Genomic DNA, 72,089 nt, shown 5'->3' on the forward strand with positions numbered 1-72,089 from the left:
TGGTAAATTTTGATCAATTCTAATGGGGGCCTTTTCCCTAATTTCTATGCAAAATTTACAAGGGCTGTAGTTGTTTTCATGAATATCAATCTTTTTGCCCTTATGGCCTGTTGCCAGGTGTCCCTATTATCCACAAGAATGCCTAAATAGGGATAAGTTTTTGTGTATTCGAGTTTATTATTTCCGACAAAGATTGATCTTTCTTTCTTACTAACTTTCCCACAGCTCATTATATAAGTTTTAGTGGCATTAATCTTTAGGTCAAGGCTTTCCATGTAATCGTTATATTTATTTAAAGCCCACTGTAGCTCTAGTGGAGTTTGAGCCATTATCACAGCATCATCAGCATAGAGTAGGGTGGGTATGGGTCGATTTTGTACTTTTGGTAGGTCCTGGCACCCATTGAGCATCACCCGTTCGAGACCGTTGATATACAGGGTAAACAGGAAGGGCGCCAGGACACAACCCTGTCTAACCCCCCTCTCTACTGCAAATGAAGCTGTGTATTCCCCATTTGGTCCATACCGTACCTTGGCTCTGGCATCAGAATACAACTCTCTTATTACTTGAATTAGGGGAAGTTCAACTCCCATCGCTTCGAGGATCTTCCACAATTTGTTGTGAGATACAGAATCGAACGCAGTGGAAAGATCCACGAAAGCTAAGTATAATTTCCCTTTTTTGCTTTAACATATTTTTACATCAAAATTGTTTAAATTTAGACTCTGTTCTATAGTTCCTAAACCTTCTCTAAATCCAAATTGCAAGTCTGTTAAAATGTTATTTCTTCGGCCCATTCCTGGAGACGCTTTAAAATAATGTGACCTTACATCTTTCCCACCGAATCTAATAGGGAGATTGGCCGATAACATGTTGGGTTTTGTCTATCACCTTTCTTAAAAATTGGGACCATTAAAGACTCAGACCAAGTTCTTATGAGTCCTACCTTGCAAGCTGCTGCAAGGACTTGCTTTATTATGGGGCCCCATAACTCCATATTTTGTTTAAATATGTCTACAGGAACCCCATCTGGTCCCGGTGCCTCTCCACCCTTACTAGCTTTCAGGGCAAGTTGAACTTCATCTAAATTAAAATGTATAATAATTGGGAAGGGGTCATTTATGGGGCTAGGAAATATAGGGCAGACAGTTCGAATACTGGGCTCCATTTTCTTGGCGTACATTTTGGAAAAGTGATCTACCCATTGGCCTTCATCAATTGCTACTTCTAATCTTGGGGTTATCTCAGGTCTCAGAAAAGGAGAGTTGAGCACGCGCCAAAATGTAACACTATCCCCCTCAACAGAGTAACCTTCCTTACCTGTGACCAAGGCTCGTGATGTGAACTGAAACACGTTAGGATTTGAGGACTTTGGGGTATATTCACAAGAACGTGTGCTAAACATCTCCAAAAAATGTTAACGCAACTTTACACATCGCAGCCTATCACGGGAAAATAACCCCGTGTCAACATGGAATTCACAACACCGCGGTACCATGCGATAGTCCGCCGAAAACGCGGCCAATGTCCGCGATACAAAAAACACAAACCTTAACGCATAAAAACATGTGATGTGCCCAAATGCGGTAAGAAAACAGTGACAACCAGCGAGGGGCTAGCAATACCCACGCGTAATGCGGGAATATGCACAAGACCAGCATATGGAATATGCCACTAAAAAACAACATCAACTGCGGAGTACCATGGATGCACCCTGACCGACTGCAGAGGACAACATGAACCCCACAATCCTCACGGAGGAACACCCAGGAATACAGGGCCCGTGGAAGGCCAATGAGAAGAGGAAGAGGAAGACGGGGTACAGTCACCAGGAAAACCTGATTTTCGCTACAGATGAGCCAGAACACCACCACCAACTGCACGTCACCTCCAATGTGTCATTGGCAACAAAGAGGCAAAGATGGTACACCACCTCGGACCATGTGAATGCCGTCGCATGGCAGAGGAGGACAATGGAAGAGCTCAAGAGGCCCTGGACTGATGTGAATGGCAAAAAACCAAGCAGAAACTCGCTGCCAACACGAAAGCAGCAATGCAGCCGAACACCAGGGGCCAGCCGAACGCCAGGAGCTGAAAGACATGGAGAATATGGTGGCCACAGTCACCAGTCGGGAGACGGTGACAGGAGTCGAAGATCCGGACACTGTCCAACATGACCCGACACCACATCAACAGGGTGCGCACTGACCAGGGAGTGGGTGGACATGGGGAGATGGGCCTAATGGCACACATGCACAATTAGGAAGAGCACACTGCACACCCACAAGGACTCAGGATCATGTCCCTGATCCCATGGGAACACTTCAGCACACACACAAACACCAAGTAGTCCCACGTACACCACGTGCCCAAAGGGGCACCCACTCAACACATCATCAAGCACACAACCAACCCATGCACACGTGCGAAACACAGCAAACATGCATATACATCAGCCCCACTGACAATGCAAGAGACACCACATGACGAGTAGCATGACTGCAGTCCAATCACCATAACAATGTACACTGCACGACACTGAGGTGGCTGAGTGCGGACCACAACTGGAAATAAGCAGGTCACATTCGGACACAACCACCTGCACAAACAACCCCTGACGTCAACGACGCATCTGTGGACAAACCATGCCCAAGGGTCACAACTCGACAAAGAGCACAAGTTAGCCAAGCCTGCAACACCTCAGCAACGTGGAAGCACAGAACTGACAGGCACACCGCATGAAGGAACCATTGGCAGACAAATCAGAGCCGCAGGAGTGAATCACCCACCATGCAGAATACACACATAAGTATAAGTGCACCTCGACATTGACATCATCCCGGTACAAACAGCAACACCTCCACAATGGAACACAGGACACAACTGGTGCCGCAAATGTGCACAACATGGCAAATCACATCTGGCACAGCAGGAAACTGTGACATGACAATGTACAAGTACAACCTGTAACCTGCAAATATGTTTTATTGACACATGCTGTGCTTATGGACATTTAGTACTGTCCCATGATTGCCAGGGACGACCACATTGTCATGTGCTCATGAGAAGTAATTGTCAATGATGGTGTTCCTACGGGCCATTCCTGCAGCAGCTGCAGTGGGATGTGGGCCACCTGCCCCATCGTCCCCATCATCGTCCGGTACTTCTGGAACTGGGATCCATGGGGCATTGGGCCGCATTGTGCTGCCTCTGGGCGGGTGTGTTCTGGTCTCAGAGGGGGGTCATCATCCAAGGTCAGAGTGCATATCCTTGATTACCTGTGACAGTGCAGGGAGAAAAGAGTCAATACTTGGTTCGGCAGGATGTGATCGCAGGCCCACTAATCCAGTGACGCCTGTGCTGGCTGTGTGTGGGGTGAGTGTAAGCCAGCCCTCAGGGAGTAGCTGGTGTTGCCAACAACTCCAACAGTCATCAGGCATACTGAAATGCAATGTCAGAACAACAAGGTGGGATGACTTGAGTCATATAGGTTTAGTGGCCCCGGATGCACAGCGGCCGACACGGGCCCACCGCCACGGGACGCTGACCTGCGGGAGACTGGGGTAGGGTCATGATGGCAGAGAAAGGTCTCGTATGTGTCATAGGTGCCTTCTGCAGAGTGTCATGGTGGAGAATGGGAAGTCTACCCCAGGGCATGATGCAGGGGGCACATGCCAGCTGTGTCTGGCAACATGGCGGATATGAATGCCAGACTCATGCCAGACACCAAGTCCGTACCTGCCCGTCGCTGATGACAACCCCCAAGCCACAGGCTCAGACACCAACAATGTTCCGCCGGAGGCTGATGGTCACTCACGGCGCACAGGGTTAGTGGCACCACGTGTCGCAGGCTTGCGTTGAACAGGGTTTGTGGCACCACGTGTCGCAGGCTTTCATTGAACAGGGTTAGTGGCACCACGTGTCACAGGCCTGCGATATGTAATTATGCCTCACTGATCAAAGGGAGTCTGGTGCTGTGGCCGCTGCCACGTACTTGGGGTCACTACCATTCAGGACTGGGGGCACAGTTCCACATGTGGGACCTACTGGTACGAAGAGGACGCCGGTGTTGTATGTCAATGAGAAAGGAGTGATGTGGGCCAGCGTCATGGGTGCCAGCGATGGACTGCGGAGGGTGCAGAGGTCGCGGGACTGGGGCTTGGAGCTTGCCCCGGCATGTGGTGGGCCCTCTTTGACACACGACGTTGTCAGCAGGTGAGCAGTGCGGCCTTATGGCGCTGGAGCTGGCATGCCTGGTCTGGGTATCAGCGTCCTGGGGTGCAACAGGTGCACAGGTTCGCAGGCACCGCTGCTCATGGCGTCGGCCTCGTGGTGGACTGCGAGGCGCCGCCCTGTCAGTGACGTTGGCCTTTCCTGGAGAGAACCATGCTCTACGACACAGGGTTTTTGTCCACACCCCTGCGCAGCCGTGGCGTACTCAGGGCCAACCCACTACGCTCACGCACACGGGGGCGCAGCGAGCGATATTTCTGCTATCTGACCCAAGGCCTGGGGTGACATGGTTGCGTCCACTGTTCACTACTCTCCAGTCACCAGCAGTTGTGGTCTGCATGAACATATCTGTGGTTTGCATATCCATGTCTGTCCTGCACATCCACACATCACTTGTTGTTGTGTATATTCCCATTCACGGGTCACTTGCATCCTTCGCACATGGCTGCATTCCACATCTACACACATTCAGCTGTTGTGTGGCTGTGGTGCCATGATGTTGCTGTATTGTGTGCCGGGGTAGCCTAGGATCACCATTGAGTAGTGTTGATGTGTCTGGTAGGTGGGCATGTTGATTGACATGTTGTATGTGGTTTGGTCATGTGTGCATTCCCACAGTTGTGCGTTGTGTGATGGTGGCTTTGAGGTATGTGGTGTGTTGATTTGGCACTTACCAACGAGCCGTCTAGTTCCATATGTGCCATCCAGGAAGCGCTGGTTGATGATGGACTGTTGGAAGATGTAGGAATCGTGCACACTGCCGGGGTAGTTTGCAACGACATTGGTGAACATTCCCCAGTGGTCCACTATTGCCTGCACATTGATTGAATATGTGTGCTTTCTGTTGCGGTAGTAGTGTGCAGTATACGAAGAAGGCACATGTGGGGCTTCTGTGCAGTCTATTGCCCCTAACATGGCCGAGCTATGGCGTAGAAGCCTTGCTTGGTCTCCTGCTGTTCCTGCGCAGTGTGGGTGAAGTGAAGGTACTGGGGTATGAAGTTGGGGATGGCATCCAGGACAGGTGTGATGAACTTTGATAAGGCTGGCTGTGAGACCCCTCCGACTCTGGCAGTTTTTGGCTGGAAGGTACCAGAGGCCAACAGGTGCAGCACAGCCAGCAGCTTTGTCTGCGGAGGGATGTTGGTTCTCCACTGTGTTGGAACCGTCAACCTGTGGCCGATGTGGGTCATGATGCGGATGATGGTTGTCCTTTAGAGCCTGTAGTGGGCAATGACTTCCTTGGGCATTAGGTCTGTGACACTGGTGCGTTTTCGGTCGATCCGATGTCTTACTCTGTGTAGCCTCTGTGGTGGTCCGGGTCCTGGGGCTGGTGGCGGTTGTGGGGGTGGTGGCGGTGGGTGTTGTGGCCCTGTTGTGTCTCCAAGCTGCATGATGAGTAGCTCCATGGCGTTGTTTGTTCTTCGGGTGTGGCTGTGTGCGGGGCTCTGTTGACTACTGCAGGTAGTCATCCAGCTTTACACCTGCAGGAGGCAGGTGTTAAATACGTGCTGCTACCGTCGCTTATCGCGTGGGTTTGACTTCGCATTGCGGATCTGGCAGTTCGTTGTGAAAGTGGTGTTGTGGTTTTTTCATGTGTTTATGCACGGAAACACCTACTCTGCATTTCATTAGGGTTAGTTGGTGGTGTCCACCGTGGAGATACATTTTGGGGCAGTTATCGCGGGAATACTGGCATTGTCTGCAGTTTGCACCAGCTTGTGAATGGGGTGTTAAATCTATCTCCACTTTTGATGCGTTAAGGTGGTGATAAATCGGAGAGAAGTCCTTGTGAATATCCCCCTATGAATTTGAAATGCTGCTGCCACTTGTGCTATTTATGGAATTACAAACGTGGCAATTTTGAAACTTGGCTTTGATGTTTTTCTTAGTGTGTATTAATGTACGACACAGTTGTTGAAGCTGCCCTCCATGTTGGTAGGGCTCCATGTATTGAGGAATTGGTGATTGTTGTATGCAGAAATGGGAGCACAACCTGCTTGCTCCGGTATTACCAAAGGAATTTCCCAAAGAGTTAAATATATGGGGCGAGTAAGGGAGATACGAGCAGCATGGAACTGCTTCTTTTTGGTTTCAAAATCCCTTTGTTTTCGCAAAGACTATTTTACTGTGGCACCGTGCACATGAAATTAATTTTAACACTTCAAATGCATGCAGTCGTTTTATTTACCCTGCTTGCATTCAACTTGAAATTATAATTGTAAACCCAGTGCTACAATAGTATTTTATCAGGAGTGGAAAGCACTACAAGTTTATTTTGGAGTTTGAGTATTTCTATTTTACTGACAATGCATGCTGGGCATTGTATTTTTGCACATGACTACTAGGCATAATTCAAGCTTGCATTTAAATCACAAGTTCACTCAACACAGTAACCGTCCTCACCTTGGAGCAAGGCCGTGATGTGAGCTGAAACGTGTTAGGATATGAGGACTATGAATTTGAAATGCTGCTGCCACTTGGGTTGTTTATGGAATTACAAACTTGCTAATTTTGAAAGTATATATATATATATATTTACTGTCTATTGGCGGTCAGGGCCAAAAAGCATTTGTTTTCTCAATTTTGCACGGTCTCCCGCACTTGTTTTTACCTAAGCCCATGGGTGGGTCAGGTGCTGGGGCAAATTTTAATTAATATATTGTGGAGGGGGTGCACCTAGCCTCCTTCCCCATGGCCGATTTCGGCCTCAGGGACTGCCACTTCCCGGGAAGAGGCCAATGTAAAAAGGGGAGGGGGATAAACAGCCCCCATCCCAGGCCATTTTCGGCCTCAGTACAACCACCTCCCCGGGGCATGGATGTACTGTTAATTGGGAGGGGAACCATGCGAGTTCCCTCCCTGGCCATTTTTGGCATGAGGACAATATCCTCCCCAGAGAGGGCCCTGCAGTAAGAAAGGAGGGGGGCAGCCTGGCTCTTCTCCTGGAACTTTGACAGCTTCCGTCAAGTGAGAGTAAACAGTAAGTCCACTCCCAGCGGGCAGGAGCAGGAAAACTGATCCCACTCGCTGGGAGCAGACTTTTCATCTGTTTTGACAGCAGGCCGGAAACCCGATGACAAAAAAGCTCCCCACAAGCTACCTGCATGCAGAGCAATACCAGCTACCAATGGAGGCGGGGAGCTTGCAGGGACTACTGGGGTCATTGGGGATACCCTCAGGTCCCCAATAAATGCACACTGGGGGGCAGGATAGGAATACTCTGACCCTCAAACCTTGGCCTTGGGGTTCCCCTGGCTTCCCCCCCATTGGCTTGAAAGCCTTTAAAAAACAAATTGCTGTGAATTTGTTCTATTTGTGAATTTGCTGGAAAAAAAGCTCAGGCTCCAGCGCTTGCTTTTTTGGTGGGCCAGTTCCTGGGGGAATACCATAAAAATAGGAGGAAGTGCACCAGGCCCCCCTCCTAGGGCTTATGAAAGCTCAGGGACGGCCACCATCCCAGGTCATTGATTTTATGTGTGCAGGGGTTGTCCACGAAGCACCCCCATGCTGCGTGGACCGCCACCTCCCTAGGGCAAATGTTTCTAAAGTAATGTGGGGGCCACACAACTCCCTGCAGCCCCATGGACCACACCTCCCCGGGACTGAACATGAAATTAATGCGGGGGCCCATGGAACATCACCGCAGCCCGGGGACTGCCGCCTTCCCAGGGAAATTCATTCAAATTAAGAAGGGGTCACGCAGCCTCACCACAGCCCTGGAGATCACCACCTCCTGGGGGTTGGTACTGCAATAGAGTTGGGCTGCACGGCCCCCTTCTGGAGCCATAGATGGCCTTGGGGACCGCCACCTCCCAGGACCTGCTTCTGCTATGTCCCAGTGTGCCCACCCCCAGGACATAGCTGTTTGCTGTGGCTTGGTGGGAGCTTTAACCAATCCCACCAAGTCACAGCAAAACTCTACTTTCAGCAAGCGAGAGCTGTGAAAATGCTCTCTCTTGCTGTAAGTGGAGCTAGAGTCTGGCCCCTGCCAGCAGGGAAACAGATGAAATGCGTTTACACACAGGGAGCTACTTGTTTAGCAGATCCCTGTGTGGGAAAGCAATGCCAGCTCCTGCAGGAGCCGGGGAGCTGGCAGGGACCGTGGGGGCCTTCAGGCTTCCCCTGCGGACCCATTACACACTGAGTGCCCTAGAGGCGCCCAGGGAACCAAGAGATGAGGTCTCCGGGGCCAAAATCGGCCCAGGGTGAGGGCTACTTGGCCCCTCACCTCTTTATTGTTGCCACAAGTAACTCCCCATAGCAGGACTGCTGAGACCTCATTGGAGGCCTGGCACCCTTTCTCAACCACTCTGCAAAGGGGCCTCGTAGCACATTACTGGGTGTGGGATGAAGTCACCTTGTCTGCTAAGGGTTGTTGAGGGGGACAAGAACCCCTGTTGTTGCCACAAGTAAGTCCACCACAGCTGGATTGCTGAGACATCATTGGAGGTCCCAGACCTTTCTCAACCACTCTGCAAAGGGGCCTCCTGATGGACTACAGGTTGCAGCCATGCTCATCTACGGCACAAAAATAATCCACCTCAACGTAGAGTGCAGAATTTATTGGTAACTCTGCATTTGTGAAATTGGTGAATTCCGCAAACTCCTCAAGCGCAGTCGAATTTTACAACCGGTCCTTTCATAGACCCACTGAGACACTCATGCACTCACTCACAGACCCAATTTGACATTCACTCATCCACTCACAGACCCACTCAGAGACTCATGCTCCCACTCACAGACCCGCTCAGACACATGCACCCACTCAGACACTCATTCACTCACTCACAGACTCACTCAGACACTCACTTACCCACTAACACCCAATGAGACTCTTATTCAGGTTTACCCAGACCCACTCAGGCATTCACACACACATTGAGACACTCACACCCACTGAGACACTCATGTACTCACTCACATGCTCACTCTCAAAGGTTAGAAGTTTCGATTAGAAAATAAAATTTAAAAACTTCAGAAATTCACTTAAAAAACAAAGGTTACAGGGATGTTATAATTAGGAAATAGAATAGAAAAAAGCTTAGAAATTAATTGAAAAAAACACATGTTAAAGGGGCATTATAGTTAGGCTCACAATTCATTTATCCATAACCATTGAAATTCAGCATTTATAGTTACCTGAGGTAACCATAACTTAAGCTGCCGCAATGCACTGCTTATGATTTCTCATATTACATCACTTATGATATGGTCAGTGACAACACTGATGGTGAGTGCATGCAGCCCTTCTTCATAGAGAGAGGGGCACTGTAGGCCTGTGTGCTTGCTCTTTTCTTGTTTTCCTTATATTTCTATAGTCTAGGGAGTGAATTGGCCAGCATATGTAAGGACCTCCCACAAATTGGCCATTGTCTCATTCTGGCCTTTCTCCATGCGGACGATGCTGTCCTTATGGCATGAACACCTTTGGGCTTACAAAAACTGCTCTCTAATTTTGTTACCTATATGCAGGACCTGGTTCTCATAGTTAATCAAAGTAAAACATACATTATGAAATGTAGAAATAGGACAGCGAAAGGTTGTGATGCTGAAATAGCTGACATAAAGATTAGTACTATAGTGACCTTTTCTTATTTGGGTATATTGTTTGACAAGGAGGCCACGTGGACGCAAGCTATTAAGAAATCTTCCGTCTGGGAAATCAGTTATGGCTCTGTTAAATTTCGCAAGAACAATAGGTACAAACCGGCCTTATGAATTGTTAAAAATATATAAAGCAAAATGCCTATCCATTGCTACTTACGGGATGGGTGTGTGAGGACATGCTAACTATAAGGTGCATCAAACTGTAGAAAATTAGTTTGTGACATTCCTCCTTGTGTACCGAAAAGTTCTTCTTCTTTAGTTTGCCACACAGAATTGGGGCTATCATTTCTTGTGGATATAATTAAGATAGAGCCCATCCTGTTATGTAACAAAATTTGGTCTGCGGAATTTACTGGTTTTAACCGAGACATTATTAGAGATTGTCTTCACTAAAGTTTTGCACTTTGTTTCCCATGGCTACTTTATATAAAGCAATTATTTTCTGATATGGGACACCCAATATTTTTGAGCAGCCTGATACCTTGATAGATATAAGCAGTAAAGACTTGAAAGCTAAGTGCCTGGGGCACTTGGAAGAACTTAGGATGTCTACAGAACTGTTAAAACCTACTGTGTTAAAAAATCAATCCATTTTGACTACATTTGATATGCAACAGTCTAAACTCCAGGCATAGGTTCATACTTATGCGTTTCAGAATGAATAGCTTTCATCACTTAATCAGCTTTCCCGAACTGAATGATTTGTCCCAAAAATTAGTTAACTGTCCTTGTGACCAAGTGTCAAAACCGAGTTCTATGAACATGGTGTTTCTGCAGGCTATATACTGGACAGGGGAAAAAATATATTGTCCCACTGTTAAAGCCTTACAATTTTAAGCAATGCTGTCCTGCATACTTGGTTTTCCAATCATCACCTTTTTTGGACATATGTTGCTTTATGTCAAGTTTGTTGTGGGCGGTGACTTTTGTGAGAAAAAAGCTTTAACTATGTGCAATAATATACACAAGACAACGTTTTTAGACTGTATGATTTTAACCTCTTTATGTATGTGTGCTATGTTTTTATCTTTATATAATGTATCTGATGCATTGCTATGATTAATACAGGGTCAAAACTTGCACATATTATCATGTTGTAATGTCCTTTTGCTTTTTATCACATTAATTTAAATTGAATAAGCTCACTTTTGTTTTGATTTGACATCACTGATGACATCTCAAATGACATCACTGATGAAGTCACTGATGCCATCATTCACAGATCCATTCATACACATTCACACCCCATACAACCTTTCATACGCCCATTCACACACTCACACAACCACTCAGATACCCATTTAGAGACCCATATAATTACACACACAACTGCTCACTCTTCCATACAGCCACACACACACCACTCACTCATTCATGCAGGCACTCAGACAAGTACTCACTCACCCATACAACTAATCATACATTTCACTTACCTATACAGCCACTCACACAGCCACACACTCACCCATACAGCTACTCACACATCCACTTATTTACCTAAACAGCCACTCACAAACCCACTCACTCACCCATACAGCTTCTCAACAGAGCCGCTCACTTTAATTTAAATTGAATAAGCTCACTTTTGTTTTGATTTGACATCACTGATGACATCTTAAATGACATCACTGATGAAGTCACTGATGTCATCATTCACAGATCCACTCATGCACATTCACACCCCATACAACCTTTCATACGCCCATACAAACACTCACACACTCACTCACACACCAACAAAACCACTTACATACCCATTCATATATCCATGCAAACACTCACACATCCCTACAGTCACCCCTACATACATCCATTCACACATACATTTACACTATAATACAGCCAATCACACCAACTCACTTAACCAAACACTCAAACAGCTACTCACTCACTCTTGCAGCTATTTACACACCCAATCACTCACTCATACAGCCATTCAGACACCCACTCACTCACCCATAAAATCACTAACATACCCACTCACCCACCTATACAGCCACTCACACAGCCACTCACTCACCCACCCATACATCCACTGACATACCCTCTCACCCACCAATACAGTCACTTACACAGCCACTAAGTCACCCACACAGCTACTCATACACCCTCTTATACACCAATACAGCCACTCACACACCTGTACAGTCACTCAGACACCTACTCAAACATGAATACACACAGTCACACAGTGACTCATATAAACTATGTTAAAAGAAGGAATCACTCCTTAATAGTACTGAAAGTATGCTGATTTAACTTTTGTTGTACCTTCATATATACGTTTAACACAAAATAACTTTGAGAAAACACTCACAATCACTGGATGATGTCATCAGTGATGTCATTTGATATGTAATTAGTGATGTCTCTGACCATGTTATGAGTGATGTAATATGTGAGGTCATAAGCAGTACATTGCAGGGGTAACCATTACTGATGAATTTGTTTGGTTTTGTACAAGTGAAATGCAAGCCTTACTAAAACGGGACAATATGTGTATGTATATATATACATATTCACTGAAAAAAACATAGGTGTCAGGAACGTTATTGTTAGTTGGACATTTCACTCGTACAAAATCATAGAAATTCCGGCGTTATAGTTAGTTCAGCTAACTATAACTTGCGCCCCCGCAATGCATTGCTGTTGACGTCACATATTACATCATTCATGACATGATCAATGACATCACTGATGACATCACTAATGACATCTCAAATGACATCATTGATGACATCAGTGATGACATCATCCACATGATGTCATCAGTGGTGTCATCATACTTATATATGTGTGTGTGTGTATTATCTACTGGCGGTCGCCAGTAGATAGTTATAGTTAGGACCGTGTTGCCATAGGAAATCCGCAACATTCTATTTGGAATAACTTTGGCGCCGGTTGACGAATCCTCGCGAAATTTTCAAAATAGGTGGGGCGCTCAGCTCCGCTCCTACCCTGAAAGTCTCGGGGAGATTCGTCAAACGGGGGCTGAGAAAAAAGGGGGGTCCTAAAACGCGTTTTCCCCATGCAATTTTCCATAGGGACCTTTAGTCCAAGGTACAGCCCGAACGGCTGAACAGAATTACTTGAAATTCGGCAAAGAGGTAGTCCTCAGGTCAGGCATGTGCCTTTTGCATATATGGTGTCAATCTGTTCAGTAGTTCCTGAGAAAATCAAAAGTAAAATCATATACATATCTGGGCGGAGCCTAACCACACATCTCATCGTGAGATCTGATTGGCTGTCAGTACTTCATCCAAGAAGTGTTGGCAGCCATCTTGGGACCAATATACATGATAGCACCTCATTAAAAAGCATTGCAGTTAATAGAAGGTTTTAAGACTTTAGTTACATTATAAATCATTTGTTGATGGTACCATACTCATTTTAGGAACTGTGGTGTGTTCTAAGGTGATTTTACCATGTGAAAAAGCCTTCTGCTGTGATATCACGAACCATGTTTGAGAGAAAACTATTTTCCCATACTTTTCCCACAGAGGCAGGGGTGGGGGAATCATATCGCCCTACGCCCGAACCATGTTGTTTATATTGACGGGGAAGATGATTTATTGTCTATTTATGTCCGAAGGACATGTAGACATTAATCACATTTTAATCATGTTAAAACAACAGGCTGTGGGCACTCTGGGGCTCACAGCCAATCCGAAGCTTGCAGAGAGCCTTTGGCGGCATCTGATTGGCTAGCAGCCCATGACTGGGCTCTAGCCAGTGATTGGCTGGGGGAGTGAAACGTCACTCAGCCTCTGCAAGCAGTAGTCCGTGGCCGCCACGAGGCTTGCAATAAGCATTCAGGTAAAATAAGTAGTTTTGCCCGCTTGAATTGTGTGATATTGTGACGGAGGTGCTGTGATTTTCTTTTATTTATATTTTTAGCAACCGTGCGTGGGTAGATTAATTAGTACAAAAGCCTAGGCCTGGCCCGCCTCGGCGCCTCAGATGAGGACGTCAAAAAAGCGTATCGCAAGCAGGCACGCTGCGCTACCACCGCTTCATGGGGGAAACACCCATTACAACGAATTCAGATTCACGCGCTGCCATCGCAACGCGGGTTTAACATCGCGGGTCCGGAGCCTTCATACCGCAGATGGAAACAGATCTGCAGATTAATGCTTTCAAAAGAGACATCCGTTGGTGACTTGCAATTTATAACTTAAAGTCCTAATATAGAATAGTGAACTATTAACTTTCAGCCCAGAACTGCATAAACACACCGACAAATATACATTACAAAATTGATTAATGTTGCAAAGAGGGTACATTTGGCGAAAAAAACGATTCTTATTATTAAAGGAAGCTCCCAACTTTGCTGTTTCTTTTTCGACTCTGCGTTTGTGCTTCTCCACACCAAGCACTCTTAAACTACTGTCTACCAGTATGGGTGACATGTGACTCCTACACTTTCACTCCTTTGGCTTATGGGCAAAAAAACATTGTCGCACACGGCGCAGCCAGCACTAAAAGCTTTCGAAGCACCTGCTGCAGCGTTTCTTTCCGCCGGCAATTACCAGGCCTCACAGAAATGTGGAGAAAACTCGTGTGATGAATTACCATCCTGGAAAGAGATCCGTGTTTTGTATAGTTGAGGTTGTGACCTCTGTGAAGTTAGTGCAGAGGGTTAATATGCCTGCTGCAAAGAACATGTACGAAGTCGATTACAGAGTGTATAGGATGGAAACAGATCTGCAGATTAATGCTTTGAAAAGAGACATCCGTTGGTGACTTGCAATTTATAACTTAAAGTCCTAATATAGAATAGTGAGCTATTAACTTTCAGCCCAGAACTGCGTAAACACACCGACATATATACATTACAAAATTGATTAATGTTGCAAAGAGGGTACATTTGGCGAAAAAACGATTCTTATTATTAAAGGAAGCTCCCAACTTTGCTGTTTCTTTTTCGAATCTGCGTTTGTGCTTCTCCACACCAAGCACACTTAAACTACTGTCTACCAGTATGGGTGACATGTGACTCCTACACTTTCACTCCTTTGGCTTATGGGCAAAAAAACATTGTCGCACACGGCGCAGCCTGCACTAAAAGCTTTTGAAGCACCTGCTGCAGCGTTTCCTTCCGCCAGCAATTACCAGGCCTCACAAAAATGTGTAGGAAACTTGTGTGATGAATTACCATCCTGGAAAGAGATCCGTGTTTTGTATAGTTGAGGTTGTGACCTCGGTGAAGTTAGTGCAGAGGGTTAATATGCCTGCTGCAAAGAACATGTACGAAGTCGATTACAGAGTGCATAGGATGGAAACAGATCTGCAGATTAATGCTTTCAAAAGAGACATCCGTTGGTGACTTGCAATTTATAACTTAAAGTCCTAATATAGATTAGTGAGCTATTAACTTTCAGCCCAGAACTGCATAAACACACCGACAAATATACATTACAAAATTGATTAATGTTGCAAAGAGGGTACATTTGGCGAAAAGATCCGTGTTTTGTATAGTTGAGGTTGTGACCTCGGTGAAGTTAGTGCAGAGGGTTAATATGCCTGCTGCAAAGAACATGTACGAAGTCAATAACAGAGTGCATAGGATGGGAACAGATCTGCAGATTAATGCTTTCAAAAGAGACATCCGTTGGTGACTTGCAATTTATAACTTAAAGTCCTAATATAGAATAGTGAGCTATTAACTTTCAGCCCATAACTGCGTAAACACACCGACAAATATACATTACACAATTGATTAATGTTGCAAATAGGGTACATTTGGTGAAAAAACGATTCTTATTATTAAAGGAAGCTCCCAACTTTGCTGTTTCTTTTTCGATACAACTTACAGATTCGCAAGGAACGTAGGGCTCACGTCTGGCCAGCTGCAAAAGTGAAGGGGAAATGGTAGGAGGCACGCTGGCTGACACCTTTTATATCCCACCCATACGTTTTTACAAGGGTGACAGTAAATTAGTACATTACGTATGGTTTGAAAATGTACGTATTTTGTGGGAATAAATACACAGCCAAGGGTGACGGTAAATTAGTACATTACGTATGGTTTGAAATGTACGTATTTTGTGGGAATAAATACACAGCCAAAAAAAATTGAGAAAATGGGGAATAGAAATAAAAGAATTGCCGTCAGGGTTAAGGGGAGGGGCCGCAGGGGGGCAGGGACACGATAATATCGCTTGACAAGTTTTCCTTTAGCATTATTATTGCACAGCATTCAATGGTTTACTGATTTTAATAAAGCAAAAATATATTAATGTTTCTCTGTCAGCCGGAGCCCTTAGGTTAAATGTAAAAAATGTAAATTTGATACTTGTATAGCGCACTACTCACCCGCAAGGGTCTCAAGGCGCTTGTACGAATACCGCTGTGGAACCCATCCTGGCTTTCCCTGTGAGGCATCCGCTCCTGGGCACCCCCAAGGTGGAGGCCAGGCATCCTTAGCGTTGTGGGGGCCGTTGTGGAGATTAAGTAAGCTATTTCCCAGAGTTGCAGAGTGGGACTCCATGATTGGAATAGGCACCGAGGCGAGAATTATCAGGTCCGTGGAATTTTTTGAGCCCAAGACCCGCCGAGGCGGGAAATTGAACCCTGGTCCTGGGCTAGACCTCTGCCTCAGGGTCTGCAGCTCTAATCATTGAGCCACACTTCTTCTCAGGTTTGATGTGGAACGGGGGTAGGTGGGACAAGTGGATTTTACAGGACATGTAGATCTCAGTGGCATTTTGTCCCTTGGACAACTAGATTATTTGGAAAATTCCACACCCCTGCAGAGGTTTGGAAGGTGATCTATCAGCTAAACTGAGAACATATTTTCTATAAATTCACATTATCTTTCTCAGTCATGTAAGAATGAAGTCTGACATTCTCAGTAAAACATGTACATCCAACAAGGGCAGAGACTGTCAGTTGATTCCTTTGTGTTCTACTGCAGCTTCCCAGAGTGCTCTAAAGAACAACTAGAGCGCTAACAGTCTTACTTATGACAAAAGTATGGCACACCTGAAGCCATCTTGATTGGAATAAAGTGGTAACACTTAAAACATTTAATTTACAAAGGAACAAAATGAGGGGGTTCATTTTGCCATATAAATTTTGATTAGTGCTGAAGAAAGAAAAATTAGGGCACATTTTGAGTGACTTCTCAAATCCTCTTCTATTTCATTAAAAAATTCTGATATGCAGACTGAAACATGCACTTCTAATACTAGCAGCAGACTTCCGTGGTGAACAGTAGCTTTAATACAGTGATCTAATGAGCAACTAGAGTGCTAACATTCAGAATTTATGGCAAATGTGTGACGTATCTGAATACCTTCTTGATGGAATCAAAGTAAAAAACTGAACGCATTTCCTACTGAGGAGACTGCAGTAAATGAGGAAATTAGGAAACTTCATAACAAATAAATCTCCTAAAATGCCACCAGAGACAAAAGAGCCCAAATGTAGCCCAAATATCACCCAGATGTGGCCCAAATGTAGCCCAATGACAGAAGTGTGCAAAACACTTATTTTTTGTGTATTTGCAGTTTTATATAGTGCAGACTTGTCAGGTATTGGAGTGCTTTACATGAACATTGGTTACATCACACAAGATCAAATTCATTTTGGTTGTAGACATGGGGAGAGTAAGTGATTTGACCAGAATCACAGAATGTTGAGCTGAAGCAGAAACTCCAACCTGGTTCCCCAGTTGCAAAGTCTGCAGCTCTGGAAGTAACACCACACCCTCTCCCCTTGGATGCAACATTTAATCAAGTGGTCAACTGGATAAAAAAACTAAGATTACAAATAATTTAAAAGTTCTTTGTCGCTATTTGAAAACTCAGAAAATATGTCCTCATTTTAGTTTTTTAGAGCACTAACCATAATTTTGATGCAAATAAGACCCTCTCATATATGTAATTTCTAAAGGAAATGCTCTAGGCATTACAGTTTTGATTACATCAAGATGACGTCAGGCATTCCACACTTTTGTAATAAATATAGAATGTTAGCAATCTAGTTGTTCATTGGGATACTGTTGAGAGGCAGAGGCCAGGGGCACGGACTCTGAAAATTGAAGGCAGGTAGGAGAGTGCAGAGGCAACAATTTGACCACACTAGGCAGGCAGGAAGGGCAGTGGCAGCACAACAGACTATGGAGGGCAGTGGAAAGGGGGGGCAGGGGCAACAAACCAACAATACAGGACTGGCGAGAGAGGCTGTGGCAATATAATAGACCATTGTGGGCAGAAGGAAGAGGCAGTGGTCATACAACCATACATGCCAACAGACCCGTTTCAGCCTGGAAACGTCCAATGTTTTTAAGCTCAAATGGGCTTTACTTGATCTGTTTCCTGTCTACAATCTTCTCTTTTTCAGTGTAACTCAAAGGCGAAAATCAATACCCCAGTTTTATTTCAAAATCTCCCTCTTACCAAGTTCAAAATGTTCGCAAGTATGGTACATTGGATCATGGTAGGCAGGAGGAATTGGGGTAGGGACATGGACTCGGATAACAGAGGACAGGAGGGACATTGAGAGGTGCACCAAACTGACCCTACAGGGCAGGCATCAGGGTTTGCAGCAGCACAATACACCACACAGGGCATGTGGGACGGGAGTGCAGCACAACAATCCATAGAAAGCAATAGGGAGGGGACAGGACCATGCACATGGACAACAGACAACAGAGGGGAAAGAGGCAATGGTAGCTAGCTGACCATAATGGACAGACAGGAGAGAAAGCTGCAGCATAACAGACCATAAAGGGCAGGAGGGACGGATCAGGGGCATTACAATGGAACCGACAAGCCAGGAGGGAAGGAACATGGAAACAGAGGGCTGGGGGCACGGGAGCAGGGCAGGAGCAGCAAGATGACCATGGAGGTCAGGCAGGATGGGCACTAGAAACAAGACACACCATGGAGAGCAACAGTGAGACTATGATGGCATACACACAGACCATGGAGGGAAGGTGGGAGGGGGTCAGGAGCAGCTAGCTGACCACACAGGGAAGGTGGGAGGGGCCATGGCAGCACAGAAGACCATCCATGGCAAGCGGGAGGGTTAGTGGCAGCACAATGGCTATGATGGGCAAGAAGGAGGGTGCAGGGGCATGCACAAAGGACCATGGAGGATAGAAGGGAGGGTCAGGACCTGGGCACAGACAAGAGAGTTCAGGGGAAGGGGCCTCACAACAGACCGCACAGTGCAGGCAGGAGGAGCAGTTGCAGCACAACAGACCAGGGAGGGCAGAAGGGTGAGGCAGTAAAATGGACCATGGAGGACAGGAGGAAGGGGATAGGGGCATGGCATGTGGACAGGCAGGGTGGAGGTGGCAGGGACAGGTTACAGTCATCTGACAATGCTAGGCAGGTGGTAGGGGAGTGGCAGCTCAACAGAACACTCAGAGTAGATAGGAGTGGCAGGTCCATGGAACATGGTGGTCAAAAAGGATGGAGCAGGGGCATGCACAAAGACATCGGAGGGCAGGGGGAAGGAGAATAGGGGCAGCAAGCAAAGCACAGAGGCTAAGCAGGAGGTCAATGATGGGCCATAGAATTGGGAAATGGAGGGCAGGATGAGTGGACTGGTACATCATGCTAAATGCAGGGCAGTGGCAGCACATCAGACCATGCATTGCAGGAGGGAGGAGGCTAGTCCATGGATTCAGACAACAGAGGATAGGGAGGAGGTGGATGGGGCCGCAAGCTAACTGTTCATAGAAGGTGGGTATTAGGAACTTTATTGTTTTTAAAATGTGTGTCTGTGCGAACTACTTAAAATATGAACAAGTATGCAGCATAATCTCACTTTTATTCAGGAAGAAGAGGACGTTTGGGACTGTGACTCCGGGCTCACTTGGCAGAAACATCCCCTGACCCTCCACCCCCCATCGCAAAATGTAATGCCCGTGAAAAGGGTAGGTGGACGCAGTGTTATATAGAACATAGTCCTGAGAGCACGATTGAAAATGAAAACTAGATATAGTATATGGTATAAACTATGCACCAAAAAGTGTGATATAAGATGAACCGGGCGTGAAATATAATATGCAATACATTGTGCGCAATGACAGATTCATTGGAGAGCGCGAGATAGCACAGGCACTAGCGCTTGCTATGTGATATGCGCCTTGGAGTGTAATATGCACAGGGCAGTGTTGTGTAACCTAAGTAGTCTCTAAAGTTGTAATATAAAATATGTGCTGGGTAGTGTAACATTGCATATGCACTGTGACAAAGATATGGATCCCAGATTGTAATATGTATGGCATAGCGCTCTACTTTATAACATAGGCATCGAGGAAGGCACGTTAGATGGGGCAATATAACCCGTGCGAAGGCAAGTGTGGCATGACATATTCACGGGGTGGTGTTACAGTGCACATGGGCTAGAGAGTGTCATAGCATACGCACTAGCTGGTGGAATACAACACAGAGGTGTGTGGCACTTGGCGGGCACTGGTGGGTATAACACAGTATTGGGTTCAGCCAGGAGCACGCTGTGACTCTCAAGTGAGGTTTGTTTCCTTTCCAGAGAGTAAAATAAAAAGTATTACACATCCGGCGGTGGATGTGTGTTTTATTAACCGTGAGGTGGTTTCTTGCATAGTTTGGTCGAATTTTTGTCGAATCCCTTTGAATAGCTTGGTGTGCATGTGTATTGAATGTGCCCGTCAATAGCTACCCATGTTTGTATAAATAAACGACAAGGGTGTCTACTTGGAGAGTACCCACCAGCGGGGGCGCCGGGATTAGGCACGGTAGGGTGTCAGACATGTCAGAGCTTCACTAGCGGTGTGAATGTATTCTACGTGGATTCATTGTATGCATAGTCGCCTTTTAATGAATATCACGCAAATCGTCATGGTGATAGGTACATACGGTTTGTCCAGCATGTCCTAGCTGTTCCTATAAATATATTTAAAAAAAAAAAAAAAAAAAAGGCCGGCCCCGGGGGATGGGGTCCCCGGGGCCATAAGTGGCCTGAGGAGGGGGGCAACACAGCCCCCTCCTAAAGAATAAAAAAATAAAAAAAGGCCATGACCTGGGGGTTGGGGTCCCCGGGGCCGATTAAGGCCTTGGGAGGGCCAAATAATTTTTTTTCAACAAAAAAAATTAGGGTGCAGGCCCTGGGGGATGGGGTCCCCAGGGCTAATAAGTTAGAAAAAGAAAGGGGGCCACACAGTCCTCCTTCTTAAAAAATAAATAAATAAAAGACCGGCATCGCGCCGGAGGCCACGCCCCCTCCTTGCAGCACTCTGCAAACATGCCCCCTGGCCAGTTGTAAGTTGAGGAATTAATTCCCCTTCAATACTGAGGGTCCCTGAGGGCCAACTAGCCCAACAGGTATCTCCAGTATGTGCCAGGGAGCTGCGTTGCAGACAGGTGTTCTGAGGCCACGCCCCTTTTTACACCTCCATGCAACGCAGCTCTGTGGCGCTTACTGGAGGTAGCTAGTGGGCTAGTTTGACCCTAGGGACCCTTAGGATTCAAGGGGACTTAATCTCTCAACTCAGAACGCCCACAGGCCCTGTGGCGCGTTTTTAAGTTGCGGAAATAATTCCCTTTCAATCCTGAGGGACCCTGGGGTCCAACTAGCCCACCAGGTGCTTCCAGTAAGCACCACTGCTCTGCGTTGCAGAGAGGTGGTGCAGGCCGTGCCACTTTTTACACCTCTCTGCAACGCAGCTCTGTGGCACTTACTGGAGGTACCTAGTGGTCTAGTTGGACCCTAGGGACCCTCAGGATTCAAGGGGACTTAATCTCCCTACTTAAAACGGCTACAGGGCGTGTTTACACAGTGGGGAAGGGGGGGGACGGGGCATGAGGTGACGTGTTCAAACACGCCCTGTGGTGCGTTTTAAGAGGTAGTTTTAATCCCCTGCCCTATTATATACTAGGGCCTTACAGAGGAGGTCATGCTAATCACAGGGGGACCCCAACACATAGTGTGCCCTAGGGTATGTAGGTGTTTTCACTGTATTCTGAGTGTCTTTTAACATAGCACTGGCTCTAGGACTGGTTAGTCAGACTCAGTTACCACCAGTATCCGTCTGAAAAAGTTGAGGGTACAGGATGATTTTGCAACAAGGCTTGTTTCTGCTCTTCTGTTTGTTCTTTCTGCACGTTATACTTCTTCCTGCACTTTTCTTCGTCTTTGAGGACTTCTGTTGCTTCTTTCTGCATTTCTTTTTTTTCTTTCTGTGCGTTTTTCCTTCTTTCTTCACATGTCCTATCTCTGTAGGCATAGCTAGAAATTAGCATTTAAAAACCTTTGAAATTCACTGAAAAAAACATAGGTTTCAGGCACGTTATAGCTAGGAATTAGCATTTAAAAAACCTTAGAAATTCACTGAAAAAACCATAGGTTTCAGGGGCGTTATAGTTAGCTGGACTTTTCACTCGTACAAAACCATAGAAATTCCCCCGTTATAGTTAGTTAAGCTAACTATAACTCGCGCGCCCGCAATGCACTGCTGATGACGTCACATATTACATCACTCATGACATGGTCAGTGACATCACTCATGACATCACTGATGACATCACTGATGACATCATCCTTGTGATAGAGTGGCAGACCTCCTTTCCCCCTAATATAACCTTTGATACACACATTCAAAAATAGAAATTACAATTTTCAAAACAATGGACATACCAATACCAGTTACAACAACCTATTCAGTAATTGTAAGATCCACATCCACATCCACTCATTCACCAACAGTCCTATACAGTCACTCATACATGTACTCACTCATCATATGTACTCATACACCTATACATCCTGTTACACAACGCCACTCATCCATAAAGTTACTCACACACATAGTCACTCATGCTAATAAAGAATCAAACATCTGTTTACCTGCATATACAGTTATACACACACCACCACACTTACTTCTACAGAAACTTACACATACTTAGTCTTTTTAACAATCATTTATAGTAACACATACTTATTCATACAGGAACTCTTTCAATCTCTCACTCTCACATATACTCACTTATATACACCAATAGTCACATATACTAGTTTAAAACATATGTAGTTACTCATAGAGACACTATTGAGACAGTCATTCACTCACTAACACACCCATGCACACACTCATCCACCCATACAGTCCTGCACACATGCTGTCTTCAACACATACAAACAGTGAGTCACTCATTCATGCACCTATGCACTACGTAATACCCCCCACCGAACCATACAGACATCAGACACTTATACTGATACTCAAAAAACCAACTAATAACCTATATAGACACTCATGTAGCTACTCACCAACCCATGCAGCCACTTATACACAAAGTGAGAGACTGATACAGATATTTACATATTTAAACATTACTCACTAAGCAATGTATTCACTAAGATACACTTAATCAGTCAGTTATACAATCAATTTTTCAAAAACAAATCATCCATTTAGACACTTATATACCATTTATTCTTCCATCGACCTTGAGATATACATATATAAAACATATGTAATTTTCAGAAAAATACACATTCACTGGATGATGTCATCAGTGATGTCATCAGTGATGTCATTTGAGATGTCATCAGTGATGTCATGAGTGATGTCACTGACCATGTCATGAGTGATGTAATATGTGACGTCATCAGCAGTGCATTGCGGGCGCGCGAGTTATAGTTAGCTGAACTAACTATAACGGGGGAATTTCTATGGTTTTGTACGAGTGAAAAGTCCAGCTAACTATAACACCCCTGAAACCTATGGTTTTTTCAGTGAATATATATATACATACATATATATATTTGTGTGTGTGTATATATAAATACATATGTATATATATATATACACACTCACACACACATATGCGCATGCATACACGCATCACACAAGCACATGTGAAGGGACCACTTTCCGTTCAAGCCTCTAGGCCAGTAGGCAGCTTCTCTGGGTACACTTTGGCAACCAAAGATGTAAATCAGCACAGGTCCCGCACTGATGTGTTCAGGGGCGGGGTGATGGGGGGTTACTTCTCCTATGACAACATGGGTGATAAGTCCAGTGGGACCCCTAAGGGTTGATCCCAATTACATCAATCCTCAGTATGGGTGTCTTCCAGGGGTTAGGAGCCCCTAGAAACGTTGCCAAATTTAAAAAAAGACAGGGTGGACGTGGGGAACTAAGGGCAAAAATGGCAGAGACTCGCTGCAGCACAGTTTGATGGGGATGTTCGTCATTGCATTTAGAAGCTCTGGCACCACACGCTTGAGATTGGCAGGAATTGACTGCACCTGAGATGGCCCTATGAGATATCTCAGATTTGTCTGAAAATACTGTGAAGTGACAACTTCTTAATTCTGTAATGCTAGAATCTTGCCAGTAGAAATTCAGCAAATGAAAATGCAAAGCTACAGAGCAAGTGAAAACATGCACAAAAAAGACAAACTGTCAGACTACTGTCAGGTAAGCTCTTTCTTCACAATTATCTTATCTGAAACAACAATAGAAAGCCTGAGCTTTTCGAAGGTTTTCTGACAGTGAAATTACGTTTATCGGCTTCAGTGCCTCTTAGGTTAAAAATAATTTGGGATTTTACGGTTGTGCATAAAGTGGAGTGAAAGTTACTTTTTGGAGAATATCTGCTGTCACTTAAGATGCGTTGACAATTCCAAGCATCGGATTTCACCATTATGTGAGACTGCAGAATATTAAGAGTGACAGTGGAAAATGCCCCTAAAACAACTTTGAAAATGCATCGTTCCTGAAATGTCTCGAAAATCGGTCAACGACTGAGGAAGATTAGTTCTTTGTTCATTGGTATGATAATCGGTACACAAAAGGACAGTTCTAATTTGCTATGATATAAGCAACATACAGTGCACGCAGGGAGACATGGAAAGCATCTCTTTTAGCAAGCATTCACGATTGACCCAGCTGTCTAATGAATTGTTTAAATAAATGATATCTTCAGCTGTAGGGTAGGTCGTTCCTTTATTTTCCAGTCGGTGCTGGTCAAACCAGTGCATCTGACTGTTTCTACGTCAAAGTTCCGCATGCTGCTCTATAAAACAAGAAACGTGCCTTCCACTATTGACACGTTTTTGGATTTAAGGCCTGAACGACTGTTTCTAGGGGTATACAAACACTTCTCCCTAGCCCGGAAGCAATCAGATCTCACCTATGGCCCAGCAGAGTTGAGAGGCGTGCTTCACTGACAGGGTCTAATTGTCAACTGTGTCCCACCAAAACATTCAGAACGGAAGGCGAATCTACCATTGCAAGATGGCATCCAGTTTTCAAATACGGTGTCACTCCTTATATTTGCAAGCACTGCCATGCAACTGAACATGTTCAATACCTGTTGAAGCAGAAAACCACCCTGACTTACGTCAGCATTTCCCAAATTTTGTTTTGGCTCCCTGTTGTGGGTGACATTAGCAAGTCTCCCTGGATGAAATATGGGTAAGAGAAGGTGGCTGTGCACCCTAAGGCCTAGATGACAACTAACTGGCGGTCACCGTGCAGCTCCCACCTGCAGAGAGACCAATGTCGCCCTTGTGATCCACTAGAATGCCAGGTATGAATGAACCAGAATGGTTCTATAAAGCCCTTTTACCTGCTCTGGGAATCAGAGTAGGGAATACTACTATAATCCCCACTTCACCCATGTTTACCACCCAGTTAGAACCTGATGGCCCAGTGGTGGACCTGGCTAAGTCTCCATTGATAAAAACCTGGCAGTTCCCCCATCTCTAAATGAGGCAGGAGATCTGCAAGTTTGGCAGGGCAGAGCAGCCACCAATCTATGGTAGTGCACATCCTCTGCTGAACTCTTAATGGGGACCACAGTCATTAAGGTACACAGCAACACTGGCACTACTGGTGTCACATGCCCTACCACTACTTCCTTGTTTACCCCTCTGGTTTTGTCTACGTCACCTTTATCAGCTGTCTATTCAGCATTTATACCATGAGCTCTGGAATCAGGCTAAATACCATTTCTCCTCTTATACTTAACTACTCCTGCTAGAGTTGACTACTTTGTACACAGTGCACTACAATTCACTGACAACATTTAGAAACCACAAATATCGTGGGACATAAATGTTGTGTCAAAAATATTGGGTAGAAAAATATTGCTATCCTATACTTATGATGTAAACAACAGAAATACAGATAAAATCGTTATACACTAATATCAAAATCAAAAAAATAGTTTTTTTAATTTAAACATAGTTAGGCATAGTAAACATTAAATATATTAACATTAAAAAGTAATACAATGTAATTTAAATATATTTAAATATTTTAAAATTATATATACAGTTCATACTTATTTAAAAATCTCATATATACATTTATGTATGTTTATTTAAACATATATAACTTAAAACTATTATTAAAATAATAATGATAATTTATGTTACAATGTAAAACTTTTTTGAAATGGTTAAAGGATAACAAATATGTATATGTATATATGTATATATATATAAACTCCACTCGTGCCTCGGCAAACCCACCACCTCCAAAACGAAAGGCGCGTCGGCGTTGCGGACCTCCGAAACTCGGTCCCAATATGCCACGAAATCCCACAAAAGGAGAGTCGACGCCGTGTCGTTCAGTTAATCCGCTTTAATGTCAGCTGATAATGTTAGACGTGTTTCGCCTGCCCAGCAGGCTTGCTCACTAACATTGCAATAAAGTTTTTCCATCATTTTAACTGAAAGTTATGCCGTGTCATGTGAGGACTACAAAAACATAGAAGGTAAAGACAGACTCGTAGTTTTTGATTCTGAATTTCGGCATTTCACACAAATAGTGTCAAACCTTGTACAATTTCATTGTTGAATCAAACAATACAAATGCAAGTGCAATCAATATTTAGTGATAAATCAACCATTAGATAATCATTGGATTACTAGTTCCGCTAGATTTTAAACTGTATAATCTTTTCAACTTAATTCATCTAACCATGAGCGAGCAACTCAAATTTTACCACTGTTGCTGTTCGTGATATATGATTTAATTGTATTTCGTTATATTTCATTCACTGCCCTAGTGGGCCGAAATATCTACATCATTTATTCATTACCAACTTCAAACGGTCAAGTGACCAAATCACCAATTTTGCACAATTTATCAATCGCCAATGATTTTGCCCGACACATGGCCTTTTCAAAAACATACATGAATGTATGTAAATATATGTAAATATATGTAAATATATGTACATGTAGCCCCAGTGGGCTGTTATCTAATTCAATATAAGGTGTAGTTTGAATTGTTTACAAGGAACTACTCATTGCAATACCTATTTGTTGTCTATTATTACCCTCTTGTTCATAGTGTAAGTGAAATAAAACCAGTTAAAAAAGAATACCAGGAACACAAGGATAATTACAGATATGTATGGAGATCTTCTTCCATATTTAACCCCATTGGGGTCTTCGTGTTCAGTTTAATAATGTAGCTAGATTCTAGCTTGCGTAATATTTTTGGGCGATCACCTCCCCTGATGTTCACTGGTACAGCATCGATCACGAAATATGACAACCCTTTTGTATCACTGTTGTGACAACTCTCAAAGTGTCGGGCAACTGGATAAGCTTTATCCGCGTTTTTAATAGCTCGTATGTGTTGCTTGTGGACTTGAAGAATAGTGCTGCCTACGTACTTCAGGCCACAAGGGCACTGAAGCACATAGACAGCATATATATGCTGTATATGTATATATATATATATATATATATATTCACAGAAAAAAACATAGGTTTCAGGCACGTTATACTTAGGAATTAGCATTTAAAAAACCTCAGAAATTCTCTGAAAAAACCATAGGTTTCAGGGGTGTTATAGTTAGCTGGACTTTTCACTTGTACAAAACCATTGAAATTCCCCCGTTATAGTTAGTTCAGCTAACTATAACTCGCGCGCCCGCAATGCACTGCTGATGACGTCACATATTACATCACTCATGACATGGTCAGTGACATCACTCATGACATCACTCATGACATCTCAAATGACATCACTGATGACATCACTGATTACATCATCCAAAGAATATGTGCTTTTCTGAAAATTAAATATGTTTTATATATGTATATCTCAAGGTCGATGGAAGAATAAATGGGTATATAAGTGTCTAAATGGATGATTTGTTTTTGAAAAATTGATTGTGTAACTGACTGATTAAGTGTATCATAGTGAATACATGGCTTAGTGAGTAATGTTTAAATATGTAAATATCTGTATCAGTCTCTCACTTTGTGTGTAAGTGGCTGCATGGGTTGGTGAGTAGCTACATGGGTGTCTATATAGGTTATTAGTTGGTTTTTTGATTATCAGTCTGAGTGTCTGCATGGTTCGGTGGGGGGTATTACGTAGTGCATAGGTGCATGAATGAGTGACTCACTGTTTGTATGTGTTGAACACAGCATGTGTGCAGGACTGTATGGGTGGATGAGTGTGTGTATGGGTGTGTTAGTGAGTGAATGACTGTCTCAATAGTGTCTTTATGAGTAACTACATATGTTTTAAACTAGTATATGTGACTATTGGTGTATATATGTGAGTATATGTGAGAGTGAGAGATTGAAAGAGTTCCTGTATGAATAAGTATGTGTTTCTATACGTGATTGTTTAAAAGACTAAGTATGTGTAAGTTTCCGTAGAAGTAAGTGTGGTGGTGTGTGTATAACTGTATATGCAAGTAAATGTATGTTTGATTCTTTATTAGCATGAGTGACTATGTGTGTGAGTAACTCTATGGATGAGTGGCATTGTGTAACAGGATGTATAGGTATATGAGTACATATGATGAGTGAATACATGTATGAGTGACTGTATAGGACTGTTGGTGAATGAGTGGATGTGTATGTGGATCTTAGAATTACTGAAGAGGTTGTTGTAACTGGTATTGGTATGTCCATTGTTTTGAAAATTTTAGTCTCTATTTTTGAATGTGTGTATCAAAGGTTATATTAGGGTGAGAGGAGGTCTGCCACTCTATCACAAGGATGATGTCATCAGTGATGTCATTTGAGATGTCATCAGTGATGTCATGAGTGATGTCACTGACCATGTCATGAGTGATGTAATATGTGACGTCATCAGCAGTGCATTGCGGGCGCGCGAGTTATAGTTAGCTGAACTAACTATAACGGGGGAATTTCAATGGTTTTGTACAAGTGAAAAGTCCAGCTAACTATAACACCCCTGAAACCTATGGTTTTTTCAGAGAATTTCTGAGGTTTTTTAAATGCTAATTCCTAAGTATAACGTGCCTGAAACCTATGGTTTTTTCTGTGAATTTCAAAGGTTTTTTAAATGCTAATTTCTAACTATGCCTACAGAGATAGGACATGTGAAGAAAGAAGAAAAATGCACAGAAAGAAACAAAAGAAGTGCAGAAAGAAGCAACAGATGTCCTCAAATACGAAGATAAGTGCAGGAAGAAGGATAACGTGCAGAAAGAACAAAAAGAAGAGCAGAAAGAAGCCTTGTTGCAAAATCATCCTGTACCCTCAACTTTTTCAGACGGATACTGGTGGTAACTTAGTCTGACTAACCAGTCCTAGAGCCAGTGCTATGTTAAAAGACACTTAGAATACAGTGAAAACACCTACATACACTAGGGAACATTATGCGTTGGGGTCCCCCTGTGATTAGCATGACCTCCTCTGTAAGCCCCTAGTATATTATAGGGCATGGGGATTAAAACTACCTCTTAAAACAGGCCACAGGGCGTTTTTGCACACGTTAACTCAGGCCCCGTCCCCTCCCTTCACCACTGTGTAAACACGCCCTGTGTCCATTTTTAGTTGGGAGATTAAGTTCATTTGAATCCTGAGGGTCCCTAGGGTCCAACTAGCCCACTAGGTACCTCCAGTAAGTGCCACAGAGCTGCGTTGCAGAGAGGTGTAAAAAGTGGCACGGCCTGGACCACCTCTCTGCAATGCAGCTCAGTGGCGCTTACTGGAAGCACTTGGTGGGTTAGTTAGCCCCCAGGGGCCCTCAGTATTGAAGGGAAATTATATCCCCAATTTAAAACGTGCCATAGTGCGTGTTTGCACACGTCACCTCAGGCCCCGTCCCCTCCCTTCATCACTGTGTAAACGCGCCCTGTGGCTGTTCTAAGTTGAGAGATTAAGTCCCCTTGAATCCTAAGGGTCCCTAGGGTCAAACTAGACCACTAGGTACCTCCAGTAAGCGCCACAGAGCTGCGTTGCAGAGAGGTGTAAAAAGGGGCTTGGCCTCAGAACACCTGTCTGCAGCGCAGCTCCCTGGCGCATACTGGAGATGCCTGTTGGGGGCGCGTTTGCAGAGAGCTGCACGGAGGGGTCATGGCCTCCGGCACGATGCCAGCCTTTTATTTATTTTAATTTTTTAAGAAGGGGGGCTGTGTGGTTCCCCTTCTTATTCTAATGTATTGGCCCTGATGACCCCATCCCCCAGGGCCTGTCTCCTAATTATATTTTTTTGACCCCAATCCCCAGGGCCGGCCACTGTTTTTTATTATTTTAAAAAAAAATATATTTATAGACACACCTAGGACATGCTGGACAAACCGTACGTACCTATCACCATGACGATTTGCGTGATATTCATTAAAAGGCGACTATGCATGCAATGAATCCACGTGGAATGTATTTACACCACTAGTGAAGCTCTGACATGTCTGATGCCCTACCGTGCCTAATCCCGGCAGACACCCTTGTCGTTTATTTATACAAACATGGGTAGCTATTGACGGGCACATTTAATACACATGCACACCAAGCCATTCAAAGGGGATTCAACAAAGATTCGACCAAAACTATGCAAGAAACCCCCCTCACGGTTAATAAAACACACATCCACTGCTGGATGTGTAATACTTTTTATTTTACTCTCTGGAAAGGGGACGAACATCACTTGAGAGTCACAGCGCGCTCCTGACAGAGCCCAATGCTGTGTTACGCCCACCATTGCCTGCCGAGTGCCACACACCTCTGTGTTGTATTCCACTAGCTAGTGCATATGCTATGACACTCTCTAGCCCATGTGCACTGTAACACCACCCCGTGAATATGTCATACCACACTTGTCTTCGCACGGGTTATATTGCCCCATCTAACGTGCCTTCCTCGATGCCTATGTTATAATGCACAGTGCTATGCCATACATATTACAATCTGGGATCCATATCTTTGTCACAGTGCATATGCAACGTTACACTCCCCAGCACATATTTTATATTACAACTTTAGAGACTAATTAGGTTACACAACACTGCCCTGTGCATATTACATTCCAAGGCGCATATCGCATAGCACGCGCTAGTGCCTGTGCTATCTCGCGCTCTCCAATGAATCTGTCATTGCGCACAATGTATTGCATATTATATTTCACGCCCGGTTCATCTTATATCACACATTTTGGTGCATAGTTTATACCATACACTATATCTAGTTTTCATTTTCAATCCTGCTCTCTGGACTATGTTCTATATAACACTGTGTTCACCTACCCTTTTCACGGGCATTACATTTTGCGATAGGGGGTGGAGGGTCAGGGGGTGTTTCTGCCAAGTGAGCCCGGAGTCACAGTCACAAACGTCCTCTTCTTCCTGAATAAAAGTGAGATTATGCTGCATACTTGTTTATATTTTAAGTAGTTCGCACAGACACAATGTTTTAAAAACAATAAAGTTCCTAATACCCGCCTTCTCTGAACAGTTAGCTTGCTGCCCCATCCCCCTCCTCCCTATCCTCTGTTGTGTGAATCCATGGACTAGCCTCCTCCCTCCTGCCATGCATGGTCTGATGTGCTGCCACTGCCCTCAATTTAGTATGATGTACCAGTCCACTCCTCCTGCCCTCCATTGCCCAATTCTATGCCCCATCATTGACCTCCTGCTTAAACTCTGTGCTCAGCTTGCTGCCCCTATTCTCCTTCCCCCTGCCCTCCGATGTCGTTGTGCATGCCCCTGCTCCATCCTTTTTGCCCACCATGTCCCATGGACCTGCCACTCCTATCTACTCTGAGTGTTCTGTTGAGCTGCCACTCCCCTCCCACCTGCCTAGCATTGTCAGATGACTGTAACCTTTCCCTGCCACCTCCACCCTGCCTGTCCACAAGCCATGCCCCTATCCTCTTCCTCCTGTCCTACATGGTCCATTGTACTGCCACACCCTTCTGCCCTCCCTGGTCTGTTGTGCTGCAACTGCTCCTCCTGCCTGCCCCGTGTGGTCTGTTGTGAGGTCCCTTCCCCTGAACTTTCTTGTCTGTGCACAGGTCCTGACCCTCCCTTCTATCCTCCATCGTCCTTTGTGCATGCCCCTGCACCCTCCTTCTTGCCCATCATAGCCATTGTGCTGCCACTAACCCTCCCACTTGCCATGGATGGTCTTCTGTGCTGCCATGGCCCCTCCCACCTTCCCTGTGTGGTCAGTTAGCTGCCCCTGACCCCCTCCCACCTTCCCTCCATGGACTGTGTGTATGCCATCACAGTCTCACTGTTGCTCTTCATGGTGTGTCTTGCTTCTAGTGCCCATCCTGCCTGACCTTCATGGCTATCTTGCTGCTCCTGCCCTGCCCCCTTGCCCCCAGCCCTCTGTTTACATGTGCAGACCCCTACTCCCTCCCTCCTGGCTTGTCTGTTCCATTGTAATGCCCCTGATCCGTCCCTCCTGCCCTTTATGGTCTGTTATGCTGCAGCTTTCTCTCCTCTCTGTCCATTATGGTCAGCTAGCTACCATTGCCTCTTGCCCCTCTGTTCTCTGTTGTCCATGTGCATGGTCCTGTCCCCTCCCTCTTGCTTTCTATGGTTTTTTTGTGCTGCACTCCCATCCTGCATGCCCTGTGTGGTGTATTGTGCTGCTGCAAACCCTGATGCCTGCCCTGCAGGGTCAGTTTGGTGCACCTCTCCATGTCCCTCCTGTCCTCTGTTATCCAATCTATGTCCCTATCCCATTTCCTTCCATGATCCAATGTACCATACTTGCGAACATTTTGAACTTGGTAAGAGGGAGATTTTGAAAAAAAACTGGGGTATTGATTTTCCCCTTTGAGTTACATTGAAAAAGAGGATATTGTAGACAGGAGACAGATCAAATAAAGCCCATTTGAGCTTAAAAACATTGGACGTTTCCTGGCTGAATCGGGTCTGTTGGCATGTATGGTTGTACTACCATTGCCTCTTCCTTCTGCCCACAATGGTCTATTACATTGCCAAAGCCTTGAAGGAGGATAGATTTTGTATCACAGGGGGCCCCTGGCCCGTTCTGTCCACACCTCAAGTATGAGACCCTTGTCCTTGCCCTGCCAGCCGCATTTGTAGGCCGTATTAAATTGACCAGCGGGTCCTGTGTTGCTATATAATTATCCTGAGACATCCTTACCACTCAGCCAGCATAAAACCCCTGTGTAGGCCCTTCTGTTCAATATGTAGGCCTCTTTGTTAAATTGACCATAGCTCTGCAATTTTAGTGTATAGCAGTCTGAAGGCAGGTCTGCGAGGCCTTCTGCTCCAAACTAGTAGCCCCCACCCTACCCGAGTGCTCCGTGCTCGGTATCAAAGTTCAACATCCCCCTGAAGCTGTCGACATACAGTAGGCTGCATCCTGGACTGGTACTTGCTTCCTGGGCAGGTTTCCCGCTTTTAAGGAAGTGGCAACCACAGAGCGTCAAGTTAGGAGAACTGAGGAGATTTTATACATGAATATATTGAATTCCCGTACAATACCCATTATTTTCTGCTTGCTCTATGGAACTTACGATAAGCGATTGGCCTGAGAGACTGACCTTTTCACCCAGTCCATTGTCAGCATTAAGTGGGTAAATGACGAAATGTCTGGTAAAATCTGCAGACAAAGCTTTTGGGTAGCATACGTAGGTAGATGTAGCGTGCAAAGGAGCCCACAAAATGATATAAAAAGGAAGCACCCACAGATATCGACGGACTACCTCGCCGTCTGTATGTAGGTTAACAGGCTGTGCAGGTTTTCCCCAAGAGCTGGGAGCTCTTGTCTTCCTTTGCTTAAAATGTCTTGCTCTGCTTTGCTTGAAGTATCTTATTCTATTTTACCTATATGAAATGTCATGTTATGTTTAACCATTGTTCTCTTTACTTTTGCATTTAAAAGATTTTGTATTGTAATTGCAGGAATGCTTGCTCTAAGAGTAAACGTGAGTGTTCCTAGGTAACATTTTCCTTGGTGTAACTTGTTTCTCATGATGCATTTATAGATGTGTTTTCTCTCTCTCTCTGTCAGTACATTAATTGAGATACAGAGAATATCATGACAGCTGTATGATTATCTGGATTCTGTATTTTGTACTTTATGTCTCTATTCTGCGGTTTCTTTGAAGTTGCATATTCTCATTAAACTGCCATTGTATTCTGCCTCCAATTCCATGTCTCATATGTCTGTTTTCTTCATTTTTGGAGCAAGCGTTCCTAGGCACCCCGGCTCAAATTAAGGTGCCCCTTTTGTCCCTGACTCACTCTCCTGCTCAGTTCTGTGGTGGCTCCCGGGGCTCTGGGGACCGCCCCTAGCTTCCTTGACCCGTAATAGATCTTCCCTCCAACAGCCTCTCTTGCAAGTCCTGTATTGTTGGTTTGTTGCCCCTGCCCCCCTTTCCACTGCCCTCCATAGTCTGTTGTGCTTCCATGGCCCTTCCTGCCTGCTCAGTGTGGTTAAATTGTTGCCTTTGCACCCTCCTACCTGCCTTCAATTTTCAGAGTCCGTGCCCCTGGCCTCTGCCTCTCAACAGTATCCTAATGAACAACTAGATTGCTAACATTCTATATTTATTACAAAAGTGTGGAACGCCTGACATGATCTTGATGTAATCAAAACTGTAATACCTAGAGCATTTCCTTTAGAAATTACATATATGAGAGGGTCTTATTGGCATCAAAATTATGGTTAGTGCTCTAAAAGACTAAAATAAGGACATATTTTCTGAGTTTTCAAATAGCGACAAAGCACTTTTAAATTATTTGTTATCTTTATGTTTTTTTATCCAGTTGAACACTTGATTAAATGTTGCACTTAGGGGAGAGGATGTGGTGTTACTTCCAGAACTGCAGACTTTGCAAATGGGGAACCAGGTTGAAGTTTCTGCTTCAGCTCGACATTCTGTGATTCTGGTCAAATCACTTAGTCTCCCCATGTCTACAACCAAAATGAATTTGTTCTTGTGTGATGTAACTAATGCTCATGTAAAGCACTCCAATACCTGACAAGTCTGCACTATATAACACTGCAAAAACACAAAATAATAAGTGTTTTGCACACTTCTGTCATTGGGCTATATTTGGGCTACATCTGGGTGATTTTGGGCTACATTTGGGCTCTTTTGTCTCCGGTGGCCATCTTGGGAGATTTATTTGTTATGAAGTTTCCTAATTTCCTCATGTACTGCAGTCTCCTCAGTAGGAAATGCTTTCAGTTTTTTACTTTTATTCCCTCATGAAGGTATTCAGATATGTCACACATTTGCCATACATTCTTAATGTTAGCACTCTAGTTGCTCATTAGATCACTGTAGTAAAACTACTGTTCACCATGGAAGTCTGCTCCTGGTATTAAAAGTGCATGTTTCAGTCTGCATGTCAGAATTTTTTAATGAAATAGAAGAGGATTTGAGAAGTCACTCAAAATGTGCTCTCATTTTCTTTCTTCAGCATCAATCATAATTTCTATGGCAAAATGAACCCCCTCATTGTGTTCCTTTTTAAATTAAATGTTTTAAGTGTTACCAGTTTATTCCAATCAAGATGGCTTCAGGTATGCCATACTTTTGTCATAATGAAGACAGTAAGCGCTCTAGTTGTTTTTAAGAACATTCTGGGACATTCTGTCATTGGGCTATACTTGGGCTACATCTGGGTGATATTTGGGCTACATTTGGGCTCTTTTGTCTCTGGTGGCCATCTTGGGAGACTTATTTGTTATGAAGTTTCCTAATTTCCTCATTTACTGCAGTCTCCTCAGTAGGAAATACTTTCAGTTTTTTACTTTGATTCCATCAAGAAGGCATTCAGATGTGTCACACATTTGCCATAAATTCAGAATGTTAGCACTCTTTTTGCTCATTAGATCACTGTAGTAAAGCTACTGCTCACCAGGGAAAACTGATGCTGGTATTGAAAGTGCATGTTTCAGTCTGCATGTCAGAATGTTTTAATGAAATAGAAGAGGATTTGAGAAGTCACTCAAAATGTGCCCTAATTTTTCTTTCTGCAGCACTAATCATACTTTTTATGGAAAAATGAACCCCCTCATTTTGTTCCTTTTTAAATTAAATGTTTTAAGAGTTACCACTTTAATCCAAGCAAGATGGCTTCAGGTGTGCCATACGTTTATCATAAGTAGGACTGTTAGCGCTCTAGTAGTTCTTTGGAACACTCTGGGAAGCTGCAGTAGAACACAAAGGCATCAACTGACAGTCTCTGCCCTTGTTGGATGTACATGTTTTACTGAGAATGTCAGACTTCATTCTCACATGACTGAGAAAGATAATGTGAATTTACAGAAAATAAGCTCTCAGTTTAGCTTATAGATCACCTTCCAAACCTCTGTGGTAAAAGCATGAGAAAATATTTTTCTCTCAATCATGATATCCCAGCAGAAGGCTTTTTCACATGGTAAAATCACCTTAGAACATACCACAATTCCTAAAATGAGTATGGTACCATCAACAAATGATTTATAATGTAACTAAAGTCTTAAAACCTTCTATTAACTGCAATGCTTTTTAATGAGGTGCTATCATGTATATTGGTCCCAAGATGGCTGCCAACACTTCTTGGATGAAGTGCTGACAGCCAATCAGATCTCAGGATGAGATGTGTGGTTAGGCTCCGCCCACATATATATATGCTTTTAAATGCTATTTTCTCAGGACATACTGAACAGATTTACACCAGACCTGCAAAAGGCACTTCCTTGACCTGTAGACTACCTCTCTGCCAAATTTCAAGTAACTCTGTTCGGCCGTTCGGGCTGTAGCTGTGTCTAAAGGTCCTATGGAAAAATGCATGGGAAAAACGCGTTTTGGGACCCCCCTTTTTTCTCAGCCCCCGCTTGACGAATCCCCCCGAGACTTTTAGGGTAGGAGCGGAGCGTAGCGCCCCACCTATTTTGAAAATTTCGCGAGGATTCGTCGACCGGCGCCAAAGTTATTCCAAATAGAATGTTGCGGATCTCCTATGGAAACAGGGTCCTAACTATAACTATCTACTGGCGACCGCCAGTAGATAATATATATATATATATTATCTACTGGCGGTCGCCAGTAGATAGTTATAGTTAGGACCGTGTTTCCATAGGAAATCTCAAAATTCTATTTAAAAAAAAACCTTTGGCACCGGTTGACGAATCTTCACGAAATTTTCAAAACTAATGGGGCGCTTCGCTCAGCTCCTACCCTGAAAGTCTTGGGGGAATTCATCAAGCGGGGGCCGAGAAAAAAGCGGGGTCCCAAAACACGTTTTCCCCATGCATTTTCCCATAGGACCTTTAGTCGAAGGTACAGCCCGAACGGCTGAACAGAATTACTTGAAATTTGGCAGAGAGGTAGTCCTCAGGTCACGGAAGTGCCTTTTGCATATATGGAGTCAATCTGTTCAGTATTTCCAGAGAAAATTGCATTTAAAAGCACATACTGATCTATAGCCGCGCACCGTGCGCGCACCGTGCGTGCACCCTAACGTGCGCGAGCGTAATTCTGATTGGTTGTTACATGTCAGTCAACGTTCGAATCGGTCGAAATCAGGAAGTGTCGGCCGCGATTTTGTTTGTTTTCAGTGCGAGAGTGGAAAAGGAAGGTGGCGAACGTGAAAAGGGGGCAGGGTAGAGAGATCCTGACCCCTAGCCTTGGTCAGGGGGTCCCTGAAGGACCCCGAAAGCAGAAAAAAACATTTACATTTTTTTTTTAAATCACGGGGGTGCACGCACTGTGCGCGCACCGTGCGCGCACGGTGAAAAACCATTAAAAAAAAAAGTAATACGTAGTTTATTGAAAAATAAATATATAAAAAAAATTTAAATACATACATAACTTAGCATTTAAAAAAACATACTAATTCACTGAAAAAACTATAGGTATCACACATGTTATAGTTAGGTGGATATTTCACTCGTAAAAAACCAATGAAATTCCCCCGTTATAGTTACTTCAGATAACTATAACTCGCGCGACCGCCACTCTATCACAAGGATGATGTCATCAGTGATGTCAAGAGTGATGCCACTGACCATGTCAAGAGTGATGTAATATGTGACGTCATCAGCAGTGGATTGCGGGCGCGCGAGTTATAGTTATCTGAAGTAACTATAACGGGGGAATTTCATTGGTTTTTTACGTGTAAAATATCCACCTAACTATAACATGTGTGAAACCTATGGTTTTCTAAGTGAATTTATATATATCTGTATATTACCTACTGGCGATAGCCAGTAGGTAGTTATAGTTAGGACCACGTTTCCATAGGAAAACCTCAACATTCTATTTTGAATAACTTTGGCGCCGGTCGACGAATCCTCGCGAATTTCTCAAAATAGGTGGGGCGCTACGCTCCGCTCCTACCCTGAAAGTCTCGGGGGGATTCGTCAAGCGGGGGCTGAGATAAAAGGGGGGTCCCAAAACGCGTTTTTCCCATGCATTTTTCCATAGGACCTTTAGAACGAGCTACAGCCCGAATGGCTGAACAGAATTACTCAAAATTTGGCAGAGAGGTAGTCCCTAGGTCAAGGAAGTGCCTTTTGTAGGTTTGGTGTAAATCTGTTCAGTAGATTCTGAGAAAATAGCCTTTAAATCAATATATATATCTGAGCCAGCTTACGGTACGCTTACCGTACGCTTACGGTAAGCGTACGGTGGCGTGCGCGAGCGCGATTCTGATTGGCTCTTAGATCTTAGTAAACATTCGAATCGGCCGAAACCAGGAAGCGGCGGCCGCCATTTTGTCTCTCGCACTGAGAGAGATTTTTAAAATCGGAAGCCCAAAAACATGTAAAGGGGCTGTTTTGACAACTCCCTCCCACATAGTCATGTTGAGGGAGTCCCCAAACATCCCCCAAGTGCAAAAACGGTTTTATTTTTTTTTCGGCAATTTCGCGGGGTACGCTTACCGTACGCTTACGGTAAGCGTACGGTAAAAAAATAAAAATAAAAAAAACACTATCCACACTTACCCCACCCCCTGTGCTTTTGGTGGCCGAAGGCCACCAAATGTGCTGGGCTTATTACAATGGAAAAAAACACTATCCACACTTACCCCACCCCCTGTGCTTTTGGTGGCCGTAGGCCACCAAATGTACAGGGCTTATTATAAGGGAAAAAAACTTAGCATTTAAAAAACCGTACTAATTCACTGAAAAAACCATAGGTTTCACACACGTTATAGTTAGGAATTAGCATTTAAAAAACCTTGCAAATTCACTGAAAAAACCATAGGTTTCACACATGTTATAGTTAGTGGAAATTTTACTGATAAAAAACCAATGAAATTGCCCCGTTATAGTTAGCGCAGGCAACTATAACTCACGCGACCGCAATCCTCTGCTGATGACATATGTGTCTTTATGAAAAAAAAATATTTGTAATATATGTATAGCTAAAAATGTATGGAAGAAGACATGGGCAAATAAGTGTCTAAATACAGTATTAGCATCAGCAGAGGATTGTGGTCGCGTGAGTTATAGTTGCCTGCGCTAACTATAACGGGGCAATTTCATTGGTTTTTTATCAGTAAAATTTCCACTAACTATAACATGTGTGAAACCTATGGTTTTTTCAGTGAATTTGCAAGGTTTTTTAAATGCTAATTCCTAACTATAACGTGTGTGAAACCTATGGTTTTTTCAGTGAATATATATATATATATATATATATATATGCCAATCGTAGATACCCGAAGTATGAAGGCGCCACACCCAGCGTAGTTTCAATCTTTATTTCTGGAAGACAGCAGCACACACAGCGAGGCCCACGCGCCTGTGAATTCAAAGAGCGCGAATGGAACGGCGTTTTCTCTGGTGAGACATGAACGAGCAGCAGCCCAGCCAGACTTTAACCAGCGACCTAATCGGATTTCAAATACTTCAGGGAAGTGAACGGCAATATCCACTTGGGATATAAGAACTTACCTGTACCACAATGACCAGAACACCTTGCAAAGACACGCCCATTGGGGCCTGATTCACTTCAAAAGATCGCGAGTGCGATTCAAACTAACACAGCTGTTTCCTCCTCGACGAAAGCCAGTGAACAAGGGAGATTGCTCCTGAAACGCGTATGGCACGAAGGATCAAGCTGCGAGGGCCTCGCTGTGTGTGCTGCTGTCTTCCAGAAATAAAGATTGAAACTACGCTGGGTGTGGCGCCTTCATACTTCGGGTATCTACGATTGGCATATATGTGGTCTGCCCTGGCCACGAAGGTTGCCCCACTGCGTACCCCAGCAGGTCCACGCGCCTGTGAATTCAAAGAGCGCGAATGGAACGGCGTTTTCTCTGGTGAGACATGAACGAGCAGCAGCCCAGCCAGACTTTAACCAGCGACCTAATCGGATTTCAAATACTTCAGGGAAGTGAACGGCAATATCCACTTGGGATATAAGAACTTACCTGTACCACAATGACCAGAACACCTTGCAAAGACACGCCCATTGGGGCCTGATTCACTTCAAAAGATCGCGAGTGCGATTCAAACTAACACAGCTGTTTCCTCCTCGACGAAAGCCAGTGAACAAGGGAGATTGCTCCTGAAACGCGTATGGCACGAAGGATCAAGCTGCGAGGGCCTCGCTGTGTGTGCTGCTGTCTTCCAGAAATAAAGATTGAAACTACGCTGGGTGTGGCGCCTTCATACTTCGGGTATCTACGATTGGCATATATGTGGTCTGCCCTGGCCACGAAGGTTGCCCCACTGCGTACCCCAGCAGGTCCACGCGCCTGTGAATTCAAAGAGCGCGAATGGAACGGCGTTTTCTCTGGTGAGACATGAACGAGCAGCAGCCCAGCCAGACTTTAACCAGCGACCTAATCGGATTTCAAATATTTCAGGGAAGTGAACGGCAATATCCACTTGGGATATAAGAACTTACCTGTACCACAATGACCAGAACACCTTGCAAAGACACGCCCATTGGGGCCTGATTCACTTCAAAAGATCGCGAGTTCGATTCAAACTAACACAGCTGTTTCCTCCTCGACGAAAGCCAGTGAACAAGGGAGATTGCTCCTGAAACGCGTATGGCACGAAGGATCAAGCTGCGAGGGCCTCGCTGTGTGTGCTGCTGTCTTCCAGAAATAAAGATTGAAACTACGCTGGGTGTGGCGCCTTCATACTTCGGGTATCTACGATTGGCATATATGTGGTCTGCCCTGGCCACGAAGGTTGCCCCACTGCGTACCCCAGCAGGTCCACGCGCCTGTGAATTCAAAGAGCGCGAATGGAACGGCGTTTTCTCTGGTGAGACATGAACGAGCAGCAGCCCAGCCAGACTTTAACCAGCGACCTAATCGGATTTCAAATACTTCAGGGAAGTGAACGGCAATATCCACTTGGGATATAAGAACTTACCTGTACCACAATGACCAGAACACCTTGCAAAGACACGCCCATTGGGGCCTGATTCACTTCAAAAGATCGCGAGTGCGATTCAAACTAACACAGCTGTTTCCTCCTCGACGAAAGCCAGTGAACAAGGGAGATTGCTCCTGAAACGCGTATGGCACGAAGGATCAAGCTGCGAGGGCCTCGCTGTGTGTGCTGCTGTCTTCCAGAAATAAAGATTGAAACTACGCTGGGTGTGGCGCCTTCATACTTCGGGTATCTACGATTGGCATATATATATATATATATATATATATATAGATATATATAACAATCCCTAAATGTGAAGGAATGTCGCAGACACTCTCGAAATTGCAATTTGTTTAATTCACAAACTGAGGGGTAGATTTTCAAAAAAGTCGTGCAACGCAGCGCAGCCCCCCGCGAGGCTGTGCCACGTTGTGCAACAGGGGGGGAGCAGGAGAGTGCCATATCTTCAGGGATATGGCTCTCTCCTCCCCTTTCCCTTGCGCCGGCGCTGGTTTCAGCTGCAGTACAAATCTTTGTAAATATGGTTTTGCGTGAAAAGGCATGGGTGGTTGCATGGGAACGCCCATGTACCACCCATGTCACGCTCCTCGGCGCAAAGTAACGCAAAGTGGAGCTCGGCGCTGCTTTGCGCTACTTACAGGGTATTTTTCCGCTCAAAACAAGTTTTGTGCTGGAAAGAAAATAGCAAAACAAATATTTGCACTGGTTAGTGTCACTTTTGTGACGCTAAACCAGCGCAAACGTTTTGAAAATCTGCCCCTGAGTCTTCAACGCATTTCAACTGCAGCCTTGATCACGGTAAGGGTAGAGGAGCTGACTTCGTCAATACATAAGGTGTATCAGTGACACAAAAGACAGACATAAATAAGTGATAAATAAAAACATTGTCAAAAAGTAGCTGCCTTGTTTGCACTTGTATTACATAAACACGATTATATAAGTAAATGATAATGTGGATACAGTACTCCCTCAAACACCATCATTGAAGTATGTAATAAAATACTCAACATAGTAAAAACTAAAATTAGGGTGAAGATAAGCTGCTGTAGTATCCTATATCTTAGCACACCAATTGTGGTGCCATGATAAAAGGATTTTCAGCATGCACCATATTGCCACAACTTGTGCAGGAAAATATGGAAGGCAAACTATGTATAACTAAGTGGAACAAAGTCAAACGGTGAAAATTAATTAATCCCAATGATGGATTCTGGGAGACGTAGTTTCCAAATCGTATTTGCCGGTGTATCACAAGTATGGCATTTGCATAACTAATGCTTAGAGTTCTGTTTGAGGGAGATGTCCCAATGTGGCGTGTGGTGCTTCAGGCGGTTATACTGAGCATGAGCTGATAGAGTAAGGTGTCAAGGGATTACCCCATACAGGGGGGCGTATATAGTGGTGAGCAATCTCAAGGGACGGTAGTGCTATTGGATACTGTTTGCCGTTATGACGAATTGCACGTCTGTGCTCATGTGTCCGTTTTCTTGCTCAGTGAATTGTACCACCTATGTATAGTTTGTTACATGGGCAAATGAGGCAATACACACAGTAATCTGTGTTGCAATCAAAATGACCTTTGATATTGTGCACCCTGGTACAGTTGGATATTTCCAGGCTTTGACAGTTGGAACTATTGCTGCATGCTCTACATCACATGCAGCAAAAAAAACACTGGTACCTCCTCTATAACGATTGGTGGTATCCTGTTTGACCAAATTATGACTCAGCAAAACCAAAGGGAATGATGGACGGAGTATTGAACATTGCAAGCACTCACCCCCAGTCAACTGATCTGGGTTTAATCCATCATGATTCTTTAGCTCACTCCGCCACCCCAGTTCAGACATGGCCATATGCAAATCATTCTGACCCTGTGCCTCATGGGAACAGTCCACGTCTGGGCATACCCTGCCAACTTAAGGCGAACAAAGCTTTGTTCACCCTAAGTTGGCAGGGTATGCCCAGACATGGGTCCCTTGCTCACTTTGCCACTGGATTCAAGCTATCCTGGCTGATGAGGGCTGTTAGCCTGAAACCGGTCCCAGGATGCTTGTTTCCGGTCCAGGGAAGACATGGCTTGGCAGTTCGGGCAGGACTGTTCCCATGAGGCACAGGGTCAAGACTGATTTGCATATAGCTGTGTCTGAACTGGGGAGGCAAAGTGAGCTAAAGAATGAACATGGATTCAACCCAGAACTGCGACTGGGGGTCAGTGTTTGAAAGGTTTCAGCACTCCATCCATCAACTCCTTGTGTTTGCTTGGTTCGCCCTAAGTTGGCATGGTATGCCCAGACCTGGGTCCCTTGCTCCCTTTTTCCACTGGATTCAAGCTAGCCTGGCTGATGAGGGCTGTTATCCCGAAACCGGTCCCAGGATGCTTGTTTCCGGTCCAGAGAAGACATGGCTTGGCAGATCAGGCTGGACTGTTCCCATGAGGCACAGCGTCAAGACTGATTTGCATATAGCTGTGTCTGAAATGGGGTGGCAAAGTGAGCTAAAGAATGATGACGGATTCAACACCGAAGTCATCTGCGGCGTTCCTCAAGGCTCCTCGCTCAGTCCAACCCTCTTCAACGTCTACATGGGCCCCCTCGCAGACATCGCACGCCAGCACAACCTCAACATCATCTCCTACGCCGACGACACCCAGCTGATTCTCTCCCTCACCAACGACCCCGCCACCGCCAGAGCCAACCTTCACGAAGGGATGAAAGAGGTAGCCGAATGGATGAAGAACAGCCGCCTGAAACTGAACTCTGACAAGACGGAAGTCCTCATCCTGGGATCCTCACCCTCCGCCTGGGACGACTCCTGGTGGCCCCCCGCCCTAGGCAGCGCACCCAAACCAACAGACCACGCACGCAACCTGGGCTTCATCCTGGACTCCTCCCTCTCCATGACCAGACAAGCCAACGCCGTCTCCTCGTCGTGCTTCAACATCCTGCGCATGCTACGTAAGATCTTCCGGTGGATCCCCACCGAGACCAGGAAGACGGTCCCCCAGGCCCTCGTCACCAGCCGTCTGGACTACGGCAACTCCCTCTACGCCGGAACCACCGCCAAACTCCAGAAGAGACTCCAGCGGATCCAGAACGCCTCAGCACGACTCATCCTGGACATCCCCCGTCGCAGCCACATCTCCGGACACCTGAGAGACCTGCACTGGCTCCCGGTCAACAAGAGAATCACCTTCCGACTCCTCACCCACGCACACAAAGCCCTACACAACCAAGGCCCAGGATACCTCAACAGCCGCCTCAACTTCTACGCTCTCAAACGCCAGCTTCGATCGATCGGCCACGCCCTCGCCGCCGTCCCCCGCATTCGAAGAGCCACCACAGGGGGACGGTCCTTCTCCTACCTCGCCGCCAAGATATGGAACTCCCTCCCGACCCACCTCCGCCTGACCCAGGACCACCTCGCCTTCAGGAAGGAACTCAAGAACTGGCTGTTCGAGCAGTAGCGGACCCCCCTCCCCCAGCGCCTTGAGACCCTCTGGGTGAGTAGTGCGCTATATAAATGCTTTGATTGATTGATTGATTGATCTGTGACTGGGGGTGAGTGTTTGGAAATTTTCAGCACTCTGTCCCTCATCTCCTTGTGTTTGCCAAATTATGACTCAGTCTGTCCCCGAGTGACATGCTCTTCCTGAACATGGTCTGTGGAATTTCATGTAGATATTTATCTAATACTTGATCTGTTATGAGGACATACCAGTTCCTATTGAAGACCTTCCTAAACTGGTAGGCCTGTTTGGAGAATGTGGTGATGAATCTTTCTTGATCAGGTTTGTCTGAAGGAGTTACATTACTAAAATATATTAGACCTTGTCTGGACACTTGGTCTACCTTAGTACCTGCTTGCTCAATGACTTTCGTGCTGTACCCTCTTTCCTTGAATCTTTTGTACATGGTGGCTTTCCCACCCTCAAAAGCCTCTTCGGTGCTGCAGTAATGCTTTGCACATAGGAGCTTACCTTAAGGGTTGCTGCAAATCAGGCTGGAAGGGTGGGGACTGCTGGCACTGAGTAGACAGTTACCTCCTGTAGGTTTGCAATGCAACTTGGTTTGTAGTGTTTCATTATTGACGTCCAACTCAATATCCAAGAAAACAATGTTAGTCTTGCTGATTTGCGCAGTGTGTTGGATATTGTGTGTATTGGTGTTGAGAGTCGAGCCAAAGTCAGAAGCAGACTTCTCGTCTCCTTTTCAGATGACAAAAATGTCGTCAATAAACCTTATCCACAGGGTCACTTGATCTTTCAGTATTTCCAGTTGCATGGACACCTGTTCCTCCCACTAGCCCATGAAGAGATTGGCATAACTGGGGGCTAAACAGGAGCCATTGCTGACACCTGCAGCGGTTTGTACATCTGTGTATCAAATATAAAAATATTGTTGTATATAGGCTGCCTACATCAAGGGCAAGTAGCAGGTAGTCACTTTCCCAGTGTATGTTTTCAATCAGAGTAAAAGTGTGCGGTGTCTTTTATATATGCTGGCAACACTGTGACAAACGGTCTCAAGTAGTGTTCTATGTATTTTGAAGTGCTTTCAAAGCGGGACCCAATACCTAACATAATGGGTCTCTCTGGGGGCTTGGATGCATCTTTGTGTAGTTTCGGTAGTAAGTATAACACCGGAATTCTATGGGTGGTTACATTTGAGGAAGACATATCCTCCCCACTCCAAAAGGTCCTTATCTTTCCACTCTCCCACTCAATCAATGTATTCATGTACACATACATTACAAACTGTAACAAATAAACTGGAAAAAATCCTAAAAATCATAACAATTTAATTACACAAAAAGAAGTAAACAAAATGAAAAATTACTTTTTACTAACACTATGTTACATATTACAAACAGTAATTATTAAAAAATTAATATAATGTTAAATACAGAGAAATATCATAATAATGGCGAGAGGCAACAGGAATGAGGAGGAACATGGTGGCCGCACACTGAGTGGCTGCAAGCTACCTGGGAGAAGCATGCTCCGTGCCACATGGTAGTGTTCCAGCTACCCCCGAACTGAAGCGCATTCCTAGAGGATAGCTGCCCGATGCTGCCCCATTTTTAATGGCATTATACTGGAGGCCCCCCTCAATGATTCCAGCTATGGTGGTGTTCTCTCTCAGTACGGCAGTGAGGGCTTGGATCTCATCCTGGGAGGTCGCTGCACAGAAACTCCAGCGCAGCAGGGTGGCTGGTGCACTGGCTCATGGCTGCAACATTACAAGTCAGCATTCAGGCAGGGAACACTTCCAGCCCCCTACAATGACTTGCTCAGAGACGTACAGTCGTCCCCAGGTCTTGGAGAACAGTAGATGGAGGAGGGGGGCAGGGAGGCAGTGGAGAAAGACCAGGGGACTAGAAGCCCTTTTCATATGGATAAGTGTGGTCAACCTACCAGGACGGCTGGAGGTGAGGCATTGAGGTATACATTGCACTTCCAGAATACAGTGGCTGCAAAGGTGTGCCCTGTGCCAGAATTGACCTCTACTGTTATGACCACAGTCACGAAGGACACAGGGGGGGACAGTGATTTGTGTCTGGTGGGATTACTTGGGCCTTGGCCTTTGCCTCTAAAGGCAGGAAGCCTGTAAATTCTCCTGGCAAGAGGTCTGCTGGTAGGGGTAGAAGGGCCTCGGCCCACCAGATTAAGATAACTCCCTCACTTAAATCTTTTTTTAAAGTCATACCAGCCCTACAAAGTGTAGTGGGTTCTGAAGAGGATGTGTGCTGGCAGGGCCTGAAAATGGAGAATCCTGCTGCTGTTTCTACTGCCCTTCCTGATGTTTCAGTAGGCACAATTAGGCCCCCTGAACAGGAGAGAAGGTCAGATGAAGACTTTCGTACTGTAGTCCAGGTAGCCAAAAGCAATAGGTTTGAAGCTCTTGACTTACAAGAAGAGTCTGGTCTGGCCGAGGAGCAGACCTGGAGAGGCAAGCAAGGGGAAAATGGAGATGTAACAGCTATGAAGCGACTCGAGGAATCATTGGTGGACATTCTTCTGGGCGTAAAAGACGAGATGAAAAACAGATTTGAGGTCTCAGAGGCTAGCCAGGTGGGCTTTCAAGCCTCTTGCTCCATTTTGGCTCAGGAACTAGATAAAGTGGCCGCACCTACCAGAGCATTGGAGGAGGATGTAGGCCCAATAAGACAAGATGTCATAAAAAATTCCACAAGGATAAGCATGCTGACTAAGCAAAACCACGGTTTGAGAGAAGATCTAGAGAGGGCGCAGAACCACTCACAGAGGAACAATCTTAGATTTCTGAATGTGCCAGAGACTGAGAAAGTAGCTGATATAAAGTCCTTTATAATGTCTTTGTTGCGGGATACAGCCTTTAAAGGCCAACCAGGAATCAATCTAGATCAGGGGATACAGAGAGCACACAGGGATCCTTTTTATGAGGCATCCTCAGTGAATAAACCAGAAAAAGATCTTGGCTAATTTTTTTTCATACGCAGTAAAAGAGGCACTCCTGAGAGTGGCCTTAAGAGGTGACTCCTGCATTATCAGAGGCTTTTCATTTACAAATAAATTGGATGTGTGCAAAGCGACAAACCAGCGGCAATGAGAACTAGGTAGGAGAAAAGAAAAATTCCAAAATTTGGGGGCAAAAGTACAACTAAAATTTCCAGCAATGCTTTAGATATTGTGGAATAATCAGATGTTTAATTATCGGGCTGTGGAAGATGTGGACTCATTGATTGACGCCATCAAAAAAAAAGGAGCTGACTTCATTGGAAGTCTGTGAATACCAGGTACATGGAGTTGGGGGTGACTAGGAAGGCCCATTGTGGCTAAGTAGTTATGAGTGTCGTTTGTTAGAATCTCCCGGGAAAGTTCATAAGGCATTTGTATGCCTACAAATATTTCGAGGGTTCTCCAGGACGGGGAGCTGGGGTGGGAATGGGCACAGGGTGGGGAGCAGTGGGAAAAAAACTTTAAAAAATGTCCTCGATATTTCCAAGGAGTTGTTTTTATGTTCAGGGGGCCAAGGTAGTCCACTACAAAAGGAACTTGAACCTGGTTGACGATGATGGGCGTTAGCTAGAATATATGTCTTCTAGCTTGGAATTTTTAATGGTCTCAGGACCCGGGGTAGGGAGAGACTGGTGATGCGATATCTGAAAATCTCGCCCACATCATTATTTTGTAGGAGGCTCCTTTGACTGCAAGTGAGAGTAGAGATCTCCTTTCCAGGTGCAGATGGGTGGAGAGTTATGTGGTTTCGGATGAAGAAAAGGGTTGTAAGGGGGTGGTGACTTTGGTAAGGAAGAGCACTGGGTTGAGGCTACATTTTCAAAAACTGATAGCTCTGGCAGGTGGGCCCTGGCTGATATGAGATGTGCTGGTTTTGAGTTTGTGTGTAGGATTTTATGGTCCAAACTTGGAGAATCTCCATTATATAGCAAATTTGGAATGGAATTTAGTCGAGTACATGGCCCCATTTCTTTTGGGAGGTTTGTCTAATACAAACTCCTACCCTGGATTAGTTCAACCTGGAGAGGCTGTGTTCAAGCACCCTGGGAAATACAGGCCCTTAGGAATATGCTCCAGGATTTAGGGTTGGTGGATGTATGGTGACATCTAAAGGGCCAGATGAGAGGGTACACATTTTACTAAATCAAAAGGGGAAGTAGGCTAACATGTGCACAGTACATCAAGAGGTATGCTGTTCCTAAAGGTCAAACAAAGGAAGAGAAAGAGGAATAGCTCCTATAAGGAGCAAGGGACCTCCCACACCCCAAGGGGTGTCATCATTCATCATTGGGCAGACCATCGATGAGCCAGTGCTGCAATACCCAATGGGCCCTGCAGGGGGGCTCTTTGCCGAAGATCTTTATAGACCGTAGTCTTGGCCGTAGACGAAGTGGGTATGTGTGGTGAATTAAGGTAGTGAGTGGAGTGTGAAAAAGGGTGGGTTAAAAATCACTATGGAGACCCCACTAAACTAACTTTAATTTAATCAGTGGGTTCCAAGTCATGATTAAAAGATAGTTAATACTTGGAAAAAAGACATTAATAGTCTTGTCGAGTATTTAAGTGTAAGTGGTGGTCGACAGGTTTCATGCCTTAAGTTGCCAAGATTTATCATGGCATTTCTTAAGGACCTATAACAACTATTAACTACTCCAAAAACAAGGAGGAAGGAAATTAATACACATCTAAATAATAGAGTGCATTCACCCTTCCTTTTTAATTACACCATCGGTAGTCCATGCATCCTCGATAAGTAGGAACCTCATCAAAGGGGACCCAAGTAGGCGATCAGGGCGGCACACTGCTCCAGTGTGTTGACACCGCTCCGGACTCTCGGAGGGTAGGTCGACCACAAGAGTCGGTCATGACGCCACTGTGCATCCCTGGGAGTATTAAGAGAGACAAAGAATCTGTCCGACTAAGTAGTAGAAGCAAAGATATGGGGCAACTCCAGCACAGGGGTAAGTGAGCTGTATCTGCTCACGCCAAATCTCTTCAGCACCTATATGCACAACATCTGTGGGAGTGCTAAGATTTAGAAGTTTATTAGACTGGATATCTTTTCGCCAGTGGACTACGGTACAGCCTCTCCTTACTTTTGATTTAATGGAGCACTGCTAAAGTGCAGTTGCCAGCCTGCCCGTGGGTTAACAGTTAAGCTTGGTGAGGCCACTGACAGATCTAAGAGAAGGTCCAGCTCAAGTTGTTAAGTTGACAGAACTTCCTGAAGTCCTGTTTCTGAGGGAGGGAGTTAGGTATTTTGTGTATGCTGGCCACTGTAAACAATGATGTTATGCCTAATCTTTCTATTTATTTCTCTGTTCATCTGTGGCATTATTTACATTTGTGCCCTGATAATGGTTCATGGTAAGCCTCTTTGTGCTGTGTATGGAGAGATTTCAGAGGAATGTAGGGTAATGGCGTAAAAAAATGTGCTCTCTTTAACACCAAAGGAGAAAAAGAGTCTGAGCTAGGCCCACACGTCTGCCTCAAGTACAACATCAAAACACAAATATGACTTGGTACCCTGTACAGGAGCATTTAAAGACTTTTAAATGCCTATCTGAAAATTCTGTCTGCCTGCTACTACTACTTTCCCACTCTGAATTCTGGATATGCCAAGAATTGGATGAGGCGGACCCAGTCACATAATGTGACATGCTTCATCTAGGCCACCTCATCCCACCCAGGTAAGAGGGCCCAACCTGAGGTCAAGTCCTCCCTGATAGTACCATCTTACTGGAGTGGGATGAGGTGGCCTATGTTGAAGAATGTCACATTATGTGAGTGAGCCCACCTCACCCAATGTTTGGAAGATCCAGGATGTGTTGTCCTTCTAGAGGGTGAAGTATTGAAGTGGTAGTCGTGTGGGGCATTTAGGGATTGGAGGTTCTGGGACGGGGCTGGATAGTCATCAGAGATGCATTTCATATGCATAGAAAAAATATTTAGGAAGGTGTAACTATGAGTTATTAAGTGTCATCAAAGTATAACATGTGAAAATGTCAAACATGAGCGCATCTCCGATGTGGATATATCACAAACATGCAAACTGAAAACTTGGCAGCCCTGGTACAAGCAAGGTACATAATGAAATCTAAGATTCTGGGAGGACCCAACATGTTGCTACCAATGTGAAAGGGGCCAAGGGGGAAATCTTTAGTATTTAACGTGTTACTCAAATGAAAGAAGAGCTGCCACTACAGGTGACGTGACAAATACAGTCAGACAGAGGTGACGGTGAACAGGAGTAAGGGCGAGATCATGGAATAAGGTGCATCTGTACTGAAAATTAATTGCTTGGATGAAGGGAAACATGTAAAGAACACCATAACTTTTTAAACCTATATGACAACAGATAGCATGCAAGGACACCCAGGAGATTGGGAGCATAGGGATACTACAAAGAGGTAGTGAATTGTCCACCAAGCAAGGAAAAGATGAGTGGCAGGTGGATTGAAAATGTTAAGTGACAATGGTTGTATGACAGAATATATCCAAACAACAATATTGTAACACCACAATATTGTGCCAAAAATTGTCTACAAAAATATCAAATTTACATACTTTGTATGTGAACTACCAAAATATTAAGTGAAAAATATTGTGGAACAGAATATCATCAATAAAAAGTATGTATATCAAAATACTCATACATATACCATTCCATGTAATCTATTTGAAATAGTAAATATAAAATAATAATGTAAAATAAATAATTTGTTTTAATTAGTAATGCATATTATAGACAAAAATACATATAATACAAGTAGTAAACGTTATTGTTCAATTACTAAAAAATATAATAATACATAATCAAGAACATAATGATTGAAAGGACAGATGAATACAGTTTTATAAAGGTTAAAAAGCACTAAAATCCCACATTGACATTTAATCTTGCAAAAATAAGCTTTAGGAACTTCGGGAAACTAGATAAATCAATGATGTCCTGCATGTTGAAACCGTAGATCAGAGCATCCTTGCATGTTTAACTCACACTCATTAAAAAAACTGTTTTACTAGCAACGGTTTCTATGCGGTAACATCTGGCCAGCAACACAGGAGATGGAGAATTGTTTCCTGAGGATAAAAACACAACTCATTTTCACCTATACTTCTTAATTGGGTTCAGCTGGAATACATGCATGAAATGTTGTGCAAATTGTTCCTGTTCATTGCTCTCTTTATGTCATTTTGGTATGTTAATGTATAATAGTTATTGTTAGGACCATGTTTCCATAAAGAATTGATTATTTGATATGCTAATAACTTTGACACAGATTGCCGAATCTTCACAAAACTTTGCAAAAAAAAATCTCATCCACCTCTGCTTTTTCCTGGAATGTTTGAATGATCATCCAAGCAGGAGCCAAGAAAAAGCAGAGTTCCAAAATGTGTTTTCCAAATGCAATTTTTCATAGGAAAATTGAACAGCGATACTGCAAAAGCGACTAAATGTAATCACATCAAATTTGGTAGAAAGTTAGATCTTGAACGAAAAAACATGCTTTTTGCGACTGGGTGTAAATCCATTTAGTAGTTGTTTGAGAAATAAGGTTCACAATTTATGTACATTTCATAGCACATAGATCCAAGGACCTGCCATATTAAAAGATAAGATCTGATTGGCTGTCACAACATCAATAAAGATATTGCACCATCCATTTTATAACTGAGGGATCCTGAACCCCTAGAGCCAATACCAGATTTATTTTGTGGACGGGACAGCAAATCCTCAGAGGATCCATACATTACCTGCAAAATCGACAAATTAATTGCTTATACCTTCACATAATACATCACTCATAAAATGTTCAATGAGTGCATCAATAACATCCCAAATGAGTACTGAAATTACATCATTGATAGCAACACTGTGCATGGCAGAGGCGCAAGCTAAAGTTTCTTTAGTGCATGAGTTATAATCACTTCAGATAACTATAACATGAATTTCAGTGGTTTTTGAGTTTAAAATGTTACCTTGTCACTGACATATTCACTTAACTATAACGACAATAGGTAGTTATAGTTAGGAACAAAGTTTCCTTAGAAAAAGCTTTCTTTGTTTTGCCAATAACTTTGGCACCGCTTTACGAATCTTCACGGAATTTACAAAAACTTTAACTTTTTGGTTTAGCTGCTGTGTTGAAAGTTTTGCGGAGATAAGTCAAGCAGGAGCCAAAAAAAGGGGGGGTCCCAAAACGCATTTTCTTCATGTTTATATCTATGGGGATTTTTCATTTTTTAACGACTACTGTGTAAACTGCTGAACGTATTTACACCAAATTTGGCAGAAAGCTAGATGTTGGTCCCGAAAGCGTGCTTTTTGTGATTTGGTGTAAATACCTTCAGCTGTTTGTGAGATATTTAAGTTTAAAAAATATCGATATCTGGGATGCGACACCTTACAGTGGACTGGTGGAGCCTACTAAAATTTGATTGGCTGCCAATACTTCAACCAGGCAGTGTTGGCTGCTATCCTGGGACTTGGCTTGAAGACGAGACCCCCAAAAAATGTTTGAAAAAAAGAAAAGGGGGCAGGGTAGGAATACCCTGACCCTGTCAGATATGGGACCCTGCCGGGATTTAAAGGCATTTTTTTATTTTGCCACAAATTTGTGGGTAGATCTGCAAATCCACAGCAAATTTTTAATGAAGACATGCGAGTTCCCGCACATTTATGTATAAAGCCCACATGTGGGCCAAATCCGAAGGCCTGTTAAAAATAAAGGACGGAGCACAAGGGGCCCCCCTCCTAGGGGTTAATTAAACTCCAGGGACTACCACCTCACCGGGGTTATTGTTCTGATTTATGCAGGCATGCCGCACGGCATCCCTGCACCCCAGGGATCACCACCTACCCGGGGCTTGTTTATTTAATTACTGGAGAGGGCCTCTTGGGCCCCCTCCCATGCCAGGGACTACCACCTCCCTGGAGCTTTACAGGCAATAATGTCGGTGGGTTGTGCGGACCCCCCTCAGCCCCTGGGGCCACCACCTCCCCTGAGCTTTAACTTTATCAATGAGGGCCATGCCGACCCCGCAGCCCTGGGACACCACCTAACTGGGCTTTGTTCAAAGAATGTGGGGGGTGCACAGATCTACCCACATCCCTGGGGACAGCCAGCTCCCTGGGGTTTAAATATAATTAATGTGGGTGGGTCGCACAGCCCCCTCCACAGTCCCGGCCAAAGTTGTCACCTCTCTGGCCTCTCAACTGTCTCCTTCAATTAAATATCTCCTTAATTGCTCACTAAGAGAGGGCCACGTTCTGTCAGAATGGCAAGCAGCTCAGGTCATGCCTATTTGCATTCGCATTGACGGATCTTTCCAATTTCTGCCCCATCTTGCTTCTTCCCTTCCTGAGCAAAATATTGGAGAAACATATCAACAAACATCTCTCCAACCATGTTGAACTCACTGGCTGTTTGGACTTCTCCCCGTCAGGCTTTGGGCCCAAACACAGCACTGAATCAGCTCTGCTAGTGGTCACGGATAACATCAGGATGACCCTAGACAAGGGCCACTCTACGATACTGTTGCTGTTGGACCTATCTGCCGCATTCCACATGGTTTCACATCAGATATTGCTCAGGAGATTGAAGGAGATTGGATTAAGAAACTGCTTTCCAGTGGACGACGAGCTTTTTATCTGCTCGCTCCCAGACCGTCAATTTGGGTCCATATCGCTCGCACTCATGGAATTGTCCAAGGGAATACTTCAGAGATCATGTTTGAGCCCCACATTGTTTAACATCTATGTTGCTCCCTTGGCCAATCTCCTGAGGACGCATGGGTTCACCCATACATCCTACTCTGATGATACACAGCTGCTTTTCACCTTTGACAAATTTACTCCATCTGTAAAGTTGGCCTTCTCTTCTGGTATGAGAGCTATTTCACACTGGATGAAGAGTAATCTCCTCCAGTGTAATGTTGGGAAAACAGAGATTTTGCTCTTCGGAGAGGCCCCCTTATTATGGACTCCTGAATGGTGGGCGGACGATTTGGGTGCTCCTCTTGCCCCTGAAGCTTTTGTTAAGAACTTAGGTATCCGTTTGGATCAAGCCGCCTGGACTACTGCAATGGTCCGCTGATTTCCGCTAATGAGACCACGCTCAGCAGACTACAAGTAGTCCAGAATACTGCGGCGCATTAGGTCCCTAATGCCCCACCCCTAGGACTACCTCCAGCCCTCTTCTCGTGCAGCTTCATTGTCTTCCAATACGCCAATGGGTAAAATTTGGTCCCACCTATCTCTCGGAGAAACTTACACCCTACCTACCTTCCAGGTCTCTCTGCTCGGGCTCCACACTTCTTGAAGTTCCCCGAGTCAGGAAGGCAAGATTAGGGGGAAGGCCTTTTCCCATCTAGGCCCCCGCTACTGGAACGAGCTCCACCTGCTCTTGAGACAATGCCCTGACCACCTACAATTTAGTAAGCTGCTCAAGACCACTCTTTTCTGTCTTTGATTCTGCTGTAGCAGCCCTACAAAAACCAAAGGAAATGATGGACTGAGTGTTGAACATTGCAAGCACTCACCCCCAGTCAACTGATCTGGGTTTAATCCATCACCGTTCTTTAGCCCACTCTGCCACCCCAGTTCAGACATGGCCATATGCAAATCAGTTTGACCCTGTGCCTCATGGAAACAGTCCAGCCCGAACTGCCAAGCCATGTCTTCCCTGGACCGGAAACAAGCTTCCTAGGACCGGTTTGTGGTATTTCAGCCGTCTTCAGCCAGGCTTGCTTGAATCCAGTGGCAAAGTGAGCAAGGGACTCACGTCTGAGCATACCCTGCCAACTTATGGCGAACAAAGCAAAAACCAAAGGAAATGATGGACGGAGTGTTGAACATTGCAAGCACTCACCCCCAGTCAACTTATCTGGGTTTAATCCATCACCATTCTTTAGCCCACTCTGCCACCCCAGTTCAGACATGGCCATATGCAAATCAGTCTGACCCTGTGCCTCATGGGAACAGTTCAGCCCGAACTGCCAAGCCATGTCTTCCCTGGACCGGAAACAAGCTTCCTTGGACCGGTTTCTGGCATTTCAGCCATCTTCAGCCAGGCTTGCTTAAATCCATGTAGCCTGTCCAAAGCGCAGAGATACACCTTTGGGGGTCGATTCAGGCGCTATATAAATAAATAAATAAATACATTTCCTGAATTTTTGTATACAGACTAGATTAGCCGTAGCAAACTGTAGGTTTCTCTGTGGCCTTTAGTAGCTGGATATCTTGCGCAGCAGCACTCGTCCAATTGCCTTTATTCTCTTTTCACTACACACATTGAGATAAAGACAATCCTCTCTTTCACTGGAAGCCAGTGTAGCTCTCTCAGTACGGCTGAGAAAGAGTCATATCTTGATTTGTTCCATGCCAATTTTGTTGCGATTGAACCCTATACAGTCTCTTAATCAAGCAGACTGGGGCTACCAGAAGAAGAGCATTTCAGTAATTTAATCTGCTAAAAATTGTGCATTGAACTACTACACTTCTTGCTGGCTGAGGCAATTAAGGAACAATTTTCCGGAGGTTCCTTAGTATATAAATCATGCAGCTTCTGTTTTATTGATATGAGTTTCCAAGGATAATTTCTCATGCACAGAAACTCCCAGATTTCAAACTACCAAAGATGTCTTATGGTTCTCTATGAGGGACCAAGGGCAGAAGTTAACCGGGAGTAAGCAGGGATACTGAGACGGAGAACAGTATAAAAATTCAGTTTTATCTTCATTGGACTTAAAGCCAACTAGTTATTTCATATAGGCAGGTATGGAGTTCTACGGGGTTGTGGCTATTTTTGTCCAGAGACAGAATTAGCTGTGTATCATCAGCATAATTCACAAAGAAGATTCCACAGGATCTAATTAGGGTCAGCAGTGTTCATAAATATATTTATTTTAAATAGGGTTTCTTAAACTCCGAATAAAAAGGAGGGATCGAGACTGCCTGGTATCTTTCCAATTGGTATCAAATCCATTCCAGAAAGTTTCCCTCCACACCTATCTCTTTAGGTCTGAGTAGCAGTATTTGGTGGTTGACAGTGGCAAACGCAACTGACAGATCTAATAATATCAGAACTGCTGTATGGCCTCTGTGAACCGCCATCTTCAATTCGTCCATGCTCAGAAATGCTGACTCTGTACCATGCACTGGTTTGAAACCATACTATTCAATCTCCAAAATGTTGTGGTTTACTAGATGATTTGCTAACTGTTTGCTGATATACTTGTCCATTCCTTTAGCTGGACAGAGAAGTTAAGAAATCAGGTGATAGTTGCTAGGATCATTTACATCCGCAGTTCACTTCTTCAATAACGGAGTGACCTGAGCTTTCTCACAGGCATCTGGTACAATGCGTGCCCGAAGAGATTAATTAAAAACTTTTAATAGGTTTGGAAATAGTTCATCCTCTCTTTCTTTCCACATATAGGGTGGTAATGGGTCCAGCTAATATTTTTTTCATCTTTCAGCTTTCTTAGTTTGTACCAGCTTCTACCGTGGAATACCTTTTTAGCAATTACCACGTCCTCCAATACTAGCAATTTCAAAGGTCACTAATACATGATCTGACCAACCTGAAGAGATTAGGTCTTTCACTATAATCAAGTTGGCAGTGGCAAATAGCAAATCAGGGGTGTGCCCCCCCTTGAAGAGTTGGGCCTGTTACCAATTATTCTAATCCTAAAATCCTAAATGAGTTTAGGAGCTCTCCACCCTGGGTGAGTGTAGAGTCTTCTGCCCAGATATAAAAGTCCCTTATTACAAAGAAGTTGGTGTAACATAGTGCAAAATTTTGGAGCCAGTTTCATAAAGGGTTGTATAACATTATTTATGGGGCTTGGCGGCCTGTAGCATAGAATTCCTGCGACACTTGTTCCCTTTCTCATATTAATTGCAAAGCCTAGTGATTCCACTCTCTGTATTTTATCTGTTTGTTGGATAGCTAATTCCCATTTTTCTTTGAAGACAATTGTCACTTCACCTCCTCTTTTCTCTACTCTAGGTTGGTGAAGTGCTTTAAAACCTGGAGGGCAAGAAGTCCCCAGGTCCACCTTTGAGTCTGAGGGAATCCAGCTCTCCGTAATGAAGAGAATATGCCAATCATTTGATTCTAGGAAGAACTTTAACTCGACTGCATGTTTCACCAATGAGCGTGCGTTAAGTAGGCGACACTAAATCTTCTTCCCCCCACTTTTACATTTGGTGAGGTTGTACTTGTAAGTACCTTACACTCCACATTCTCTACCCCAAAATCTATCCTGTTGCCTATTTCCACCGATACCAGAATCAACAGCATGACCAGGGCTGTGCGCAGTCGGTAAGCCAACTTTAGCCCACCATCAGTGCATCCGCTGTGCATGCCAGCTGTGCAGTCATGCCAGCTTGTTTCCTTTATGACCCTCCTTCAAGTCCTCAACAACTGGACCGCTCACCACCATGAAGGTAATAGTGGCCGTCAAGCGGTTTCGATCCCAAAAAAAGGTAGCAGCCAGAGTATACTTTTTTTAAAACAGAGTGGTGCTGTAAATGTGTTACCGGCTAGGCAAGCGCGGTCACACCAGCTTACTTCCTTTATACCCCTCCTTCAAGTCCTCAACAAAAAGACCGCTCACTACCATGATGGTCATGGTGGCCATCAAGCGGTTTCAGTTCCAAAAAAAGGTAGCAGCGACAGCATACTTTTTTAAAAAACAGGTATTTCCCTAATTTTACTTTAAAAGAGCAGTATTTAAAATTTAAAAACAGATTTCCCACATTCCCTGTGCAAAGCAGTGCTGTGAAAGTGAGCCAGCTTGCTTCCTTTATAACATTATATGGAATACATATAAGAAACTACATGTAAAAATTAAAAGTATAAAAAAATAGTTTTAGTAACAATGTGACCTAAATATGTAAATAACATATGTAAGTAAATACAAAACAATACTTAATTTTTTTCTTTTTATTACAATAAATATTAACAATAACTTAAAATTAACAAATCTATAATATCAAAGACATATCGCACTTATAAATAGCATTAATACAAAACAAAAATAAAATGTAAATCAAAATTACAATTGTTTTTTCTAAACAATATATAGATTAAAGAAAAAAAATCTTAAATAAACAACACTAGCACAAAAGTGTGGGACTTCAAAGGACCATTCTAACTACGATTTAGGGAAAAGCAGAGTGTTGAACTCTCAAGGAGTTATTTTTACCATTCCTACTCCAAAGTTAGCAACAGTAGAAACAGTGATGGACTTTGTAAGGGTTAGATTTTATATTGCCACTTCAATCTAAGCAACACTAGGAAAATTGTTGGACTTTGGAAGTATTAGATTTACTATACTCACTCCAATAAAAGCACAATCAAGGAAAGTGGTGGACTCTGAAAGCATTAGCTTTACACTTCCCACCAATCTTAATAACAGTAGTGAAAGTGTTGGGCTGTGAAGGCGTTAGATTAACTATTCCCACTCCAACGTAAGCGATAGCATGGAAAGTGTTGTATTTTGGAAGGGTGAGATATCTCTATCCAATTCCTAATCATTCAAAGAAAAATATGTAAATACCTAACTGTTAGAAATGGGATTTCTGGTTGGCTAAGGCTTGCGCCAAAGCCAGGCAGAAACCACCACTCTAGTCAGGGCAAGGGAGTTACACACTGAAGATAACCCCTGCTCACCCCCTTGGTAGCTTGGCACAAGCAGTCTGGCTTATCCCAGAGGCAATGTGTAAAGCATTTGCGCAACACACACTCACAGCAGAAACACACTAGGCACACCACAAAAGAAACTCCACACAAGGTTATATCAAAAATAGCCTTTGTATTGTCATAAACACATTAGAAACATAACCACACATTTACACTGTGCCAACTGGCACAGGCAATATTCACACGGGATTCTATACACCACCAGGCCAACCGGACCACCGTGAGAACCATCTGAACAGGTAGGTAAATGCAAAACACAACCGGTAACTACTGGTACCATAATGACCTAAGCATTATCACAGTAGCAATAGACACCATCCTAAAATACCGTAGTATGACATTAGGCAATAAATCACATTAGGCCCAAACCTAATTAGCATAAACACATTATGCAGTAGGCCTCACCAGCATAGACACATTATGCAATAACAATATATTAGGCCCAAACCTCCTCAGCATAAACACATTATGCACTCTCCTTGGGCCTCAACATCATGGCATTAGGCCTAAAACACAATGATGCGTAAACCAGGTGTGCACCACAGTACACTCTCCAGGTATCCAACCCTGACCCCAGGCCAACTGGCCTTCTCAATGGGGCTCAAATGCCCTATGTCCAAAATGTCAGGGCTGCTGCCAAGGCAGCGGAATCCATAGTGCGCCATTGCGCTGGGGCGGAGGAGTGTACCTCACTCCTATCTCATAGAACATGCCCCCAGAGAATGGTTGGCCTAAATGTAGCAGCTGAGGCTAATTGCTGTGCAGCTGTGAATCCAATAAGGCCTGGCACTCACTGTACCCTCTGAACCGTATGCCCAGAATGTTACAGCTGCCCGCTCTGGTGTGGCGCAGTTGGGAGTAAAACACAATAAAGGGCCTGGCACCACTGTGCCTTCTGAGCCCCCACTGGGATGCAGAAACAATAGGGCCCAAAAGAGACATGAGCACTGGAACTCTCTGTGCCCTGGGACCCCACTGGGATTTCTCTAAGACCAAATGGCCAAACATTGCAAGTGCCTGCGCTCTCGCAGGGTAGCTGGGAAATGATCAGCATTGGCACCACTGTGCCGCCTGAGTCCCCCTCTGGGACTCTTTAGCAACCAAAAAGTGCCCCCTTGTTGGAGCGGCCCTCTGCCAGGCGGGGCCACTCATGAAAGTGCCACCGACACTGTGCCTCGATGGGTACAACCCTCCTGGAGCCCTCACTCACCAGCTCCTGTGCAGGGGGAAGTCTCTTCTCACCACATGCAGGACCGGCATTACTTCTCCTGGTCTCCGCTCGGCGGGGGAAAACTCTCCTCTCCTCTGGCAGTGAGAGTCTTCCCTCTGCTCACGGGAGCCCCGCTGATCAGCTTCCACACCTCTCTTCACTTCACCCTCCTGGGACCCGGGACTTCGATATGGAGCCTGCGAGGCTCCGGCCGGCACTTCCTCTTGCCGGTCGCCGCTCCACCCAGAATCAGGCATCTCGCCTGACTTCTGTGTCATGCTGCGGCGGCCGACGGCACATTTCCTCGGCCGCGGCAATACGGGGTAGGATCCTGTTTAAAAAGACACATGCGGGGATGGCACCCGCCAACAGGCACCACAATGCGGGGTTGGCACCTGCTACCTCAAATAATGATAAAGCGGGGTAGGCTCCCGCTTGGCATTGAAAGAATGCGGGTGGGCACCTGCTCCAAGAGGCACCACGGGGGAATCTCTCACGCCGGGATTCCCTCCAAAAAGGCGGCAGCCCAGCGCTGCGCAGCCCATGCTCTCCACCTTCTGGGGGAATCAAGGAAACAAAGCGCTCACAGGGCGCAATAATGCAGCAAAGGTCCTGGGTCCTGGAGGATGCCAAGAAAAGCCCAATGGTCCAAGGAAAAAGGTCTTCCAGGTCCAGGAGGGCATAGCTGGTCCCAGGAAGCCAGCATACAGGGCCCTCTAGCAGGGAGGTAAGCCCCCATTGTGGTTCCTCCTGGGCCCCAGCAGCAGCAAGCCCCCAAGTCAGGAACAGCACAAGAAGTACAGAGACTTTTCAAGGGGTCACAACCCCTATATTTATACCACATACCTCTTTGTCTGTAGTGCAGGGCATGGGGAACCAGATACAACTGGTTCAGGGGGGATTTGGAGCACTTTGTTTTGCAAGCTCTTCTTCCCCTTTGTCAGGTGGGGGCTAGGTGATCAGACACACCACGGGGGCGTAGCCAGCATTGTACAGGGCAGGCATACTCCTATTCAGAGTCAGGGAATTACACCTCCCACTACTCCCAGCACAGATGTCCTATTCAGCCCAGCGCTGACTCACCCTGCCCCTCCTGGAGCCACACACACCTCCCAGCCCCTGTCACTCACAAGCCAGACATGCTATTCACATCAGGCAGGCAGACACATAGCACACAGAAATACCAACTTCTAAAAGTGGCATTTCTCCGATAGTCATAATAAATCTGCGCACACCATTGCGCAGCATTTATTCTCACAATTTCATACATACTAAATTCAACCACGCCGCTCCTCCCATTCCAGGGTTTACCACTGACACACTTGGTCAGGGAATCCCCAATGTATTCCTATGGGAGGGCAAACCAATCTCACCAATGTAACACAGAGAGGGCACGCACTTTACACTGGACCACAGTGCTAAAGTGCCCAGAGGCCTAAAACCACCAACACCAGGTTACAAGAAAAGGCTAAGAGAATGTAAAAAGTTTCAGGGTGTACCTGCCAAAAGGGCCAAGCCCAACACTAACATTATAAAAATATTACCACATATTTAAAATAAAAATGCATACGTTATACATAAATTTAAATGTCATAGAAAAATATGAAATGTATTATTAAATAATAACTTCGCAAATATAAATTTAAACTAAATACACTTCCCTCTCTGCTACCCACCAAACAACTATCGAATGAATGTAAATATTAAATTATAAATATTATTATAAATAAAGCATTCATAAAATAACACAAAAATGGTAATTAAATAAAACAAATACATTTAAAACAATTAGAAAATGTAAAGTGAGTAAAGACATACAACAAAAAATAATTAATGATGTAATGTAAATAATTATAAAGTATTCATTTATTAACCTAAAAATTCCTTACAAGCAACAAACAATAAATAATACTTTCAATAAGTTCTCACCCCAATGACTGCAAACAACTCGCTAATAACTTTTTCTTTAAATTATCAGCATTCTTAATCATCAATTAATTATTTATCTAACATAATGAATGAATTTACATGAAAAAACAATAGTTTATCATTTTTAAAAAAACTTCCCTCATTCCCATGTAAATCAAACAACCCACTATTAAATTTTAAACTAGTGATTAAACTATAGAAAATATTGTTTATAAATTAAAATCACAGTACACTTATTTAACATAACTGTCATGTAAATGCATGAGATAATTAGTTACCAATAAATATTTAATTAACAAAAAGATTAATGTGAAATATACAAAATATTTACCCTACAAACCCAACAACTCATTATTGCATAATAAAATACTAATTAAATGTAAAGAAAAGGAATTGTACATTAACACTTACAAACTATAATAAAACATTTATTCAGATTTTACTAAGACCCCAAAATATAGCTAAAATATATTAGTTATTTACAAATTAATATTCTCTACAGCTATATTATAAAAACAATATTCTTGGCTTCTTTGTTCTGTTTCTTGATATTGGAATGACAATATTTGTGACAAAATACTGTTGATATGTTTGAAGGAGTATTTCGGCCCCTCAAAGTTTCACTGCTGAGAGGTGGAAAGAGGGATCACTGAAAAACACAAGAATAGTAGAAGTACCAGAGGATCTGTGAAAAGATTAAGGGCCTGAATATGAGTTTGGCGGTGTTGCAGCGGGCCGCTACGACAGCGCCCGCTGCAACTCCGCCAGACCCATAGTCACCCCTCCCACCGTATTCCGACTAGAAAAAAGGTTGGTTGATCTTGTAGCAGCAGACCCATGGTGGTGCCTGTCTATGGCTCATAGGAGAGCTTTAGAAAGGCAATGCTGTGGGAGCACCGCAGCCCCTTCCTGCACTGACCGAAATGCACCATGTTATGCATTTTGTTCCGTGCAGGAACAGGGGGTGCTTACAGACAGGGGTTGCACCATATGCCCTCCTGCATGCACCTCCATGTACAGAGGCAACAGGAGGCCCTATAGGGCCCCCTTAGTTTCCTCACTGCCACCCTTTTCATAGTGAGCTCACTACCATGAAAAAGGTCGCAGTGAGGAAATTTTTGTAATATGCTTGGTGGTGCCGCAGTGGCACATCAGCATAATACAGCCTCACACCACTGTACCACCGCTGAGAGATCAGGAATCCCCAAAGGATGCAACGGTCCTGTCGCGGTCCCACTGCCGTTGTTGTAATACGGCGATGGACCGCACCACCATCGGTTCGGTGGTCCCATGGACCACAAACTCATGACAGACCCTAAGACATCAAGTAAGACAGAGCATGGAAGGAGAAGCTGCAGCAAAGATAAGTAAGGAAGATAAAGAGGAAAAGAGGAAATGACCACTCATGGAAGAAAAAGATTGCTATACATGTGTAACGCCACCTCCTCTCCAGTTGTTATTACGTATCAATTCAAAGTGGCTGATGAGTGCAGCGTGAGAAATGTTCTAATGAGTACAATGAGAATTAGGATTTCAGAGACCTAGGAAGAACCTAAACAATACATCTCCTTTAGGAAAAATGCTTGCCTCAGATTGAAGAATTACTGACAGAGACCCCTGGGATCTGTCTGGTGAGCTTTGAATGCATATATTTAGACCACTCTACCTGCGCCCACTATAGGCAGAAGGACCCGATTGGGAACCCAAAGGCTGAATGGCCATGCACTAGACCTGATTTCTCTACTGGTGGCCAGATCCTATCAGCCTCTCAATATCAGAGATCATCCTTGCAAGGCAGAGAAGGGCATGGAGGATTGAGAGGAGCCACTAGTACTCGGACCTAATGATTCCTAAGTAATGAACTGTGAGTCACCCTTGAAAGACTACCAACCCAAGTTGGTGAGTTCAGGATAACATGTGGGATCCTTTTACACTTTCTGTAGCATACAACTTTTTCCAGAAAGTCTGAGCCCCTGTCATTGCCTAAAGCCTCAAGCTTTCCAGTCAGCAATTCAAAGCACAGCCCCAAAAATAGGTGGATCCAGGTGAGACTTAAAAGAGACTTACTTCACACAGCTAATCTTTTCTTATTCAGGCTCCATAAGCTATGGCATATTAGAACTTTCTTGGCTTGAGTGTTGCCAACCCTGCTATAATGGTGGCCCTCGATTAAGTGTACCCTCCTTGATTTTATTTTAGTGATATGAATATATTTATCCAAAATTAAAAGTCTGCTTTCGATAGCCAAACGTGTTTGTGTTCAGGAATTAGCATTCTGATGACTGTGTTCAAAATTAGCATGGTTCTGAAATATATTTAAAACTTAAGCTTGAGTGTTAATTAATGTCAAGTTTGTAAACCTTTAATTCCATAGAAACGGAGGATACTTTTTGCAAAGGAACATATTTGTATTTGTGCAGAGGCATTTAATTATGTATATTGACAGACCTTCTTATGATCTGGTCGCAGTCTGAAAGATTGTCCTAATCTGTCCGCTTTCTAGTTCTTTTGTAATTCAAGAGGTACACAGCTATATAAACCTGTAAAATGTGTCTAGCTCTGCTCTCTCTGGCCTGTGACTTGAGAATTGGATTACTAGATTTCCCACCTTAAACCTTCCATGTAGTTTCTCAGCCATATATATGCCTATGACTGAGATTCTTGGAGAGGACAGGGAGGGGACGTGGAAGGGAGTGGAGTGTAAGAGTGAAGAAAAAGGGTGTTTATATATTTTGGGAAACAAAAGGACATGTGAAATGTCATAACCCCATTTTTTCAGCTGACTGAAATACCGATAGCAGTATCAAATTGCTAGGGAAATTATGCTGATAAAAGCAGTCTTTGACAAAATTGTGTCAATGTTTTAATGAAGAGGGTGAACCGTCGTGATCACCCAGAGATGGGTAAAGCTTGGCTGGCACATCTTAAAAGTATTGCAAAGTGTAATTGGCGCCCCTTCTTCAGAACCGTTGGCAATGTAATCATTTCACATATGCAACACCTGCTGCAGAATGCTCAAGTCCAGCCTTATTTTTTCTAAAAAACCTATCGGGGACGTTCTCAGAGAGAAAGATCCTCCGTGAGACACCCCCAACCCCCCCCCCCCCCCTCCCGGGCGAAAAAGGTATAGCTCACTTAGCCTGCTTGATGAAGATATTTCTTTCTCAGTACTTTCAAATGACACCAAACACCTCTCTCTTTCCATAACATTACTGCTGTTTTGCACATGTATTTGGTAGACAAGACAGGCACTATATTCCTTTTGTCTTTCATATTTTGAGTGTTATTACCAACAAACTGCTGCTCGATTTAGCAGCACAAGATAAAATAGCCAACGCAAAAACTATTTTAGCTGTGCGGATTCTGTACACGCTCTGAGACCAGAGGCATCGGCAACATTCTGATGCGCGGTTGATAAATCCTAACACTGTCTGACATTTATTTGCTACCTGCTGTTTCTGTGCGACACCAGTGCCAGGCTTTACAAAGCATGAAATACTTTTCAGAAAACAGGACCTAGAGTGTGTCTATTTCACATTAATTTTCTTTTCTTTTTATAGACCTCGATCTATATTGCTACTAGCCCCAGAATATTGGTGCCTGAGCTCTGGATAAAATGAAATGAAAATGACTGTCCCAGATGGGGGAAAAGGTTGGGAATTAATTTGCTGATGACAAAGCAACACTTCTGTTTTCATCGACGAATTGCTGCATAATTCAGAATACCATTGCCTTATTTTACTGAAAAATGCAAAACAAGCGAATCTATGTTCCACTAAATGGGAGATGCGTTAGAAAAGCACGTTTATTCTAGTGGTCGCTGTCAGTCATGGCTAATGGAGTGAGACGCCTGTTGGTAAACGTCACCGGCAATGACGTGCTGCGTCAGACATTGCAGATTTCTTACCGGCTGTAAACGTCACCGTCAATGACGTGCTGCGTCAGACATTGCAGGTTTCTTACCAGCTTCCTCGCCGTCCTTTTTCGTCTTCTTGTGGCGCCCGGGCGTTCAGAAAGAACTGTCTGAAAATATAATTCACTTACACGACTGCAGTGATAAGTGGAGGGCCTTTTCTAGGGCATTAAGTACAGGGTGTCATTTAATATTAAGTGCCCTTGAATTGTTCCATTACACGTCAAGCCATGGCTTCGCTCTTCTGCCAGCTTATCCAATCTATATTTAGACATGCCCTTCAGGACACAAGGTCATACTATCCAAACGGTGTTGAGAATTTTATACTCCCTGTAATGCACCAAACTAGGGGGACTGTCTCCCTCAATAGCTACAGCAGCTACTAAAAGCTAGTGTGTTGTGTCTGCTGCTCCTGGTTTTTGAAAGAAGTTGGAAGCAGATGTGGGACCCTGCGGCTTTGTAATTTAGATTTTCTTAGTGATGTATAAATATCTGTAAGCATTCAGGATGTTTTATAATCTGTGCACTATAAATCTTAACAATGAGGAGGTCACCGATGGCAGGGCCACTAGAATTATGTGGCAGGGAAGGACCAAATTATGTGGCAGGGTCTAGTAAATTATGTGGCAAGAAAAGCAAATTATGCGGCACAATGTGCCACATTTTGTGCAGTATTATTGCATAATTATGTCGATTCGATTTGATTCAAAAACTATTCGGCTAGTAAAAACTGCCATTAAAGTGCATACAGTTGTCAAACAGGATAAAAAGCAAATCTAGCAATACAATTAATAAAATCTTTCAAAATATAATCACATAACATAGATATGCAATCATAAGCCCTAGATGAGATGTAACACAATACATTTCCATAAATAAATAGCTTTTAAAATAAAAGGGTAACACTAAAACACACAAATTGATAATTTAGTGCAAGCAAAAATGTCAGTTCATTTTTATAGCTTCTTTATATTCTGTGTAATAAAAAGGGGTTTAAGATATTGACATCGCAACTCCTGGTAAAACTTACAGAATAGAAAAAAGTGATTTGTGCCATGCTTACTCTCTCCATCACAAGGACAAGGATTTCTGTCACAGGGATAAAATGTCATCTTCGGAAATGCAACCAAATGATGAATCATACCACTTCTAAATCTAGTTAAGACATACCGATGTTGATTATTTTTGACACTCATCAAATTCTCCTGGCACCCCCCCCCTTTCCTCCACGGCATATACATAACCACCGTCATTTTCTCAATCTCCACACATAATCTAGATTCGGACCTATGCTGTAAAAAAGTGTCTTTATGCACAATCAAGGACAGGGCTGAGACAGGCAAACAAAGCAACCATAAAAAAAAAGTATTTTCGTCAACTTCAAGTGATTTGCTATGAGTACAATCCAACAGTCCCTCCCCAAATATAGCAGCAGATAATACTTGGGCCTTATAGAGCTCAATAATTTCCTTAGTGGGGCGCTGACCCAGTTAACTTGAAACGGGGGGGCACAGCGGATAGGGTCATCTGAAGTAGGGTAAACTGGAACGCCTAGCAGATAAGAGGCACCACATACAGGGCGTAATAGAATGGTGCAGTTTACATTGCTATGAAGTGTTTTACTTGACAAAAATGTAATGCATATTTTACAGCACCGTGCATAAAAAGGAGTATTCTAATATTCTAAATATATAGAGCCAAATTGAGGAAACAGCGGTAATCTGTTCCGAGCCTTTACAGTAGCTGGAGCAGAACACGCCTTCTTATGTACCCCATTTTGTGTGCATAAGGGGACAGTACTTTGCAGCACAGGGCACTTGTGCAGAATGGTGAATGCTTCTACAGTAGGAAAATGCTGCACATACTGACCCAGTGTTACCATCTATATGCAAAGAAGTCTTAGAGAACAGACCGGACACTGCCATTTCCACCCACAAAGAAGTTGGAAGAGGAAAATATATGTTAATGTGAGTACATCACCCATTATTGTGATAAGCATGTCATGGGCTTGTAATGGGTCATTCTGTGAAGGTGATGGAGCGGGTGGTACAACATGTTGTATACCCCCCCCCCCTATTTTGCATGAGATCACTAATTGAATAATCTATTAACTATAATATTTTATTAAATGAGTTTGCATGTTTTATTAATCAACATTATTAATATACAAAATATACGTGGGATTTGCATTTTGCATGGCTAGAATAACCTTTATGACTAAAATCTGTACGCATACTAACAGTAGTATATGTAATAAATAGAAGATTGCATGGTATATGTTGCTTTTGTGATGTCTCTGTAATGTTGCCCGAGAAGACAACGTAAAGGGTGAATTTAAACGCTTTAAATATCGCTATATGCTAGATAAATACAAGCACATAGAGGGATTAGTAAGGGGTTAACATTAGATGTATTATTTCTATGCATTAATTACTCTTTTGTGTTTGTTTCGCTTAAGTTGGCGTTTGGACCAAAATTATAAAATGGCCGTCGACGCGACACGACAATGTGGCCACTGTCCAACGAGGCGCGGTGCGAACTGCGCAAGGCCACGGTGGGACAACAGCCAAGTGACAAGACAATGGACGTTTACACAAAACCTGAATGGACTGAACTTGTGACCTCACCCCTCAAACTGTGCTAAACGCCATCGGACGATCTCAACCAACCAATCACGACCGTACGAAATTATCAAAATGTAACATTTACTGTGATTTTATTATAAAAATACATGGTAGAATAGAGAGGGACCTACCTACTCCTTACTGACTGAGGACCACGACGACGATGGTGACGCTACGCGAACTCTACTACTTAGGGTGACTGCTGCATTTCTGAATGCTAAATGGTCCGGATGCTGCTCAATTACTTAATGACTGCAAACTTTTCCTAATTCTATGGGCACTGACAGATGCTTGCACGTCTCTGGTCTTTCTGATCTCTCGAGACTGTAGCGTGCTGAGCAAAAGAACCTTGAACCTTTTGACGAATGACGACAGATTTGAATATGCAGACCTAATGATTTAGAGGACTTCAGATAGCCAGATTAGGTAAATATGATGTTTCGCAATTTAATTGAAAATTTGATATCAACTTTCCATACGCAATTTCAACTCTTCAAAGAAATTTTAGATAAACAGATATTGATTAACAAAGAATGAGTTTGTGGTTTATTGAGAAGGTTAAGATCTAAATCTTAAAATGTGTTTTAGCTGGTCCTAGATCACCATCAACCAATCCAACTATTTGGTCCATTGACCACATGGGAGGAGTGCCTTGATGTTTAGGAATGAGATCTGAAGGTGGAAGGGATATTGATGTATATTTTATAAATTTACTTTTCTTTCCCCATAGGGTATAAGGTATCCCCCTCACATGTCGAGCGCTTGAACCGCTTATCCCTCCAACTGTGTGCAGTACAGTGAATGGTTAGTGTGAGTGTTGGTGTTATGGGCCCCACCAATGACTGCATGAGTGGATGAGTTAGTGTGACGTTGGGTCTGTGACGCAGGGAGGATACCGGTACCGGTTTGCTCTACCCGTTAACAGGGTTTCTGCGCTCCATCAGTTTTTATGGTAGCAGTATGATGGTTTTATTGTTTTGGTTTGGTGATTATTGCTTGTAAATTGCTTATTGATTATTGATTGTGGATAAGTATTTGTTTATGTATTAACACTTTATGTTGAGTTACGTCAAGTTCAATGTTGTTTGACGGCTTCTGGGATGTAGGAAGTCATAAGTTTGTAACAGTTCTGTAGTAGAGCAGAGGTAAGCGCTGTTCTCGGGAAAGACAGAATTGTTGTTGCCCTGTAGGTACACAGGGAAAAACGTGTAACGATTGGAGTTGCACGACGCTTTGTCTGGGTTCGATTTGGGAACATCGTCGTGTGTTGCCATTAGGGATATTTTCTGTATGAGAGAAGTGTATGGTAGCGAAGGTCACCTGTGAAATTTTGGTCTTAGGTACCAGGAGTCCAGAAAAGGAGCTCTGATAATGCTTATCACTGGAAAAGTAATAGGTGTTCCCTAAGCTTGTTAGAAGGATAAAGTAGAGGGAAGTGCTACTTTATTAACTAGTGTAATAATTCTGTAGTAGGACAGACTGTTCGCTGTTCTCGGGAAAGACAGAATTCTGTGTGAATGAACGACGTTTTCCGTATGAAAGTGCGTGAATGAGATAGCATTCGGGTTAATTGTGAAACTCTGGTTTATTTCTCAGGAGCATTGTGTCTCCAACTAGGTGTCTTAATTCTGGAGAAACAGTTAGCTGATGCTTCCTAGAAGGGTAAGGTAGAGGGATGTGCTATTTTATCAACGGAAGTAACGATTCCGTAGTAGAGCAGAGGTAAGCGCTGCTCTCGGGAAAGACAGAATTCTTGTGAGAGAGGTCATTAACTATTCTTTGGTTTGCGAAGCGGACAATGGTGGAGTTTTTAAGTCGTTACTAACAGATTTGCAAGTAAAAAGAACGTAAGAAAAAGTTACCGATAAAGTTTTGTAAAGGAGGGGTCAACAGGAGCAGGACTGGCGACAGTGAGAAAAGCTGATGTCAGAAAGACCGCGCTGGGATTGGCTAGTCAGTAAGAGACGTAGACGCCCCTGATTGGTGTGTTAGTGTATGCCACGCTAGGAGTGGAGAATTACAGGGTGACGTAGATGCTGCTGATTGGTGCGTAAGTGTGAGACGCGCTGGGATTGGAGAATTGTAGAAGTGACATAGACGCTTCGATTGGTGCGTTAGTGTGAGTCGTGCTACGATTGGTTAAAACAACAGAATAGTCGTAAGGAAAGACTAGCGATACATTGAAGACAAAAATGATGTATTACGATCCACCAGAAAAAGAGAAAAAGTCCTGGTTTGAAAAAATTGAGAAATTATTTAAATAGGACAAACCGATTGTGACTAGAGAAGGGCAGTTGCTTCCCCCACCGAAAACACCCGCATCCTTTATGGTTGCGAAATATGGATATCATACTTGTATTTGGTTGGATAATTGGGCAAAGTATACAAAGGACGATGGAGTTTTGGCATTTCCAGAGCATGGTTCATTTAATTTAGCGGTGTTGAGAAATTTGAGAGAAAGAATGATGAATTTAGAACCGAGACCTAGACCAACACAGTTTGAAGCATTGACGGAATGGGAAAATGAGATGCATGACAGAGAAAGACAGAGGAGTGGCTGAAGATATAGGTACATAATCGGTAGATCACATGGACAGGAGAATCATGATGACAGAATGAGGAGATGGCGAAGTGCAAGTATGGCTGATGGTTTGTTTCCTGTGACACATGCAGAAGAAATTGGTGGAAGAAAATGTACGGAAAAGAGACATAATATAGAATCAGGAGGGTGTGGAGTGAATGAATCGGAGGATGATGTTCTTGACGACATGTTTTATAAAAATCCACCCCCGTA

The sequence above is a fragment of the Triturus cristatus genome, chromosome 6 (genome assembly GCF_964204655.1).
Source record: "Triturus cristatus chromosome 6, aTriCri1.1, whole genome shotgun sequence".
Lineage (NCBI taxonomy): Eukaryota > Metazoa > Chordata > Amphibia > Caudata > Salamandridae > Triturus > Triturus cristatus.